Here is a 72,089-nt window from a genome sequence, read left to right on the forward strand (position 1 = left end):
ACACACACACACACACATATATATAACAATGGAGTAAAACCAAAAAAGACCGTGGCCTTGTAAAACAGCGACAACGATCAGCGTGAGTTAATGAGGGCCGTTGATCAAGCGCGTAGATCAATGGTCCAAATCAACCACCATATCGCATCAAAAAACAGTTAAATCATTTTCATGTTGGGTACCCACCGACCATAGGATCAGGAGGTTGCATCATCCGATGGATATTGAGCACAAAGATAATCAGGCATTAACACAGGGAGCGAACCAGAAATTTTCTGGATTGGGAGTTTATAAACTCCATCGATTCCGTAAAGATTGTTAAGAGTCGGGCAAGTTGTCCACTCGAAATCAACACGGACCATCGGATCTACTATGCGTAGATCAACGGCGAAGGACTATCTATCAAATTTGTTTGAGCGGGGAAGATCTCAACCGTCGATCTAGTAGCAGAAGACCAATGGCCGAGATCTAATCACTTCGCAACACAGCCAAAGGGAAGGACTTACTAAGGGCTCGAGACATTGCGATATGCGATCGCCGATTGCCATATCACATTGCCGCAATACAAAAGAGCAGGCATGCGACATGTGATACACCTGGACCTGATAGGGATTATAGGTTGGGTTTAAATAAATTTGAAGTCCGGTTTCTTTGTATTTCCCCATGTATTGATATATGGCCACATGTAATGTGATAAAGCCAGACCTGAAAGGGTTTATGGATGCGAATATATATAAATATATTTTGAGTTTCGATATGAAGCCATTTGTCGGGTTTTCTATGTATTTGGGGTTTTTCCATTATAAACCTAAATACAAAGGAACCAGCGGCCTGCGACTTGCGATAGCAATATAAAAGCGACCTTGATGGAATTGTAGGGAAAATTCAATAATATTTGAAGTCCGATAGAAAGTATTTTGGTGGATTTTTCAGCGTTTCTGTGTAAACAGAGAAATGAATTTTTGGGGATTTCAAATGCGCCAATGGTCCTTTCCGTTTAAAACAGGTGGCCACCATACCTGAAGGCATTCCACAATGATTGTTTAATGCTTAGAGGGGATTTGAACAGACAGAGGCTAGGAGCCAGAGAGCCCAAAACGGGAAACGAACAGACAAGCGCCGATTAGCTTAAAAGCCACTCAATGTCAGAGAGAGGGGGGAGTTGCTAAGAATGAGAAAAAGTAGAAGGCAGAGCCACGAGACAAAGCCAGAGCCAGAAAGCCTAAGAGCTTCAGAGCCGGGGATGATATGGTGTTCTAAGCCCATTGTGTTCTGTGTAAACCAGTGGAGTTGAGCATGGAGCTTGTAAAAGAACTACTACCATAATCCCAGAGAGCCTAGTTGAGTTGACTAGAGCTCAAGGAGGCGTAGCCCAAGAGTTTAGGGTGAGCTCCATATTATATTGTTGTTATGTGTGATTGCTTCCTGCTACGTTATATCTGCTACTTTATTTGTTGTTATATGCTTTACATCAGTCCAAGCAAATAAACTTAAAACACATAAATAGTTTAAAACTAAATACTAGCATACACCATATTTCAAGCATTATTAATTCCACAATTGGTTATTCACTAGATCTTGGGAACATTTAAGCTTTGGAAGTAGGAGAGGTTATTGTAAGCTTGACAAGAAGCCTTTAGTGACCCATTTTCAGATCACCAATCTAAACTCTACAACATTATATACAATGAGCAAAGTAAAATGGACTATTGTTAATCTGTGGATAAGTAGTGCTTCAACATTCTACCATTGACTAGTCCTCTTGGTAGATCTGTTCCATCTAACTATCTCAAGAAAAATGCATTGTTACCTCTGTAACCATAAATGATGTAAGGGCCTTTCCATAGGAAATCAAATTTTCCATGTATACCCTTCTCTTATCTTCTAGAATCCCATTTTAGAACTTTATCACCTATGTAAAAATCATTAACTTTGGTCTTTGTGTCAAAAATCTTCTTGATTTTATCATGGATCACTTGTGACTTGACATAGACTTCTTCTCTGGTTTTTTGTAAGTGTATTGTCTGATTTATCCTCCTTTGGATATCATTTGGTCCTACTTGCAACTTTTGGATCATTTTCATCACTAGTACTCCTAAAGAGGATGGAAAAACAACATCCATATCATATACTAGCTGATAAGGAGATATACCAATGGACTTTTTAGTAGTTAGTCTATCTGCCTATAAGGCATTGACCAACTTTTTGCTCCTTTTCTTCTTGTTGTCTTCTAGCAGTTTCTTGATGATATTAACCAAGCTTTTATTTGAGGATTCTACAAGTCCATTACCTTCAGGGTAATAGGCAGTGGAATGGCCAAGGGTAATGTGATATCTGTTACAAAAGTCTACCATTTTCCTAGATTTAAAAGCAGTTGCATGATTAGTAATGAGCTTTTGGAGCCATCCAAATCTTGAAAGGATATTATTTTCAAGGAATGAGATAATGACAAAGTCTGTGGCTTGTCTAGAAGGGATGGCTTCTATCCATTTAGTAAATTAATCAGTGGCTGTCAAAATCCATTTATGCTGGGTTGAGGAGGATGGGTGAGTTTCCCCAATGAGGTCTAAACACCATTATTGAAATGGCACTTCTGTGGTGATGGGTTTGAGAGGTAGTGGTAAGATTTTCCTTTTGCCCTCAAATATTTGGCACTTGTGATAGGAGGTCACATGTTTCTTGACATCAACAAAAATGGTGGGCTAGTAAAAACCTACCTTTAGAATCTTGTCAACAGTTGTTTTCCAATATAGGTGTCCTCCACAACCTCCTACATGAAATTCTTGCATAACTTTGTTAGCGTCATATTTTAATAAAAAATTAATAGAATGCCACCATTATCTTTCCAAAATAAGGCATTATCTATGATACAATATTTCATTGATTTCATTTTCAAAAATCTAGCTTTAGTTCTAGATAAAACAGGAGGAGCTTGTAAGTTTAGTAAAACAAATATAATATCTGCATACCAAGGTGAATCTGTAAAAGGTTCATTAATATGTGGAGTCACCATCTCTTCCTGATCATCAAGGGCACCAATGAAATTTATATCTAAGACCTGACAGTTCGATTCAGCCATGAGTTTAGCTAAACCTTAGCCTTTGATAAGTTTTGTAGGTTTTATTTCTATGTCATATTCCAAAATAGTGGCAATCCATTTGCCTCTTTCTCCTTCATGCCCATCCTGTGTTAGAATGTCCTTTACTATTGAATTTGGAACATAAGCAATGATGTCTGAATATAAGATGTACATTTTGAAATATTTAATAGCTTTTACGAAACCAAGTGCTTGTTTTTCCATTATGTTGTACTTTAGTGAAACATCTCTCAAAGATTTGTTGAAAAATGTAATAGGTTGTTCATAACCTTGATTATTCTTTTGCAACAAGACTGCTGCAATAGTATGTTCTGAAGCAAAAGAAAAAATTATAAGATCTTTTTGGAAATCAAGACTTATGAGGACTAGAGTTTTGGTAAGGGATTCTTTGATTGCCTCAAAAGACTGTTTAGCCTCTATTGTCCACTTAAGTGATGAATCTTTCTTTAACATGTTGTTTAAATCTTTAATTAATTCTACTAAGTTTGAAATGAATCTCCTAAGAAAATTTATTTTTCCTAAAAATGATTGCAATTCTTTGATGTTTCTAGGATGAGTGATGTTCAGGATTTCCTCTATTCTAGCTGGATCTATTCTAATTCCATATTTTGATATTATGTGCCCCAAGAGTTTACCTTCTTCTAGACCGAAGAGTGTCTTTTTGGGATTTAAGGAAATACCAAATTTTCTGCATTTAATGAAAACTCTTCTTAGATGATCTAGATGTTCATTATCTAATTTGGAAAACACTGTAATGTCATCTTGATAAACTACTAGAAAGTCATGGATTTCCTTTGCAAATTCTATGTCCATTTCTCTTTGGAATGTAGATCCTGCATTCATTAATCCAAAAGGTATTTTCAAATACATGAAAGTACCCCAAGGAGTAGTAAATGCAGTCTTTGCTTGATCCTCTGGTTGAACTAAGATTTGGTTATATCCAAAGAATCCATCAAGTAATGAAATTCTGGATGAGCCTACTACCCTCTAAAGAATGTGATCCATTTTTGGGAGAGAATAGTTGTCTTTTAATGGCACTTTGTTCAAGTTTCTGAAATCAACACAGAGTCTGATTTCTCCTATTTTTCCTAGTAGTGAGTAAGTTAGAGACCCAATCTGAATATCTAATGGGTGTTATGATCTATGCATCATACATCCTCTTCACTTCTTTTTCAATGAGTGGCATAAGAACTGGATTAATTCTCCTAAGCTTCTATTTAAAGGGTTTATGATCTTCTTTGATAGGTATCTTATGTTGAATTATGCTGGTATCATAAGACTTAAGGTCTTCAAAACTCCAGGCAATGACATCTTGAAACTCTTTAAACAGATTTATGTATTTCAGTTTTTCATCTGGAGGTAACGCTTTGGATATTTTGATAAGTTTGGGTTTTTCTTCAACTCCTATGTTACATTCTTCTATGTCTACCCTTAAAGGGTCCGTTTTTGGTTTCCTAGCTACATCATTTGAATCAAATAGATCTTCTAATGGGACTAATCCCTTGGGAAAAAAGTTATCTTTAAGGTTTAAAATTTCAGGATCATCATTCACTATTTCTTCTATTTCTACCTTTTCTAAGTTATCTATTTCTACTTTAGTGAAACTAGTGGGTTTATTCATATCTAAAGCATTTATATCTATTTCATTATCTATGTTATTATATATTGCACAAACTGTATCTATATTACAGTTTTGAAACTCTACTTCAGCATTCATGAAATCATAAATTTGAGAATCTTGTGAGAAAATCTGCCAATGTTTCGACTTGTCAGGTATAACAGGCCTATGTCTCACTTTTGTAGTGTACTGGTGGTTGGGCTGAAAAGGCAATTGGTAGGTACTAGAAAAAGTGGCCAGACTGTGAGCGTGCATATTCTGTTACCTAGGAATGGCAGCAAAATCAGTTTCAAGAAGGTCCTTAATCAAATCTATGAAAATCTCTCTGTATTGGATAAGTCTGGGATTATTCATAGAGTATTCACCTTTGATTTGTTTTATAATCAATTCTGAGCCTCCCATGATAGAAACTCTCTTGGCTCCAAGTTTTCTAACCATTTGTAGTGCTAAGATTAGAGCTTCATATTCTGCCATGTTTTTTGTGCATTTAAAGTTTAATCTAAATGCATGGCCCTCAGAATGATTAGTTTCCATGTTGTGAATCCAAACTCTTGCACTTGCTCCTAATCTATTCATAGAGCCATAAAAATCCAAATGCCATAGAGACTCATGAAAAATGTTTTCATTATCAGGTGCTTTGTATTTTTCTTCTCCAACTGTGATTTCATTTTTGTCATTGTCTGAGTTATACAAGATGAATGAATCCATATTAGAATGCATGGAGTATATAGGGAAATTCTATGGTGTTTCTGCACTACTCACCATGTATTTCATCAAGGCCTCTCTATAAAGTTTCCTTTGTTGACCAAAAACAGATATGGTGGCATATGACATGTCCAATTGTAGAGATCCCTATAATTTTGCTCCCCATGAGCGAGATAACAACATTCCATACTTGGGTGGGATATCAACAACTACTATGTCCATGACAATACTCTTTGTTGGGCATTGGACTAAAGTCACACACAAATCTTTAATCAGGCCAAGGCATTTGACTTGGCTAGAATCAAAGGAAAAGAGGTCCTTGTATGGTCTGGTGATATCTAAGTTTAATCTCTCCATGATTGCTTTTGGCATTAAGTTATGGGATGCCCTTGAGTCTAGCATAGCATTATGTAAGATTTTATTATGAACATTCAAGCCCCCTTGCTTATGTGTGCCATTTACTTCAGGACCAAACAATAACTCAGGTTGATCATCATTCAAGTTTACAACATCCTCTCCTTCACCTATATTTAATGTTTCAGTGATTTGTGCTCTATATGATTCATTTTTCACTAGTTCGGTCAAAGGAACTGATATTTTCAATTTTTCTATCTCAGTCTTAATGTTGAATGGCAATTGAGTTTTGCCTGATTGGATGAGATCTTCCTTAGCAAATGTGGTCTGTGTATTTTTATCTTCTTTTTCAGTACTTGGCAATTCAGTTTGTGTATCTGTAGTTTTGTTTTGAATTCTCTTATTTGGAATGATTTGAGTAACAGTTTCAGTTTGAGTTTCAGATAAATTTATATCTACAATTTTTAGGCTGGAAGTCTCCTAATTTCCCCTAGGGAAAATTTCTATAACTTTTGTAACAGCAGCTTTTGTTATCTTTTTAGTTTTGATTTGGATTTATCTCTTAGTGGGAATTTCAGTATTATTTTTGCTTCTAAGGCTATACTATTTGTGGACTTCATATATAGCAGATTCATAGCCTTGTTTGAAGTCAAAGGACTCTCCAGATTCTAATTGTAATTGTTGTAGCATGTAAAATTCTTGTTCTTCCTGAGTAATAAAACAACCTATTCATTTTTAATCCCTAACAAGTTTATCTGGGTGTCATCCTCTTCTTCATGGTTTTGTTAACCCTCAACATAGTTTTCCTGGAAGGGTGGTCTAATTTGTTGATCTGGTATAGCATTCTTTCCAGTGTTAGAATTTTTCCTAAAGTTAGGGTTTCTTATTGGGGGTGGTTGTTGATTTTCCCACTGAGTTTTTCTTTCCATGTTTTTTATTCTATCCATTATTATTTCTACACTCTTTGCTAAACTATCTATTTTACCATCAGAATTGGAAGTTTCCTCTTTAATGACAACTCTTTTTTCATTTCTCATCCTAGCTTTCTTAGCTAATAAATTGGTTTCTACACTAACAACATTACTTTTCATTTGTTCCAATGTTTTAGGTTTTCTTTCCCTTAATTGGTATGACATATCAGTGTCAAAGGCATCAAGAAATTTGATCAATGCTAGTTCTGGTGGAGGTTTAATATTAGCAGGGATTACATTGTAGATGCTATTGAACCTAGTATAATAATCCTGAAATGATTCATTGGGAGCTCTTCTAATGTTATCATATTTAGATAGTATTTGTAGAGGGTTTTTCTTTCTTTCCCATCTATCAATAAACGATCTATGAAAAGCAGCTAAATCTACAATATGATTAGTAGGTAAACCTTTGAACCATTTCTTAACATCTCCTGTCAATGTTTGGGCAAATAACCTCATTTGTACATCAGACTCATCGATTTCATGCAATTCAAAGTAGTCAGTCATTTTGTTCACATGTTGTTGGGCAGTATACTAACCAGTAGCATCAAACAAAAATATTTTGCTTTGGTAATCTTGGGGCATGGCATGAAGCTATGTTGGTAAGACCAAAGGTGCATATCTGTCTGCCATGGCTGAGATTTTGGTTTGACTAGGGGGCAAAGTAGTGGTGCTTGAAGAAGGACTTGAGATGGGTGTAGATGAACTAGATGAACTTGAGATGTTTGGTTGAAGGGGAAGTTGAGGAATGAATGGTTTAGGGGAATGAACTATGGTGGATATTATAGGTGAGGTGGTAGTCAAAGAAGCTGTATTTACAATATTTGAAGATTCTGCAGAAATTTCAGAGGCAGCAACAGTGAGGGCAGCTAATTCAACTAATTGTTGAAGATAAGCATCATCTATATGGCTTATCAAGGTTGAGGTTAAAGCTTCTAGCTTATCAAAATTATTCAAGACAATTTGATCTAAATCTGGATGTATAGGCACCTTTTTTGACTCAATGAATTGAATAAAATTAAGGTCTATTACAATTTCATAAATTGAATTTTCCGATTTGGTTCTAAACAAAGAAAGCTAAAATGACAGATCAAATTGAATATCCTCTAAACTTGATAATTATTTGGGGAGTGAGTTTGCTTTCACTAACTGACTAATACTTCCTTGAGTTTCTGCCTTTTTTGTTTTCTTAAAATTCTTCTAGGGTTATCAACTATTGTTGCGGGGTTTGGATCTAGATTTTCACTAGTATAGTGGGTCTTTTTGGGAGCCGGAATTTTTATTTTTTATTTTTTTTGTGAAACTTTTTTTTTTACAACACAAAAATTGACCTTAAGGGGCAAAAGATGAAATTTAATATTTCCTTAAAGTTTTATTACACCGAGGATCGAGGTCCCCAGTATGGTCGCCAATATGTTATCACTCCAAAATTTCTCTAGAGTTGTTAGGAAAGAAATGATAGAGGTAACCACAAACCTACTTTGGAGAATACGATCTAGCCTTCCTAATGCTCAGAGTGGGCTCTCTCTTTATGATTTAAAATTATTTAGTTAATTGATTTTAAGCTAGTTATGTTTGTACTTGGGTTTTGATTTTGATTTGGTGGCGAGATCATTGACTTAGATTAATAGAGGGATGTCTTTTACCATTGGGCTATGGGGTCAAATGTCAAGAAAACATGACTGGATCAAGTTCTAAAAATAGTGTCTACAAGGCAAGGTAGATGAGTTATTTCAGATCTTAAGGTTGGATGGTGAAGTTGGTTTCAATCGGATCTAAAGAGCAATTAAGGGTTCCTTAGGCCAGAATATGAAATAAGTGAAAGAGGTCAATTGTGATGGGACAACAATTAAGGATTCTAAGATCCGGATAACAAAAGAAAACATAGAAATGATTAGCAGTTCAAGACAGAGTGTACTTAAACAAATTCTGAAATAAATTTCCAGTTGATTCATTCACTTTAGATACATGCAAGTTTGTGAAATACATAAGAAGATAACAAATTTGACAAAAGAAAATACTTCACTGTAATAGCTTAACACATGAATCTTGTAATGCAATCTCTTTACTACTCAGTCCAGTCTGATGACTTGAAAAACTAGTACAATAACCCTCAGGTTTATGATTAATACAACTCTACAAATGTATAGCAATCCACACTCAATACTTCGAATTGTGAAGTATTTATACAAAAATAGTTTACAAAATATCCCAAACTGTCTTGGGAATTAATCTAGGAGAAAGAAATATCTTCATGCAAGAAGATAGAGATAGATGTTCAACTGTTGTATGATGTCCCTGTTTATTTTGTTGTGTTGTCTTTATGCTCTGATATTTTGTTGTTTATTCTTTGCCTTGTTGTTGGTCTTCACATTGGCTATTCTTTTTACTTTGACCTCTCAATTGATACACTTTTACCTAATACACTTTCATCTAGCTGGCCTGTTACTTTTCCTTTACTGTACTTTTTCACTTTGACTGTGCATCTTTATATTTTGACTATGCATTTTAATATTTTGACTGTGCATTTTTATACCAAGTCATTTAATTTTTCCCACATATCTGCATCTGGTAATTTGATATTTACCATTTTCCTGTAAATCTCATCTACTTCTGTATACTTAGCAAAAGTGGATATATTCACAAAAAGGTGTTTTACCTCATGCTAGAGGTAAAATAGGTTCTCAAAGGTCTGATATAGAACCTTTCCAATAGGCATCCCCTTCATAGAGGAATTATTTACCTAATCCCTTGTTAGCTCTCTGATTCTTCTATTGTAGTCTTCCTATGGCATCAACTTGTCATTTATTACCAAGGGAATGGCAGACCTTTCTGCCTCAAAACATCAAACTTTACCATGAACATGTCTATAGTCAACTACATGGTTTGGCATTTGCCTTCTAGGTTCATCATCAAATTCCTCTTGGTGACGACCTTTCTTACTTCTAGTATTGTTCTTGTCCTGTCAAGTATGTCTAGCTCCTGCAATTCATATTTATTTTTAGAGTTAAGGAAATGGATTATCCTAGTGGCTTCTTCTGGCATGTCTCCTAGTTCTACATTAACCCTCTGTATGGTTTCTGTAGCCTATTTCACTAAGTCATTTTGTTCAAAAATTGCTTGAATGGATGGCCAAATATCATTGACAGAGTCAATGATATTGGCCCATAATTGTTCTTGGCTTGGCCAAGTGGCTCCTTTAATGTCAATTCCTTCTCCAAGCTTTTCATCCTTTCAATCAACCTAGTTGACTTCTGAACTTCCTCCTTGTGCATAATATGTGCAAGATTATTGTCATTTTATAGACTTGTTATCTTTTCCTTAAGATTATTTATTTTTGTGGTATGAATGGACATGTCTTCCATTGCTTTGACCAACTTGCTTGCCTCATCACCTGGCTGGGCTACTGTGTTGTCAAACCTGTTGCTAATGTAGATGTTGTGGCAGCCGGTAGTGTTGTAGCCAATGAAGTTGTAGGAGCCAATGAAGCTGCCAAGGTGGATGGTACTGTTGTAGTGACTGTTGGAATGACAGTGGCAGTGGCAATCTCAAGGCTGGCCTGTTTCAGCTGTACCAAGTTGTCCAACTCCTTCTCCATTTCCTTCAGCTGATCATTTAGTTGGAGAACAAGGTCCATCATTTCCTCCTAATGAGTTTGGATTTCTAAGACCTCTTTTATCGATGGGTGCTCTGAATGAGGCAGTTTCAGTTGTTTTTTGAGAGCAACAATGTCCTCATTCTTTTTCTTTATCAACTTCTCAGCAGCCTTGATATAATTGGGGTCATGTTCAAGCTCAATGACCAATTCTTCCAGTGACTTGATTCTACTATCTTTGGCCTGTGAGTAGGCCTTTTCTAGCTTGTACTGTGCAGTGATATTATCTAATGAATTTTGGAGTTTGTGTGCAGTCATAGCTTTACCTGTCAATGAGATGAACATCCTTGGCCAAAACCTCAAAATCTACTTTCCTATAGTCTGTTGATAATCTTGGCTTCTGGACTGTAGGTTGCATGAATGACATCTGCATTTTAACCATTTTAATGTCAAAGGCTGACATTAATCTGTTTTGATTTGCAGGTGTCTACTTGAAATATTGGGCATAAGTCTCAGCCTTTAATTTCTCATTTCTCAACTTAATTTCTTTGTACCTATCTTTGATATCCTTCTCTTTATCTGTAGGCGTGGTGAATGAAGAGAACTCAACACTGAGCTCTCTCTCAATAAGTTGGGTATTTGAGGTAGAGGGATGGTGTGTTTCTCCTGGAGCTGATGGGCCTTTGATCCTTTCCACCATTGTGTCAATGTTAGTGATTTCTATTGAGTCAATGGTGTCTTCCTGTTCAGTTACAAGATTAAGCTTGGGACTCTTCCTGTAACTAATTTCAAACTATTCTTCGGTGGTTTCCATGGCTGAAATAGAACCTTCTTCCCTAGTTCTCTTTGGATTTCTATATTCATTGGTTGGAGTTTGTAAAATAGGAGGAATATTCATTGGTTCTCCTAATTCTTGAACCTGTAGGAAGGAACATGTATCAATCTGTTTTTTCTACATCAATTAATGTATTATCTACATCAACTACTATATTGTCCATGTCTATTAAATTGTTTTCCAACCATTCATACTAGTTGGAAAATATCTCTATGTTTGGCCTGGGATGATGAATGAAAGGGCCCAATTTGACCTTGAGCCTTAGCTTATTTATGACTCCATGAGGATCATATTTCCACATAAAACTGTTCTTGAATTTCATCTGTTGTAGAATCTTATCTTCCTCCGGTTCAGCTTCCCTATTATTACAAATAAAGGGGCCCAATTGGTTTTTCATTTTGAATTGAGTTTTCTTCTTAGAAGCCAGGAAGTTAACTTCATCAGGGTTTATTATCTGCCTAAAGTACTCTAATGAAAATAACCTCATGGGGAGGTATTTGGGCAGTTTATAGGGGGCAATTTGGCATCCATATATTCTTATCTTTGTGTGGTTTTGGTACAAATACCAATCTCCCACTTTACTATTCTTTTCCAACTGTAACACCCTTTTAATCTCTTGACTAGTCCTGGGCTGATAGCTACTGGTTATCATGTTTACAATAGGATTCACAAATGAATCAATGAAGTCTTTGTAGGAAAAAACAGTGGAGTATTGTTGGATCGTTGGAGTCCAATAGATGACTGATCTTAGATTGCCTTTGGTGTTCAACTTCTAGATGTTGATTGGAAACTTGTCTGACTAATAGTAGAGGAACATATGAAACAAAACTGAAGAGTACTTGAAAACTCTCTCATTTGGTAGTCTAATGAATTTTTCATGCATTCTGTCTGCTATGAACTGAGCATAGTTATACATTATAGTAGGAGGCTTTCCTGGGCAAAAGATAGAGAGGAAAGCCAAGACAACCTGATCCACATGCTCATCTGTGGTGTATCCTAAAATGCAAGAGAGCATGGTAATAATTTGTCTGCCTCTCTCAGAAAAAATGGTGGCAGCATAAGGAGGACTATATGTTGGAGTGTGAGACTCTTTAATGATGAAAGTTTGAATAATCTAAGCATTCTTAGGAATGTCTAGTTTGGTGTAGAGATCAAGCAAGACTTCAATTTAAAGTGAGGTCTCATTTTGGCTTGGTTGGATTTGCAGCATTTGGTTAATGGATTCTATTGTAATGGTGAACAAAACTTATTGGTCAGGGGTGACAATGGTTCTTTTCCTAGGAATGTAGCAAGCTTGGTAGAAGTGGATGATTTCTGGGAATGGGTGTACCTGTGGGAAACAATACTTGGGAAAATTGGACTCTCAAAAGTGAATGTCATCGTTCAGGTTTAAGAACTTGTCCTTACTCCAGCAATGGAGCTTTAGAAGGTAGGCAGGGGAAGATGTGTCCTTTATTTGGAAGTCTATGTCCGCTAATGCAAGGTGGTCGATGTCCAAGTGAGGGGTTTACATAGCTCTCACACCAGAGAGGTTTTGGAGGCCATAATTGGGTTTACGTATTTAAATTAGGCTTTCAGTGGTTTCAAGAGCGAATTTTAGGAGCTCTCGAACAGTGGGACAATAATTAAAGTTTGTAAAAGGGTTTGTGATGTACAGATAAGGTCCCCTTCAATTTCAGGAAGGTTTCTTAATTAATTCAATTAATTAACCACTTAATTACAATTGTGCGTTTTCAAATTCAAGGGTCGTTCTGGTTTTTTCCAAGAATACGTAGAAATTGGTGATTTGGTGTGCAAAATGGGTTCTATGGTAACTGGAGAAGGTATTGAGGCTTCAACTGTCAAATGGCTGCTTCAATTGGGTATCTGGAGCATCTTCAAGTGGCAGAAGGTGGTCAAATTGGTCGCAGAGGTTCAGGGTGTCACAAATGGCTAAGCAGTAGTTTGCAATGAAAAACGAGCGAAAAGAGCAATTTGGGGCTTTTTCGGCCTTTTAACGGGTAACGATCACATTTTGGTGCGGAAATAATTAAATGAACAATGGGAAGTTTTTGGTTTAGACGGGGAGGTGGTTTTGTGGGCCATCGCACCTCTTTTGGATGGTGGGCAGTATTTTTCACGAGCATGCGATCTAACCTGGTGCCACCACGTAGCAGAATAGTGCCCAGGAAAAACCATGAATCTTGCATGCTCTTGGGCTGTTATCAATCGGATAATGAATGCACACACACGATATGGCTTTACACCGTCAGATATGAGGGTAGGAGATCGAAGGGATATCGCGTCGTTGAGTTGCACAGATGGAATCAAGAAAGTGATTTGGCAGGGCCCGAGATTTAATTACAGATAATTATAATTATGTAACCAATAATGTCAGGATTTTCAATATAAACAAATGGTTAATTAAGGTGGGACCATGGGTTATATGGTGGGGTTTCCTTTAACTACACCAAGGGTTGGTGGGTTAAAAAGGGTTGTCAGGAAATACAAAGTGGGGGATGTTACATAATGTGGGGGCATAAAAACTTAGGATAAAAGGTTTTTGAGGGGGAAAGGGAAATTAATAAGGGGGGAAAGTGATGTTTGTAATGGGAAATGGGTTTCACATTAGGGAAAGGGGTTTTGGGAAGGGGGGATAATTTTTGAAGGGTAATTTCTAGGGAAATGTGTGAAACCAAGGTGTAAAGGTCAAAATAAGGGGAAAGGGTATTTATAAGTGATGAAGGGATAATGGGTAAATTAGAAAATAAGCATGTGGGGGTGTAGTGAAATGAGGGGAAATTAGTAAACAAGCCTGGTGAATATCCTTTCTTTCTCACAAATCCTCATGCACATGAAACATAAAACTAAGCATGGTAAATGTGCTTTTGATTTAGCAACCTTTTGCATTTGCAACATTTCTTCTACCTACCTTTTATTTACCCTAACATTTTCTCTTCATTTATTGGGTGCATTTGAGCTTGCTGACCCTTTATTTCCTTTCCTTTTGATAAGCAAACTATCTAATTCTAACCTTATAACTTCCAATGGCTCAGTTTAAACTGATGAGCGCATTCTTATTCTCTACCTAACTACTAACCTACCAAGGTTAAATAGTTTGGCTAGATCTTTATTCTCTATCTATCAACATGAAATTTAAAGCATGAATGAGTCAAGATTAAGCTATTTGACCATCATGGATTGTGGCATTTTTTACAAACTACACACAATCTTATTTTACAAAGTAAAGCAAAAGGAGAGGCATTTGAATTTGCACACTTTCATGATCTATTTTATCTCTTTTTTTTGGGTTCATATTTTTTTACTTTTTTTTTTTATCTTTTTTCTTTCTTTTTGTCCTTTGATTATTCTTTTAGGACATACCTTCTTTGCATTTTTTAATTTTTAATATGGACAAAATTTTGCAGAAAGAAAAAGTATGTACAATATTACAAGACTAACCATTATGAATCCTATTATTATAGGAACCTAACAGAGTTCATTGCAGGTTTAATATAATATGAGAGAGGACCTAGGTAATTGAAAACAGGCATATGAGAGATCATGTCATGAAGAGATTTAGGAACAAATTATGACAAAGGTCCCATGAGTTCAAGTTGGGTCTCATCAACAGGTATAGGTGTTTTATCAACTTGATTTCTAGGTTGTCCAATTTCAATAGGATGTACGAGAGCTTCAAAAGTAAAAAAAATTGATTCATTTCCCTCCAAAAATTCTTCATCCTCTAAATTTTTTATGATGAAAATTTCATTAGGTAATAAAGTTGAAGGAGCATGATAAATTTTATAGATGGTAACTTCCTCCCCAGAGGCTTGAGGCTTTTCCTCACTCACAGAAATGGGCAAGACCAAATTAGGGATAAAATTTGGTTGATTTGTAACTTGCAAATTATCGTGATGATCATTAGAGTTAGGATTCATTTCAGATTGAAATGGTTACAAAGAAAGATAAACAAATCATCATAATTTCTCACTCAAAAACATCTAGTCCACATATTTTTCAGGAAATTCATAGCAAAGATGAACAAACCTATTAGAAAAATCCTCTAATGATTCTTCAAGTTTCATTCTAAGTTGATTGATCTATTTAAATAAACTAAAAATCATACCTGTCAAAAGCGTGATGAAGTTCCTTGAGGAACTACTCAAACGAATGGATGCATGTTGTTGTAAATTTTTTGCACCATTCCTTAATGCGACGTTCAAGCGTAAGGGTAAAATGTCCGCAAGTTGCATCTTCACAATGTACTTTATTAGAAACAAAAAATTGAAGAAATTTAATGTGTATGTTCAAAAATGGATATTCCACCCTCACAATTCAACTTATTTTTCGACAAGTGGTGAACTATTTCCTCGGAAATAGAAAGATTGAGACTTTTGGAAAAACAACCTAGCATAAAGGTTTGGGACAGAACCATTTAAAGATCTGAAGTTAGAATAAATGCTCCACATGCTCAGCTATCATCTAGACCTCCATCTAGCGCCAAAAAATTGTTTACGGGTTGGAATATACCTCCAACATCTAGGGAGTCTCATGAGATGTCATAATTAGACCTCACACCATTAGGTTAGGAGCCCCATCATGTTGGTTTCACTCCTTGTTGTTAAATGAGAAAATGATAGAGTGAGGACATGAATGAAATTCCTGGATAGTGGGAATAATGCCACCACAAGATTGATGAACTACAAAACAAGATACATGAAAGTGAAGTATGCCATCAGAGGTTAATTGCAAATCAGTTCGCAATAAGTTACCGTCATGGTGTGGAATAAGTAAGCACATATTCAATGAGGACATGAAATCCATAAGCTAAGAATAAATTCATTAAAATATGCCCACATGAAAGCACAAATACAAACATGATGGAAACACAAGAAAGCTAGTACAACCATCATAAAGATGCATGGGAATCCATACTGAAAGAAAATAACTTCTTATTTATTCTACTACAAATACAAGTACATGTTCTGCAATCCATCAAAGCCCGATAGTGGAACATTGGCTGCTCATACCATTATCTAATGTAAAACCATAGCCTCACCACAACTCACCCTACTAGTTGCCAAGAGATGAGTGCCTCAAGCTCTTCAAGAACATTCCACGCACTTCCCTAGTATGTGATCTCCTTTCTTTCTCATATCTTTTCAATTGGGATGTAATGTCAATATATTTTCCTACATCAAATCTTGCTTTGAAAGCCTTCTCAAGTTCTAGGTAAAGTTGATAAGTATCATCAATTGTCATACAACCACCCTGACCCATAGTAGGCTGCATAGCATGATTAGAATAACCAAGTAGCATAACAAGCCCTTTGCTCCAAGTCAAAAGTGGTTCCCTCTCATAAATGTCTCAACTTAACATCATTTCCCAAGGGGATGCCAAGAGTAAATCCATCACTTTTACACACCAACCCCCAAATATATTCAACAACCTCTCTTTTATACCATTAAGGGAATCAACACTTCGAGCAAGTTCATAATGGAATGCATACCACTATGTCTTTCCACTTCTAGCATAAGAAGAAATGAAGTACTACCTGTAACTTAGAAATACTCGATACACCAATGTATTAATATATGGAGGTGCAAAGTCTATAATTCTAGAATGGCATGTATATTATGAGTAAATAGCTCCTTTTGGACCCAAATAGCTTTGGATGCACATTGGACCATATTCCATCTGCATCAACCAAATTATCACCCTCACATTATTGACCACCCTCAAGCATAATGGTTACGTTTTGTCCATCATCGTTAAAGTCTACAACAATGCTACCATTTTCAATGATCTCTAGTTTAATGGAATGTGCTAATATCTTTTGCAAAGACAAGTGACCGATAACTTGTGTAACTGGAAGCCCTCTTTCCGCTGTTGGTGTAAATGTGTCAAATTTAATGTATCTTTTAATTTCACAATAATGGGGATTTTAAGTGAGATGCCTTCCATACAATAATGAGGTCAGTAAGGAATCAGGATTATGGAGGTTGCATTTAGGAACTACGATTTGCATAGGTTGCATAGTCGTAATGTAGTATAGGTCACACTTACTGATTACATCTCTGAGGCACACAAATATTGGGATTTTGTGACCTGATGGTCTAGTCATAGTTTCCATTCCAATCACAAGTGGAAGCATTGGGTGGAAGGAATGATGATAAGAAATGTGATTTGCAACTAATTTTCATCTTGCCATCATCGTTCGCATTCTCTGGAGCATGTTGCATTTTCTAGGTCAAGCTTCGCATAACGACTTATCTGCTACTTCCACCTCTAACAAATTGGTGTAATATATGGATAACTTGAAATTTCCATAATTGAATCCCATCGTATCTGTAATTGATAAAATATTGTGCTTTCTGCATTCTTGACATGCAACTTAACAACCAACTAGTCCAACCTCGGTAAGCCCCATTTTAGGAAATTAATTTGACTAGCCTCAAATAGAGGGTACTTAAAAACGACATCCTCTCCATATAATTTTCTATAAATGCCCCCAAAGGTCTCCAACTTGTACTTTGCATTATTGCAATCCTTAGAATCCATAGATATCTTCAATATCTTGGAACCATCGACGCAATGTCTAATTCTCTTCCCAACAATTTCTGCAGGATAAACAAGGTCTTCGAGAATTGCCTCGTGAATTGTTGTCAATGTATGACTACAAGGTCTAACAACAGTTGAACCTTCCTTTGGTGGCCTCATTATTCTCCTCGTTGTAATCAAGACTACATCCTTTCCACTGAACTTCTTTTCTCTCCTGCACAAGCCTAACGTGAATCTCGTGAAAAGCCTTTCTCAAGTAATATGGAACATGAACGAAAACTACCTTACGGTTTCCAAAGACGTCTTCTTGACTGGTAGAGTTGATAAAAAAATATTTCAATTCACTTATAAGATCCCAATTTTTGCTCCAGGTCAAATGAATACTAAGCCACAGACTCCTCAAATTAGTATATAGTTGTCATGAGTTTTGGTGATGTTGGTCAGATTTACGAAATGAAATATTGTCACATCTTTTAGCTCTAATTCATTGTATGGAGGCCAATAACCAGGAATTCTTCCTATATTTTCATTGACACCTCATTGAACCTTTAGCACATATTGCATATACAATCTCCATACTCCTCACCCTAAATGTCCGATGGATGCATGGGTGATCTTTTTGCATGCATATATGCCACAAGATCAGTGATATATTTGTGACACATTTGTTGTCTTTTTGATTGAGCACTCATCATTATATCAAGTGTCCAAGGAAGTGATGTTAAGACATATCAAGAAACTCTTCATGATGATTTTCAACTTTCAAAAAATGAACCCATTAATAGATACATGCAACGATAATTTAATTTCCAAATATGGGAATGAACAATGTAAAAAATATTCATGCCCCTTCCCAAATAATTTTATATTGGATAAGTTTTTCACATTCTTGAAGATAATAATAATGTTATTATTTTTTATGATGCCTTGTATCCTCGAGATGAGTATTGTAGCCCTATCCAATTATGGGTGGAGGATTCTTGTATGGAAGTATGATTTTTTTGGCTGTGATTATGATGTTTTGGCTCTTCTCCATAGTGGTTCTTCATTTTCTCATTTTATGCTCATGAAGATCCCATCCTTTTTGTGTGTAATAATGGATGTTTCTATCTTTTGGTTAATTACCAAACATATTGAAAGAATTTTGTGTGTGCACTAAGAGAAGGGTGACTCTACTATTTGTATGATTGCACTTAGATTCTGTCTTTTACTCATGTAAAGTGGTAAGATAAAATAGTCTTTGAAAGACATTAGGAAGAATAAGTTTCGTATTATGATAACTTTTTCATGTATTTTAGCATTGATGGCTTATTCCCTTATTCCATTTTTGTAAAGTCAATTTTTTAATAAACTTGGATGTGATAAGACATAAGCCACCAATCCAAATTCATTTTTATTGAAGGAATTTTCTCATCGGTACATTTCATACAACAACTTTTTGGTTTTCATGCACTCTTATCCTAAGGGAAAATGTTCCAAAGTAGGAGCTACATATTTCCCTTCATATGTACATGAGTGGTAAATCTATATTTAATTCGTAACACACTTTTTTCTTGGATTGAGAGTTATTGAGCATGGTGGTCCTTGAGGGATCATGTGCTATTGTTGGTTATTGTTTCCTTGCTCATTTTCATGGTTTGGCTCTTGAGTGATGATGGTAATACACTCCTAGGAACTATGGTTTTTTTTGTTGGCTTGACCCTTAGATTGAATTTACAAGGGCAATGTTAGAACAACATTTTCTTATAGGGAAAATTTTAAGAACCCCCCCTAAATTTACACGTATAATAAAAGGGCGAATTTCCATGGTATATAGGAAAACTGGAAGGCGATTTTATCAATAATATGATATGTATATATAATTTTTTGGCGAATCATGGCGAATATTTACTCAATTATAAAATCTTGTGTTTATTGAATACACAAATGAAATCATTTCATTTCTTTAAAATATCTTTTGAAATCAAAATTACCGAAATTACATATTGATAACCTAGTGGGTGTAGGATAAAATTCACCAGTGCCATTCACAGAAAGCATGAGAAAAAACCTAATACTATATATAAAACCAAGAAAAATTCAAATTCAGCACTTCTAGGGACCTCGTAACCACCCTGCCAATACACAAGTATGTTCCTGTTTGCAATTAGAAAAATTACCCAAATTACAATCAATCCAATCCTTTTAGCCCTGGATTTGTTTCAGTTTAAAACAGAAGTATACAAATATACTTGTCCAATGTCTATGCTTTAACCATTCACCTTAAGATGTTTTTACAATATAATTTCCTAAGTCTATTTAATATCTTCATTATCATAAAAACCAACCTATATCCATCTTAACTCCACATCTACCACTCTTAGGGGGATGAAATCTACTATTAGTAATTTATAAAAATTAATAAAATTAATAGTTGATTTTTATTTTAACCAAGCTAAAATGTTTAGCATACATTAAATTACAACATCCATTTTTACTCTTGATCGGATCAAATATTTTTTCACTCTATGCTAGTTTGCATATCACGATATTTGATACCTCTCGGGGTTAGTAGATCCAGAGTAAAGATGGATCTATGCTCGTTTAATTCCCCCATTTAAATAGGCTACATTCCAGGTGAATACCATGGGTCAATACCATGTGCCATTTTGGTGAATACCATGGGTCAATACCATGTGCCATTTTTATTTTTATTAATACTAATATTAGGGTTAATAATGTTTTTTTGCATGGTATTAATAACAATCTAGTCCATGGTATTTGTCCCATAGTATTTTGCCCATAGGTTTCACCTAAATATAACACATTTTTTGAGTGTTCGTAAATATAAGGTGACTTATGGAGTAAATATAAAAAAAAAATTATTCGTTTACCATACCTCTCGTTTATTTATATTTTTATTAATTTACCATACCTCTTTTACAAATATGGTATTTGGCCCATAGGATTCACTTAAATAAAACCTCTTTCTTGAGCCTTCATAAATAGAACGAGGGTTATGGACTAAATATAAAAAGAGGTTTTATTTATCTAGTTTATTTATATTTTTATTTATTTACCATACCTTTTGAATAAGTATAAGAAGACGTTTTATTTATTTACCATACCTCCACTTTACTTATATTTTTATTTGTTTACACCCTTGCATGTATATAAGGTGACTTATGGAGTAAATATAAAAAATGTTTTATTTATTTACCATACCTCTCATTTATTTATATTTTTATTAATTTACCATACCTCTTTTATAAATATGGTATTTGGGCCTTTGGCCCATAGGATTCACTTAAATAAAACCTATTCTTGAAAATGGGCGAATAGAAGGTTCTAACTCCTAATTTCAAGGGCTAAATTTACCTTTTTTACCCTCTCCCTTAAAATAAGGTGGGCTATCTGAGGTGATTTGTAAAAATGTACTATGATACAAAATATTCGCCCACTAAAAATTTAAAACCCCTTAATTTCGCCAAAGGTTGAACATTCGCCCCTAAAATTTTCTATGTTTTCTTATACATTTAACAGTTTCAAAATAATCATCATTAACATTATATTTCATGTAACATTTAATTCATAAATCAATATAATAAAAATAGTTCATTAAGCATGAAAGAGAAGTAGCACATTATAGTAGAAACAAAAGACAAGAAATACCAGAAATTAGGCCTGAGGTTAGGGAGAAACCCACAAGGGGAAAACCCAAAAACTATTCCTTATGTGTGTGAGAGAGAGAGAGTTCAAGATTCATCAGTACATCAAAAACACCATCAAGATAATAACACAAACAAATACCCAAGAATAAGAGAAATGCTAAGCCAAGTGCCATAGCCCTCATTTATATTTTCGAGCTCCTCTTCTCTTTCTAAAACTCGGCAGATCAGAGATGATAAAGACAAAATTTATGTGTCAAATGAGGAGGAACCATATCCTTTATATAAAATTCCAAGGGGGGTCAAATGGGTGCCTTATGGGAGCCCAACCAACTTGAAATAACATGAGGTCGACTAGAAGATTTTGGAGGGAAAATTCAAAATTTAAATTTCACAATTTCTTCACATTATGAAAATGTTGATTATGGCTACAATTTTCAACACTCCCTCTTAGCCAATGAAGTATTTTAATTCTCTCTCATATGTCTCATCATCAGGAAAGAAGACAACATCATAATCCAATTTCAACTCCCCCTCTTAGCGAGGGAGGAATACTTTTGACTGCACCATAGATATAATCTCGGTTGAACAATGATGTCTCGATCCACAACTAATGATAAGGGAGATCAATTTACCACAACCAATTCCATGGAAATCACATTTGACCTCAGTAAATATCACACACACCTTACTGGTCTCTAGGTCAAGCGACATGGCCTAAAAGAGTATATCATATATCTCATCTCAATTTTACATGTCTCAATATAAGGAAAGATGATAGTTGCATCATCATTTCATCTCATCTCGAAAGAATGATCCACAATGACAATAGGGGAGATCAATTTACCACAACCAAGTTCGTGGCAGTCATAAATGACCTTGGTGAAGATCACACATTCTATGTCCATTGATTGATCCTCACCCAACTTGATGCTTGACGATCAAGTGGTAGAACACTTGAATCCAATAATTAGGAGAGATTAATTTACCAAGACCAAGTCCATGGTGGTCACGTCTGACCTTGTTAAATATCACACACACCTAAGTCTCCTCACCCACTAGCTAGATGGGTGGAAATCTTGACAAGCTTAACCATCTCAATATAGCCCTTGGTCAACAATGACATGAAGGTGACTTGTAGGTGTTAGCACCTAAATCTGCCCTAGGCTGAAGGAAGGCAAAATTGAGGGTAACCATAAACCACGCTAAGTCTGGTAGCTAGCCCTACCAAAACAGGAGAGGGCTCTCTCCGAGTCACGCTCAGTGAATAGATAAGCAAAAAATGGTCTGAGATGACTTACAATGAAATATTGGTCTTAGGCTAGTAAGTGAATATGGATACAAGAAACAATTTTTTTGAATGACCGAGCTTCTGGGATGGTATGGGACCAATGGTCAGCAAAGAACAGAGAATTTAATACAAAGGCACAGATTACTTCGTGAGGCAAGGCAGGTGGAAAGTGTAGCAATTTAGTTTGGAATAAAGCGGAACAGAGAGATTGCCGAGGAGTGTGAAAAGGGCATAGGAACATGAATCCTTTTCAACAGAAAAAGAACACTGAACATGAAATTTTCCCACAGGCAGAGCAATAAAATTGAATTCTACCTAATCTCACTCAAAATATTTCACTGGAAATGAACATGAATTGAATTATGAAACATAACGAAATACATATGAAAACATAAGAGACACATTTTCTACACTCACAACCACAAGAATCTCATGAAACAGAGCCGCTGCCTTTCATTAATTCTCTGTCAAAAATACACAGTGAAGAAACAGAGTTTCTTTCCCACAGTCTCCCAGAAGTTACAAACTAACCAACCCTTTGCAAATAGCTTACATACAATATATAGAATGTGCCATGAAGAGATGGAACGCCCAAGGGTTGGGGAGTTACTCGAATCATTACAAAATGGAGATGAAGAGCCAACCATCAGCTACAAGTGCAACGCTACAAACATGACATTTGGCTTGGGTGACCATTTGCCTTCCTTCGCCATTTGGATAGAAGTCCATCTGGAAATAAAATGCTTTAAATGCTGCCTTTGGTGCCAAAAAACCGAAGTGTAGATGAGCGGTCCCACTTGGAGAAGTCGCGAAACGGAAGCAAATTTGGCAATTTTTCCTCTGTAAGCCGCGCTACTTTGGGGTCTGTTTTGGGGCACTTGCAAGTGTCAAAAATGTGCCCAAGTGGGCTTGTTGGAAAGCCTGTCCTGTCTACTTTCTAACCCCACTAGAATTTTTGAATTTGGTGATCATTTTCCCCTCCAAATCTCCATTCTCCCAAGACTGCTTCTTGTGTGTCAAAAAAGGGGCAGAGAGGCCATTTTTTGGGGTGTTTTTGACCTTTTGGAGACTCATACCTTGCCCAAATTTATTGTCCGAGCACCAGTAGTCATGATTTTCCATTTTGAATCCAAAAATGCAAACCATTCCTCATTTGGAGCTCCCGATTTTTAGCGCCGCGCCACAGGGAGAAGAACCCTGTATTTTGCCCAAAATTTTGTCATGTGATAAAAAATTCCCCAAATTTCTCGAAATTTGGGCTGGAGGTTATCTATGGGGTGTTATGATGGCCCAAGGAATCCTCAGCTAAGATTCGAAGCTGATCTTGCTCTTTTGCCTCTTTTTCTTTTCTTGTTGCTTTCCTCAATTTTGCCTTCAAGCTCCTTATCCGGGCCCTTGCACTCATATTTCGTGTCCTGTAATGATAAGCCATGTGTCTCAGCAAGGAAAGGTCCTGATCGGCCTTGCCCAGCAGCCTCTCCAAGTGGATTTTCACGCTCTTGAGATGGGCCTCCCGATCCTCATTGATCTCTTGCTCCAATGATGTGAGCTCAACTCTTCTCCTTTGAGCAACTTGGCGATGCTCACGAATGTTTTGCAGCTCCATAATCGCCCGCTGATCCTCTAGCTGTTTGTTTCTCTGCTCCAGGTACTTCATGTTCCAATTAAACCCTCTCCAAGTCAAGGGATAAGGCCTCAATCACTAATTGCTGCTCCTGGATGATCTCTGTAAGCTCTGCATTTGTTGGTTCTATATCTGTCTCATCATCATGGGGGAGAAAGAATTCGGTCTCTCATTCATCTGATGGCCCTTCCTCCTGCACTGGCTCCTTACCCTTGCCCTGCTCCTGTGATCCTGATGTTGGAAGCGAGGCCCCTTCCACCCCGGGTGGGGATAACAATCGCTTTGCCGCTGCAAACAAATGTCTATTGCCTCTCTGATAGGTGATGAATACTGGCATAATAGCGGTCTCGTGGTGCTCATACTGATGTGAAGGACCACCTATCTCATGCTCTGCCTCTGATACTACCTGTGGAGTGCTGAAGAAGTCACGAGAGATGAAGTCCTCCCAAGCAATGCCCTACAATCCCAACTGATGATCCACCAAAATCTGGATAAGAGCAAAGTGATAAACACTGTTGAGTTGCCGCCGAGGGGTCTTATGCTGCATGAAATGTTTCATCCTCTATATGTTCCCGCAAATGAAAAATGGGAGGTTCATCATCCACACCCTGGTAAAGTGCATGAGAAATCTAATGTGATAGGCATAAAGGCAAGAAAACCTCCCCTCACAACTAAAGTACTTCATGATCAATTTCATGAGTGGAGCATACTCATCTCTCAAAAATCTGAATGGGAAAACTCTCGTGAGCTGACTCAAACAACTGGCCTTGATGTAAGGCTCATAATGATGCCTCTCCACCTTCTTCTTCTTATGCCACTGTTTTCCAACATTTGGTATGCCTGTTGCCACTGATATGGTTTCGGGTGTCAATGTGAAAGTGACCCCAGCCAAGATAGATTGACCTCCATGTAGGTGAAGCGCAAAAAGACGGGCCAACTCATGATGAACTCTAACATTTGCCACCCTTTGACAAAATTCAAAACATGCTAGGTGCTGGAAACATGACATAGCAAGAGGGCATGCCTGCAACTCAGTGAGGGTGTTTGGCTCATCTCTAACATGTTTTCCAGTGCGGTGATGTATCCTGGGAGCCTGTTCTCCTGAAGTTGTATCACTGTGGGTCTCCACCTCATACTCTGATGAAACCTCAGATTCCATGACTGTTGTTTATAAACTGTATTTAGGTTGCCCCTTTGATGATGGTGAAGTTGGGTGTTGTTTTGATATCTTGTAATTAGAGGGGCTTCACCAAAGATTTGAGGGAGTCTTGCCACGTTCTGGGTGCTTTATCTCTGTGCACCGCGCGCAAAGCCCAGTGCGTCGCGCTCTGGGTGTGCGCCGCACTGGTTATAAGTTTGAACTGTGGGTGGGTTCTGTGTGCACCGCGCCCTATGTGTGCACTGCGCCCCTGCTTGTGTGCGTCGCGCCCCTGTAATCACCTCCAAACTGCTCCAAACCACGCGATTGCTCGCTCCTCGACCTTGCAACATTTTTCCTATGCCTTGATTGCACAATGAGTTTGATTTGTGATGAAAACTTGTGTATAAGACTTGGAGGTCATGATTAAATTTACTTTTTCAAAAAACCCACCTTTCTAATGTCATGTTTGGCACTTTTTTCACTGACTTTAAAACAACCCTGATTTTCACTTTTCCTCTGAAATTTTGGCTCAAACGATGAAATTTTTGACACTTTTTGCAAGGATTGCATGACAAAGCATCTGGTCACGGAAACCATGATTGCACCTGAAGAAATCAACTATCGACCCTTTTTGAAAATTTTGTCACAAATGACACTATTTGACTTTTCTTCAAAATAGAGTTTTGAAGAACAGTCGAAGTCTATCAATATGATGATGAAACTCTGCGGATCATTACTTTGCAAGAGCATCACTCTGGCCTGCATGGCTTTACTGGTCATATTAAAGACCAAATTGACCAATCCCTAGACCAAATGACCAAAAATGACTTTTGTTTGTTAAAGGACGAGACCTTGACTGTTATGGACTTTTTTGATTATTTGACACAAAGACATAAGCCAGTAGGAGCCAGACATGAGGGGAGATGACTAGCATGACCTTCTCCGTCAGATCATGGCATGCCCCTAGCGGAATGCAGCTGAGTGAATGGAGCGGGACACCTAAAACTAAAATGCATAAAGAGTTTTGATCTCTGACGAAGGACTGACCAGACCGACTCTAACATTGGCTCCAATGGGGGATGGTAGCTCCTTGGAGGTGCCAAGAACAGTAGATCTCTGGAGGAGCTAGACAGTGCCTTGTTTCCATTGGGGCATGGAGTCATCATTTTGACTACAACATAGGACTCTGACTTATTTATGAAACTGAAATGACCAAGAAATTCACTCAAACTTGACATTGAAATGACTCAAAAACTAACTTGACAGACTGAAACCAAACTGAAATAAAAATGGTGTTTACAATGATAGTGGAAACAACTTTAATAACTCAGCAGTGGTACCGCTTAAGTATCCGACCATTGATCGGCCCTCCTGGACAATCTTCCCCATTCATTTCCTTCAGAAGAAAGGCATTCTAACCCCTACATGCTGCAATCTTGAAAGGGCCTTTCCAAAGATTCTCGAACTTTCTGTGCTTACCTTTCTCTTCATTCCTTGCATCCCACATCCACACCACATCATCCAACTGAAATCTATCTGCCTTTGTTCTTCTGTCATAGATTTTCTTTATTTTCTCCTGCAATTTGGATGTGTTCTTGAAAACTTCTTCTCTTGTTTGCTTCAAGTGGACCATTTGATTCAACCTTCTCTGCATGGGATCTTCTTCACTGCCGGCCTCCTGAAGAAGTCTGACTACCGGGGCAGCGAGAGAGGTGGGAAATACTATGTCAACTCCATAAACAAGCTCAAACCATGACATACCAATGGATTTTTTCTGACTGATCCGATCTGCCCAAAGCGCATGGACCAACCTCTTATTCCAACTCTTTTTATTTATTTCCAGCAGCTTCTTGATGATGTTGACCAATGATTTATTCAAAGATTCTGCCAATCCATTGCCTTGTGGATGATAGGCAGTTGAGTGACCCAAAATGATGTGATATTTATGACAACATTCTACCATCCTCTTTGATTTGAAAGCTGCTACATTATCAGTGATTAACTTATTCGGACAACCAAAGCGAGACAAGATGTTATTTTCAAGAAATGAAATAATTATCGTATCTGTTGCTTGTCTGGTGGGAGTTGCCTCAATCCATTTTGTGAAATAGTCTGTCGCTGTGAGGATCCATCTATGCTGACCGGAAGAAGTGGGATGAATTTCAACAATGAAATCTAATCCCCACTGCTGGAAAGAAGCGCTCACCTCAATAGGCTTAAGTGGAAAAGGCTGTAATTTCTATTTTCCTTCGAAAATCTGACACTTATGACAGCGCTTGACCATCTTGTACACATCAGCAAACAATGTAGGCCAATAGTACCCTGCTCTCAAAATTTTATTTGCTGTTGACTTCCAAAAAAGGTGACCACCACACTCTCCTTCGTGGAAATCCTCCATGACTTTCTTTGCCTCCTCTTCCACCAAACAATTTAACAAAATGCCACCAGGATCTTTCCAATACAGCGCAGAATTTAGAATGCAAAACTTGGCGGCCTTCAACTTGAGTGTTCTCGCTTTATTTCTAGTCATGCCGGGCGGTGGTGATAGATTTTTTAGCACATATATTATATCTGAATACCATGGGGACAGAACAAACATTTCAGATACCTGAATGGATGATATTTCCTCATTCTCATTGGACATAGCAGCGATCAGATTTATGTCCAAGGCATGCAAGTTTGATTCGGCCATTAACTTCGCCAACCCCTGTCCTTTGACCAACTTTGTGGGCTTTATTTCCACATCATATTCCAGCAAGGCTGCAATCCATTTGCCTCTTCTTCCTTCCGGATCGGTCTGCACTAAAACATCTTTTACAGCAGCGTTAGGAACATAGGCCAAAATATGAGAATGTAGAATATATACCTAGAAATCCTTCAATTTCTTCACCAGTGCTAGGGCTTGCTTCTCAATGATGATCCAATCTAAAAATCTGATGGGCACAATGATACCTGACTTGTACAACTTGTTTACCTCCTTTTCAATAGATGGCAGCAACTTTGGATTTATCCTTCTCAGCTTCTATCTGAATGGTTTTTGATTTGGCTTGATGGGTATAGTGTGTTGAATTATATTGCTATCATAGGTCTTTAAGTCAAAATAATCCCAAGCAAACACATCTACAAATGAAGCCAGCAAACTGATGTATTTGTCCTTGATCTTTGGCAGAAATGCTTTGGAAAATTTTACCAACTTAGGATTGGCAGCTATTCCGATGTTGACCTCTTCTAGGCCCTTCTGTTGGCTACAATGTTGACTTGCGGGCTACATCATCTTGATCAAAAGTTCTTCTAAAGGTATCAAGCCTTTAGGAATAACGTTATTCTTCAGCTGTAACGCGTCCATTTCATTGATCTACGCTTCATCTGTACCATTCCCTTTACCATCGTCATTTTCTACATCAATTGAGGTTTCTTTGAACTTGCCTTTGTTTTGAAGAAAATCATTAATTTCCTCATCATCTTGAAACACTTGCCAATATCTCTGATTGTCTGGAATGGTTGGACGATGCTTGACATGGATTTCAAATTTATCTGGAATTCATTGGGATTTTCAAACTACTTTCTTCCTTGGCAAGAGCGTCAGAAATACTATTTTGTATACGAGGCACACATGTCAAGGTGTATTCTGAAAATAATTTTAGAATGTCTAGAACTGCATTACGGTAGGCCCGCATCCTAGGATGCTTTGCTTGATACTCGCCTCTGACCTGCTCTATTACCAATTCAGAGTCGCCATATACTGAAATCCTTTTAGCATTCAGCTTTCTTAAAATCTTCAGGCCAGCTATCAGAGCTTCATATTCAGCTTCATTGTTTGAACACTCAAAAGCCAACTTGTAAGAGCAAACCCTCACACTACTAGGCACTTTGTTTGGGGCGGAGAAAGGACTGCGTACCCAAATTCCAATTCCAGCGCCATCATTTCCCACTGCTCCATCAAAATCCATGGTCCACAAAGCTTCTTCCTCCTCTTGTAAGTGTTGGAAATCTGTTTGTTGTGCCTTGTCTGCTTGTTGTCCATTACTTTCAGTTGATTTCCCAACATTGTTATGTTGTTCTTGTCCTTCTTTCTTTAAAATTTCTCTGAAATTTTCTGTTATTTCTGGAATATCATTTGCTTCTACTACCTGACTATCTATATCATTTAAACTATCTGAAAACAAAACAAAAGACTCTAAATCTGTATGTACATAGTTAATTGGATGATTTATTGGTTTCTCCTTGTTGGTGATCATATATTTCATTTTTTTTTCCCGATATAGTTTCCTCATTTGTCCAAACACTGGAATCGTTGCATAGGAGAAATCTAGCTGTAGTGTCCCTTTCAATTTCGCTACCTAAGACCTGGAAAGAAGCATGCCAAACCTTGGAGGAATATCTGCTACCACCACATCCATCAAAACATTTTTCATTGGGAGCTGATCTAGACTCACAACCAAGTCTTTGATGAGTCCTATACATCTCACTCTGCTGGAATCAAATGAATAGAGATTGTGGTACTGTCGGGTGATGTCTAGACCAAGCTTATCCATGATAGCCTTGGGCATGAGATTGTGAGAAGCTCCGGAATCAAACATGGCATTATGTAACACAAAATCATGCAATCGTAAACTGATATAAAAGGGTGGCACATCACTATCAGGAGACTCACCATTCGATGCTGGCCCAAAAATCATTTCAGGCTGATCATCTTCTACATTTACCATGTCGGACATTGGGTCCAAATTCAACATCTTAGATATTTGTCCTCTATAACTGTTGTTCTTCATTATTTCAGTCAAGGGGATGGATAATTTTAATTTGGAAATCTCATTCTCTAAATTAAAAGCGGGAATCTTTTCTACCTCATTGACTGGGATTTCTTTCTTTTCCTTTTCCTTTGATACAGCTTGCTGATGTGATTGTTCTGCTGATTTTGATTTGCTGCTCTCCGGACCAACCGCCTCCTTTCCTTTTCTTTGTGTAGCTGATGAATCATTCTTTGTTGTTTCAACCTCCTTCTTTTTCTAAATTGGTTTAGCCGGCACATCTCTATTTCTAAGTGAATATCGTTGCTGCTGTCCGGACAGAGCATTCATATACCCCCTTTGATACTCCTCTGATTCTTCTTGTAAAATAGTGTCACTTGCTAGAATGAAATCTGCATCTTTGTGTGCAGCTGAACTCACCGCACACTCTTCTTCTTTGGTAATGTAAGTAGGCAACTCATCTGGAGTAAAGAGGTGGTTTTCTTCACCTATTACATTCCCATCCTCATCTGACTCCGGTCCATGCACAAAATTCTGCTGCAAAGGTGTCTGTACTGGCTATTGTGCTGCCTGCTCTTGGGTTTGTTGATCTCTCTGTCTTATTCTATATTGTGGCTACTGCTGGCCATGGAAGTTAGGATTTGTAACTTGTGGCTCAAGCTTGTCGAGCTTCACCCTTTCAAGCATCTGCTCTACCTTTTTGAGTAGTTGATCCATTGAAGAAGACTCTTCCTTAACCATGACTTTCTTTTCTGCTTTCGCTCTAGCTCTCTTGGACAACAAATTTGCTTCAACACTGACCGCAATTTTCTGCATGTCTTCCATTGTGGCCGGTTCTCTCTCTCTTAATTGGTAGGCCATATCAGCGTCAAAACCATCCAGAAATTTCATCATAGCCAGTCCCACATGTGGCTTTAGATGATCTGGAATCTCGTTATAAACTGTATTGAATCTAACACAATAATCTTGGACCGAATCACCAGCATTTCGTTTGATTTGTTCATATTCAGCGAGAATTTGAAGGGGATTCTTTTTCACTTCCCATCGATTTAAAAATTGTCTTTGTAGTTCGACCAAGGTAGTGATACTTGCTGCCGGCAAACCTCTGAACCATTTCATCACATCACCTGCAAATGTCTGTACAAAGAGTCTCATTGCCACGTTCTTCGCATCGATCTCATGAAGTTCATAGAAGTCTGCCATTTTGCCCACATGTTGTTGGGCAGTAATGTTGTTAGGAGTGCCATCAAAAAATGGGATTTTGCTTTGATAATCTGTGGGCATGTCATCTAGAACTTGAGGTAGAACTAGGGGTGAAAAACGGGCAGCCATCACTCTTGGTGGATTCGGCCTTGGAGGTGTTGGAGGGGTGTGTACAGTTTGTGAGGGGCTAGCAATTGGAGTTTGAGGTTGTGTCGCAATATAATTATCAATTAACCAATTAGCTCTTTCGGTTTCTAAGTCTACAAGAAATTGTGGATTGGGGACAGTATAGTCAATAGCCCTTTCGGATTTAGACTCAAACAACGATATTTCAAACCACTCGTCGAACTCAAACTCTTCAAGATACTCAAAAATGTCAGGACATGAATGGGATTTGAACATAGGAGTTATGGTGCTCTCTTGGTGAAGGAGTCTCGGAATCAAATTGGGGTTTTCGTAAATATGGGGAGGATCCGGGTCTGGATTGGCTCTGGTATATCATCTCGAAGCCATCGTGCTATTGAGAAAAATCACAGGACACAACCAACTTACTCAGCCTATCCAATCCTAAACTCATCATTCAGAAGCTTAGAATTATTAAGAAATAAGGGGATTTGATTTCAGTTGGTCCCCAGTGAAGTCGCCACTATGTTAGCACCTAAATCTACCCTAGGCTGAAGGAAGGAAAAATTCAGGGTAACCACAAACCATGCTAAGTCTGGTAGCTAGCCCTACCAGAACAGGACAGGGCTCTATCCGTGTCACGCTCAGTGAATAGATAAGCAAAAAATGGTCTGAGATGACTTACAATGAAATAATGATCTTAGGCTAGTAAGTGAATATGGATACAAGAAACAATTTTTTTGAATGACCGAGCTTCTACGATGGTATGGGACCAACGGTCAGCAAAGAACAGAGAATTTAATACAAAGGCACAGATTACTTCGTGAGGCAAGGTAGGTGGAAAGTGTAGCAATTTAGTTTGGAATAACAATGAATGGAGAGATTGCTGAGGAGTATGAAAAGGGAATAGGATGAATCCTTTTCAACAAAAGAAGAACACTAAACATGAAATTTTCCCACAGGCAGAGCAATAAAATTGAATTCTACCTAATCTCACTCAGAAAATTTCACTGGAAATGAACATGAATTGAATTATGAAACATAACGAAATACATATGAAAACATAAGAGACACATTTGCTACACTCACAACCACAAGAATCTCATGAAACAGAGCCGTTGCCTTTCATTAATTCTCTGTCAAAAATACACAGTGAAGAAACAGAGTTTCTTTCCCACAGTCTCCCAGAAGTTACAAACTAACCAACCCTTTGAGAATAGCTTACATACAATATATAGAATGTGCCATGAAGAGATAGAACGCCCAAGGGTTGGGGAGTTACTCGAATCATTACAAAATGGAGATGAAGAGCCAACCATCAGCTATACGTGCAGCGCTACAAACATGACATTTGGCTTGGGTGACCGTTTGCCTTCCTTCGCCACTTGGATAGAAGTCCATCTGGAAAGAAAATGCTTTAAATTCTGCCTTTGGTGCCAAAAAAACCAAAGTGTAGATGAGTGGGCCCACTTGGAGAAGTCGCGAATCAAAAATTCGCGAAACGGAAGCAAATTTGGCATTTTTTCTTCTGTGTGCCGCGCTACTTTGGGGTCTATTTTGGGGCACTTATAGGTGTCCAAAATGTGCCCAAGTGGGATTTTTGGAAAGCCTATCCTGTCTACTTTCTAACCCCACTGGAATTTTTGAATTTGGTGCTCATTTGCCCCTCCAAATCTCCATTCTCCCAAGACTGTTTCCTGTGTGTCAAAAAAGGGGCAAAGAGGCCATTTTTTGGGTGTTTTTCACCTTTTCGAGACTCATATCTTGCCCAAATTTCTTTTCCGAGCACCAGTAGTCATGATTTTCCATGCTGAATCCAAAAATGCAAACCATTCCTCATTTGGAGCTCCCGATTTTTAGCGCTGCGCCACTGGGAGAAAAACCCTGTATTTTGCCCAAAAATTTGTCATATGACCAAAAATTCCCCAAATTTCTTGAAATTTGGGCTGGAGGTTCTCTATGGGGTGTTATGATGGGCCAAGGAAGCCTCAACCAAGATTCAGAGCCGATCTTGCTCTTTTGCTTATCTTGCTTTTCTTGTTGCTTTCCTCAATTTCGCCTTCAAGCTCCTTATCCGGGCCCTTGCACTCATATTTCGTGTCCTGTAATGATAAGCCATGTGTCTCAGCAAGGCAAGGTCCTGATCAACCTTGTCCAGCAGCCTCTCCAATTTCATGTTCATGCTCTCGAGATGGGCCTCCCGATCCTCATTGATCTCTTGCTCCAATGATGTGAGCTCAACTCTTCTCCTTTGAGCAACTTGGCAATGCTCACGAATGTTTTGTAGCTCCATAATCGCCCGCTAATCCTCTAGCTATTTGTTTCTCTACTCCAGGTACTTCATGTTCCAATTGGCCCTCTCCAAGTCAAGGGATAAGGCCTCAATCACTAATTGTTGCTCCTGGATGATCTCTGTAAGCTCTGCATTTATTGGTTCTGTATCTGTCTCATCATCATGGAGGAGAACAAATTCGGTCCCTTGTTCACCTAATGGCCCTTCCTCCTGCACTGGCTCCTTACCCTTGCCCTGCTCCTGTGATGCTGATGTCGGAAGCGAGGCCCCTTCCACCCCGAGGGGAGATAACACTTACTTTGCTTCTGCAAACAAATGTCTACTGCCTCTCTGATAGGTGATGAATACTAGCACAGTAGCAGTCTCGTGGCGCTCATACTGATGTGAAGGACCACCTATCTCATGCTCTGCCTCTGATACTACCTGTGGAGTGCTGAAGAAGTCACAGGAGATGAAGTCCTCCCAAGCAATGCCCTGAAATCCCAACTGATGATCCACCAAAATCCGGATAAGAGAAAAGTGATAAACACTGTTGAGCTGCTGTCGAGGGGTCTTATGTTGCATGAAATTTTTCATCCTCTCTGTGTTCCCGCAAATGAAAAATGGGAGGTTCATCATCCGCACCCTGGTAAAGTGCATGAGCAACCTAATGTGATATGCATAAAGGCGAGAAAACCTCCCCTCACAACTGAAGTACTTCATGATCAATTTCATGAGCGGAGCATACTCATCTCTCAAACATCTGAATGGGAAAACTCTCGTGAGCTGAATCAAACAACTGGCCTTAATGTAAGGCTCATAACGATGCCTCTCCACCTTCTTCTTCTTATGCCACTATTCTCAAACATTTGGTATGCCTGTTGCCACTGATATGGTTTCGGGTGTCAATGTGAAAGTGACCCTAGCCAAGATAGACTGACCTCCATGTAGGTGAAGCGCTAAAAGATGGGCCAACTCATGATGAACTCTGACATTTGCCACCCTTTGACAAAATTCAAAACATGCTAGGTGCAGGAAACATGACATAGCAAGAGGGAATGCCTGCAACTCAGTGAGGGTGTTTGGCTCATCTCTAACATGTTTTCCACTCCGGTGGTGTCTCCTGGGGGCCTGTTCTCCTGAAGCTGTATCACTGTGGGTCTCCACCTCATACTCCGATGAAACATCGGATGCCATGACTGTTGTTTATAAACTGTATTTAGGCTGCCCCTTTGATGATGGTGAAGCTGGGTGTTGTTTTGATATGTTGTAATTAGATGGCCTTCACCAAAGATTTGAGGAAGTTTTGGCACGTTCTGGCCACTTTGTCTCTGTGCGCCGCGTGCAAAGCCCAATGCGCCGCACTCCGGGTGTGCGCTGCTCTAGTTATAAGTTTGAACTGTGGGCGGGTTTTTTGTGCGTCATGCCCTGTGTGTGCGCCGCGCCCCTGCCTGTGTGTGCCGCTCCCCTGTAATCACCTCCAAACTGCTCCAAACCACGCGATTGCTCGCTCCTCGACCTTGCAACGTTTTTCCTATGCCTTGATTGCACAATGAGTTTGATTTGTGATGGAAACTTGTGTATAAGACTTGGAGGTCATGATTAAATTTACTTTTTCAAAAAACCCACCTTTCTAATGTCATGTTTGGCACTTTTTCACTGACTTTAAAACAACCTTGATTTTCACTTTTCCTCTGAAATTTTGGCTCAAACGATGAAATTTTTGACACTTTTTGTAGGGATTGCATGACAGAGCATCTGGTCATAGAAACCATGATTGCACCTGAAGAAATCAACTGTCGACCCTTTTTGAAAATTTTGTCAGAAATGACACTATTTGACTTTTATTCAAAACAGAGTTTTGAAGAACAGTCGAAGTCTATCAATATGATGATGAAACTCTGCGGATCATTACTTTGCAAGAGCATCACTTTGGCCTGCATGGCTTTACTGGTCATATTAAAGACCAAATTGATCAATCCCTAGACCTAATGACCAAAAATGACTTTTGTCTGTTAAAGGACCAGACCTTGACTGTTATGGACTTTTTTGATTATTTGACACAAAGACATAAGCCAACAGGAGCCAGACATGAGGGGAGATGACTAGCATGACCTTCTCCGTCAGATCATGGCATGCCCCTAGCGGAATGCAGCTGAGTGAATGGAGCGGGACACCTAAAAATGAAATGCATAAAGAGTTTTGATCTCTGACGGAGGACTGACCAAACCGACTCTAACAGTAGGTAGGATGCATATTGAGGCATGTATGCATCTAAGTCCATGGCTTAAAGGAGTACCTTCACACCTAGGAGCCTTACTGCTCATCCCTCCCCCACCAAGTCCATGGATAGTCGAAAGGCTGGGGGAAGAGAATATGCTTAGTATTTTCAGTTATGTAGGTTTTAACCCCATAAAGAAATTACCTGCATATGAATTCTAAAATGCAGAAAATAAACAATGTGAGAGCATAACACATAAAACACATATACACAGAGATTTTCCCCTGGATCCCAAAACCAGGACTACTAGATTGATTTTTCATGATGTCCGTTTCAATGTTACAATACATATTTATACATGCTGAAGCATCCAATACCATGGACCGAAAACCTTCGCGTCCAAAACCATGGACCAAAAACCATCGTGTCCAAAACCATGGACCGAAAACCATCGTGTCCAAAACCATGTGTGAAAACCATGCACAAAACCATAGGCAAGTCCGCCCAACCTAATATAGGGTCCAAAAAAAATTCCCCAGGGCGCTGCCCCAGACCCCATAGAGGGGGACTACTCACTACGCAATTAGCGCAATGAAGCAGGGGCTCCACTCCCCCTCTACGTGGACTAGTCATGGAAAGAATATAACACAACCCAACATTCTCCCACTTGTTTTTTTCTTTCCACAGGGGGCCACAGGAGAGCTTAGTCATTTATCCAACCTTGCAACACCCATTATTTCTCTACACCAAGAGAACTTCTCAGAGCTCACAAATTTTGTTAATGAATCTATAGTATTCTTCAAAGTGTCTGCCTTTACCAGCAACACCTTTTTGTCTCCTATCATATTCCTCACAAAGTGATACTGAACATCATTGTGCTTTGTCTTTGAATGGTAAGCAGGGTTCTTTGCCAAGAAAATTACACTTTGGCTATCATAGTCTATCCTTATAGCTCATTGTACTAACCCCATACTTGAACACAATCTCTGCAACCAAACTGCTTAATTGCTTGCATGAGTGGCTGCCATGTATTCTGCCTCTGTAGTTGATAGTGCCACTACAGATTGTTTCTTACTCATCCAACTGACTACACTTCCAAATAGGTTAAACACATACCCACTTGTTAATATCTTCTTTGATCCAGATCTCCAGCCCAGTCTACATCAACAAAGCAATGAATATCCAAAACTCTGTCCAATCCTGGTCTTCCTTGGTAGCACAAACCATAATCACTAGTGCCATGCAAATACCTGAAAACCCACTTCATTGTTGTCCAATGCTCCTTCCTTGGTTTTGACATGAACCTGCTCAATAATCCCACAGCATGTGCAATGTCTCATCTCATACAGACCATTGCATACATTAGGATACCGACTGCACTTGCATATGGAACACGAGACATGTCCTCTTCCTCTTCTTGTGTCTTGGGACACTGTTCAGCAGATAATTTTACACCTACAGGAATAGGAACCTTCACCAGTTTACTATCCTACATATTAAACCTCTGTAATATTGTCTTGACATACTTCCTCTGGTTTAACCAGAGCTTCCTCTTTGCCTGATCTCTTTTAATTTCCATGCCCAAATTATAGTTTGCAGCACCAAGATCTTTCATGTCGAATTTGGAGGACAATTGGGTCTTCAAATCCTAAATAATTTCTTTATCATTTCCAACCAGCAACATGTCATCCACATACAAGACCAAATAAATAACACGATCACCAATTAATTTAAAATACACACAGTGATCTGCTTTGCTTCTAGTGAAGCCAAGTCGTATCAAATTTCTAATACCACACCCTTGGTGACTTTTTTAACCCATATAGAGACTTCTTTAACTTGCATACCAGTTCTTTCTTACCCTTCACCACAAAGCCTTCAGGTTGCTTCATGTAGATCTCCTCTTCCAAATACCCGTGAAGAAATCATGTCTTCACATCCATCTATTCTACCTCAAAATTAATAGCAGCAACAACAGATAAAAGTAATCTAATAGAATCTACCTTGGAAACAAGAGAAAAATAATCACCAAAATCAATTCCCGGCACTTGGGAATAACCTTTTTCTACCAACCGAGCTTTGTGTTTCTCCACCTTTCCTTCTGCATTCGTGTTCTTCTTGAACACCCATTTGCTACCAATGGGTTTCCTTCCAACTGGAAACTCCACCGGATCCCAAACTTCATTTTTCTGCAAATATGCCATTTCATCAACCATGTCCTCTTTCCAGAGTTTTCCATCCTCTAAATCTACTGCTTCCTTCACAGTTCTGAGATCATCATCAGTAATAGATAAAGCAAAATTTGAACAGAAAAAACATGGACTATACCTTTCTGGCTGCCTTCTTTCTCGAACCGATCTTCTCACACCCAAAGTTTGTGGCTCTTCATCTTCTAATTCCTCTTCTGCTGTAGAGTCTGATTCTTCCTCCTTAAGCTCAAACTCTATCTTCTCAGGTTCCTTTGGTTGGACTTCATGTTTGATAATACCTTTCACCTCTCTAAACACCACATCTCAACTGTACACAACCTTCCTTGTTACTGGGTTCCAAAGCTTATAACCCTTTAAACCATCCTTATACCCAATAAAGATGCACTTTTCAGATTTACTATCCAACTTGGTTCTTTTCTCCTTTGGAACATGTACATATGCATCACATCCAAATACCCTCAAATGTGAAAGAGAGGGTTTCTCACCAGTCCATACCTCTTGTGGAGTCTTGTCCTCCAACGCTGATGAAGGTGATCTGTTGACCAGGTAACATGTTGTCTCCATTGCCTCTGCCAAAAATTCCTATCCTAACGCGGCACCACTGAGCATGCTTCTTGCCCTTTCCATCAACGTCTTGTTCATTCTTTCTGCAACTCCATTTTTCTTAGGTGTGTATGGAGTAGTCTTCTATCATGCTATACCACACTTCTTACAGAATTCTAAAAATTCCTTGTTGCAAAACTCTCCACTGTTATCTGTCCTCAACACCTTTATCTTCTTCTCTGTCTAGTTTTCCACCAGAGCCTTAAATTCTTTAAACCTGTCAAAGACTTCAGATTTCTTCTTGAGGAAATATATCCATGTATTCCTTGAGAAGTCATATATAAATGATACATAGTACACAGACTTACCCAGTGGTGGAACATTCACAGGTCCAAACACATCACTATGCACAAGCTCTAATATTTGTTTCACCCTCTTACCACCAGAGGGGAATCTCACCTGATTTTGCTTCCCATATACACAATTTTCACAGAAATCAAAATCTAGAGAGATATTATTCATACCTTCTACCATACCTTTACCATGAAGTATTTGAAGGCCCTTCTCTCCAATATGTCCAAGCCTTTAATGCCACAGCATGGTCTTCTCTATAGAGACCACTAGATTTTCTGCTCCACTTTCAGGAACCATAGAACTATTGCACCCATCAACAACAGTTCTACCTTGCAACTTGTACAGAGTTCCAATCCGAGATCCCTACATCAGTACCAGTGCTCCCCAAACCATCTTGCATGTATCCTTCTCAAACACTGTTTTTACACTTGCATCATCCAACTTGCTTACAAAAATTATATTTCTGGCCAATGCAGGAATATGTAGAACACCCGGAAGTGTTCTAACCTTTCCACCTTGCAACTTCAACTTTGCTTTTCTGTGACAAACAATTCAAGCCTTCGTATCATCCCCTAAGAAGACATCACCACCATCGTATTTCTCATACTCGCAGAACCACTCTCTATGGGGAGTGAAGTGAAAGGATGCACCTGAGTCAATCAACCATGCCTCATGATCTACATGTGTACTTGAAGAAGCCAGACACATCCCCACCTTCATCTGAGGTGTTTTTCACCTCTGCAGAGGGAGCATCATCAGATCCCTTTCCTTTGTCAAGAGCTTTAGATTTACAGTACCTTTTGTAGTGCCCTTCCTTTCTGCATTTCCAGCACACCACCTTTACAGGTTTTCCTGGAGATTTAGATCTCCCTCTAGATTTAGATCTCCCACTCGATGACTTATTTTTATTTTTGTTCTTAGACCATCCTCGTACAGACAAGGCATCACCATTCTAGCTCTCCATATTTTTCTGTCTTATCTCCTCCATCAGCAAGGATGAGACTATTTCATCAAACTGCAAGGTAGTTGCATTGCTACCTATTGTAATAACTAGACTATCCCATGAATCTGCTAGAGAACACAACAAACTGATGCACTTATCTTCATTTGAAATTTTAATATCAACAGATAGTAATTGACTTACCATAGAATTAAATGCGTTCAGATGCTCTGTCACCGAGTCTCCATCTTTCATCCTCAGGTTATACAGCATTTTCGATAGGAACAATTTATTCACCAGAGACTTAGATTGGTACAAAGTCCCTAACTTGTCCCACAAAGCCTTAGCCGTAGCTTCCCCTGATACATTCAGCAATATTGAATCTGAGACACACAATCGTATTGTGCCATTTGCCTTCCGATCCAACTTCTTCCATTCTTCATCGGACAATCTTGTTAGTTTAGTACCTAGATCTACTACGATCCACTGATCTTTATCCACCAATAGATCCTCCATCTTGAGTTTCCACAACTCAAAACTCTAACCATTAAATTTCTCGATCTCTATCTTTCCACTACTCGCCATCTTCTTTCACCACCAGAATCGATCTCACAAATCTCCCACTAAACAGGGTCTACCATAGGCCCGAGTGAAACCCCTCAGCAACAAAGGCTTCCCCTTGAAACTAAAATAGCTCTGATACCAAATGTAGGTTTTAACCCCTTACAATAATTACCTGCATATGAATTCTAAAATACAGAAAATAAGTAGTGTGAGAGCATAACACATAAAACACATATACACAGAGATTTTCCCCTAGATCCCAAAACCAGGACTACTAGATTGATTTTTCATTATGTTCTTTTCAATGTTACAATACATATTTATACATGCCAAAGCATCCAATACCATGGACCAAAAACCTTCGCATCCAAAACCATAGACTGAAAACCATCGCGTCAAAAACCATGTGCGAAAACCATGCACAAAACCATAGGTAGGTCTGCCCAACCTAATATAGGGTCCAAAAAAAAAATTCCCCAGGGCACTGCCCCAGACCTCGTAGAGGGGGGCTAGCTGGCCCCTTATGACCACCCTGCTGTGTAATCAACACAATGAAGGGGGGGCTCCGCCCCCCTCTAACCCCCTGGTTAACTACCTGGGCTAGTCGTGGAAAGAATATAACACAACCCAACAAGTTAGCATTATTCCCTCTCATGGAGGGATACATTCTCTTGCACTCCAAGTTTCTATCTAAAGAACAATTACTTCACTTTTGTAAATGTCTTAGTGAGAATGTATGCAACCTGCTTATCTGTCGAGATGTGTTCGAGCCTCACCACCCCTCTCTGTACCATATATCTAATGTAGTGGTACTTGATCTCATTTTTTCTCGACCTATGATGGAATACTGGATTCTCTTAAGATTGTCACAATATATCAAGGTTGTATCTAGCACATGATTAAACAACTCTGTAAGGAGATTTCACAACCATACTTCCTCTCAACTAGCCATACTAGATAAAATATACTCTGCCTTGTCTATACAGATCACAACTTCTTGCTCATCCAAGAAATCATAATAGACTCCAAGATAAAGTATAACCTTGATGTGCCATAGTAAAATCCATTAGATAATAAGACATGTCTCACGGAAGCAAACATCAATAACTAGCTTCATAAATCGACTACATGTTTAGCTTCAATCATGTTATTTGCAGTAGGATCGTGCATGTCATTCAGATCAATACAACACCCAAAATTAATTTTGTCTAGATAGAGTCAACAATTTCATGCATCAGATCATTCAATGATCCAATCATAGAATCCATCAAGTCAACAACAAAGTCTCACAACTTTTGAAAATATTCATCAAGCAAGTGTTCATGGAATCACAGTCCATTACACCACAATCTCAGCAGGGATTTTATCAGGCTCATACCACACTTTCAATCTTGCAATTCTTCAATCAAATCCCTCTTGCATTGAAGAGGTCCTCAACCCTTGTCAGAAACATATCATTAGCACATATCAAGATCATCTTTAGCAAATACGAATCAACATTATTCTTCATAATTTCTAGCCATCTTCATCTTGAAAGTGACAACTAAATTCTCTTCATTATACATTAGGACACACTTTAATCAGGCTGATCTTGTTTTCTCCCTCTAAGTCCAAAATCTCATCCAATCATGATTCTTCTTGTATTTGTTTTTCCATCCTTCTTCATTTGCTTCCACATCCCTGGAATTCTTCATTATGCACCTACAGTTCTCAATAGGAGGCCATGGAAGAACAAATACAAGTGACCAGAATATACAAAGACATGAGACTCATAATGAATCAATAATAGAAATAATCAATAAATTACTTATCTCTTGAGAGTGTTTCATCTCCCTCTTAATGTTAGTCCTCTTAGGTCCAGTCAATCTCATTCAACTCATCAAGGAGTTAATAATCAAGGAGTCTACATCATCAGGGAGTCCAAATAGTTCACTTTGTCCACATCATCATTTTCATCAAGAATTTAGCATCATCAAGAATTCCATATTAACAAGAAAACCACATTATTAAGGAGTTTATATCATCACCATCAAGTTGCTCAAACAAATCAATTCTATAATTTGGTCCATATGCCTTAGATCTTCTTCCAAACCCGACCTAAGGTTTACAAACCATAATCAATCATATATCAGTAATCATTAAAATAATAAAATAAATATAATATATTTATATTTTAAGATCATGACAACTATCTCTTAGTTTTTAGGTTTCTTGCATCCAACCTGCAGAACAACCTCATCATCAAAATGTCAAATCTTCTAGGTCTAAGGTTTCTACTTAAGCAGAAGCAATTTCATCCACCAACCTTAGGATTTGATTTACAACCCATTTTTACTTGATATGGTTTTAGCTCCCAACCCTAATGATATTTCAACTTTATACTAGGGTTACAAACCCTAATTCTTATCTTTATCAATAACGTCCATTATTTCATTCTTCTTCATCTTCATTATTTTCAACATTGGTAATCTAGGGGTTTCACATACCCCTATATCTTATTGAACCATTCCAGGAGTTTGGTCAACCATACAAACTTTAAAACCCTAAATGATGTAATCCAGCACTAAGATCATTAACAAATGGAAGAACCTTGACATATAACATTTGATTTCAATGTTTAAAGTTGCATGCTTTAAATTATAATGCATTGCCTTTATTAATAAATTTTATTAGTTTGGTCAAAACTTATTCAATTAATCAGGCCAAACCTTTATAGGCATCTATCTTGGAGAGACATAAGTAATACCCGAAGTGACATAATGTTATTCTTACAGTCTTGCACCTAGATTTTATTTTAATGATGGCAAGCCACCAAAACTCAAATTAAGATTTCCATAATACTCCTAATCATCATAAGATGCTACTTCATATTCTAATGTCTTAGAATTATTTAATGGTTTTGGATTTATATATACTGAGACACCCATCGTAGAATGAAGTCTTCACCAAGGCATCAATTATAAATAACTAGGTTGGCTTCTTGTAGTGAAGATCATCCATCTGATCCCCATAAGTTCAGACAAACATACTGTAGATTTTTACTATGTAGATTCACAACTCATGTAATGTAATAAAACACGGAACAAGAATCTACTCTACTCTTTAAAAAACAGAAACCAATGATCGATGAAAACAATAATCGACTAGAGGAAGATAATCAAAGACACATAACACAATTTTTTCTCGAGGGAAATCCACTGCTCCAAACCCTAACTATCTATTGCATTAATCATAAATATGAGTGATAATACAAAGCTTGTTCTCACAAGAACAATTCATGCACAAGTATGATCAACTCTCTGCCGTACAAGCCTGCACTAACCAAAACTTAGCCAATCTCTGTTGCCTACTAAGCCCCTATTTCCTTGCGCAATTCCTGAGAGGAATATCCCATATTTAATTGGGAATTCCTTCTTCCATAATTGCGCAATCCAAATCTAGGTACTCTTTTGATTGCATGCATGATCTATACAACTCAAATCAATCTACAACTTATAGTACATTGCCCCTGCACTCTAGTCTCAACTGGGTCTTTCTCTGAACTGCAATGCATGAGATTCTCATGAGGGAATATTTAGTTCGTTGGAGTAGCACTGAGGATGAATTAGTGCACCAACTCACTACTAATCCTCTACTAGTTCCACAAATAGTTAGAACTAGTTTAAATGACCATAACTCAGTCAAACTGATTTATCTCATTACAACTCGAATAAACTCATCTTGGACCCCTATTAGGGAGAACATATACATGACTATAGAAAGACTTCCAACTTGAAATTCATAAGATAATTAAGTAAATAAACTTAATTAATTAACTATTTACAAGCTGCTATGAGAATAGAATTCGATTTTAATTATCAGTTTAATTCAAGGATAAATTAAACTGGAATTTATTGTTCAACACTTCTATTGGCTCACTAAGATGTCTTTTTACAGGCAATCTTAATCCCTACATTAGTTTGTCACCCTGAAGTTAGTCTTTCTATTTCAAGAGTGCCAACACAGTATGTGCAGTAAAGCTAGAGGTTATCTAATGGTGAATCATTGCAATAATTAAAGGCTAATTATTCAATTCAATTCACACAACTCTGCATATGAAAGGAATGCTCACAACACACTATGTAATTCCATATATCTTGTTCCAAAACAAATTGGAACTGAATGCAAACGAGAATTACATTGAGAATCATTCAAATAAGCTTGAGACTAATCACACTTAATCAAGTAAAGCAACTATGATTATCGAACAACACTACCAATCTATAACATCCCAAATCAATCTGCATTACTCAATTGAACAACAATAATAAATGAATAGCAATCAACAATCTGTTAAGTGAACAACAATTGGTAAGTGAACAGCAACAATGATAAAGGATTCCTAAATGGTAAACATTCTATGTAGCAATCCGTAGAAGTTAATCAGTCTTGTCTCTCAAGATCTATGATAAAATCTATTCGATTGAACAACAATTAAACACACATTCACTCATTCTAATCACGACACTACTTAAGTATATCTCACAGCTTCAATATAAATCTAAGTGAACAATAGTATAGATCAATATCGAAAATCTTCAAGATAATTGAAATAACTAAACATTAAATCAATTGCAAAGACTGAATGTAAAACTATAACACAAAGGAGTAGTGGAACTTCTTGTGACTGGGCCAAGAGTCGCTAGAAGCCTCTGCTTAATAAAAACTCAGAGTACGAAGATGTATCAAACGCAACCTTCTTTCACTAACTTCAAAGTAACAGTTGATAGAGTCACTGAATTAACATCGTTTTTGCTTCAAAATGAATAATCACACATTTAAAAGTCTAAACTTGTATCTGGTTGCCTTTCAGCCCTATATAACATAAAAGAGAAACTTGGATAGAAGAGAATCCTCAGGATCAGGAGATCGTGAGGATTTCACAATATAAAATCCGATCATATGATAAAACAAGAGTATTCGAACTGATCTTCCTCTTCCTTATCTACCCTAGACATTGTGGCTTTTCCCCTTTATGGCCTCGTGTTGTCCTGCCAACTAAAAAACTTTTTCCCAGTCGCATCTCTACATACAAAGATAGAAAAGAATCAGTTTTTCATACTAAATTCACCTATTCTATCACCAAATAGTTTCTTCCAACTTTAACTGATATTTTCCTCATTTTATTCTATAAACAGAGATAATCTTATAAGGATGAATGATAAATGAAGCATTAAATGAAGAGAAACCATACCTTTTTCTTGTCCCAACATTCTCCCTAGCTTCCCTTTTTGCACGTCCTCATGCAAGAGTATAGTTCAGATGCAACTGCGTGAGAGAATAAGCAGGGTATACTTCCTCCCTATAATTCCTAAAACCATTATTTTGCTTGAGGACAGCGAAAGCCTGGGTTACCTCATGATCTTTTAAATTATAATCACTATGGTATTGATCAAAAGGGTACCATATGAATGGTGTTCCGAAGCGGCATCCTATCCAGTCTAGTCCCATTGTTAAAATAATATTGCTATATTTATAAAAATGGGAAGAGGCAGTTTGGAAGTTATGGTATCCGAACGGCTCTTGGCCCCTCACAGTGTTACTGGAAACTTCCCATCTTTGCCTTGATTCAACCAAGGCTTCTTCTTTAATATCCTAGAAGTATTCCTTTCTAGCCTAAATGATATTAGTATGAATTGGCCCCAATTTGCCTAAGACACCGTCTTTTTTCATCAACTACTTATATCGTACAGATAGGAGTAGTGGTTGTGTAGGTTCTCCTCTGACCCATAGGTCAATGCCATACTCACACCTTTTGAATGTGTTGTAAGCCTTGGCCCATTTTAGCTGATTAGAAGCAAAGGAAAAGAACGCCTGAAATTGAATGTCCCCTATGAAAGGGGCAGGATGGTCATCCCTGTCATTGTTTAAAACAAAATTATGCATTTAGAACTCAAAAAGGAGGCGTTGAACCTTCTCATTGTGTTCTCTGAAACACTTAATAAAATCAGGAGTTGTTTTAATTTCTGTCAGTTTACCAGCCTTAACAGCCTTAAATTTTAACAGGAGATATTTGTCCATAAGAAATAAAGCATAATTGGTGGCAGGAGCTCAACAAGATAGAGTTTCTGAATAGAGAGAACAGACAGTCTCCATTTGTTCTCTAGATTTCTGCAATTGTCCCTCTAAATTTTAAACCTTCTTTTTCTCAGCGTTGTATTGAGAAAAATTCTCATCTTCCATCCTGGTAAGTGACTCGAACTTCTTCTTTATCCCTTGATGTTCATGAAAAGGGGCCACCTTTTCCTTGTGCTGAGCTAGTTCTTGCTGAGTTGTTAAAAGCTCATTCTTTAATTTTCTAATAACAGCTTCTCTAACCAAGGGGGTGTAAAGAGGCGTTTCATCTGTTTGGACTTTTGCATCTTGGGTCTCCTCAGGGTCAGTCTACGTAGCAACATCAGCTGCTTCCCAAATTACAACTTGAACATTTTCTTCAATATCATTCTGGACAGCAATGTCCGCAGTGGGGTAGGTAGTTTGAGTTCCCTGTGAAAAGATACAGGGCTCCTTAGTTTGTATGGTAGTATCTTCTCTGATAGCTGGCTCAATTTGGGTTTATTTTTGGCAAACCTCAAGAAAATTTGTCTGAATCTTAGCATCCTTCACAGAACATTGTTCTGTTTGTGTCCCTGCATTTTCCATTTCTTCTTTCAATTTCCTTGTTCTCGTTGCTTCTTTTAGCCAATATTTCAACTGCTTAATTACCTGCTTCTGTTTTCTATATTTTCTTAGCACCTTTTTAAGCTTAGCTTTGTAGGGCTCTTCTACTCTAGGGCTTCCATCTGGGGCGGCATTATCTTCTGCTACTTGTACAGGGTGCACTATGTCATCATCAGGAATGTTCACAATTAGGACTGTGTTTTCTGGTTGGATTTCTCCTTCCAACTTATAATTATTATTCATTTCGTGTTTAGGAGATCCCAATGCAATGGTATCTCTTGAATAGTCATCATTCTTGTGGTATTCTTCTTGGTAGGCCTCGTCCACAGGGGACTTTGAAAAGGGAATATCACTTGGTTGATTGGAATCCCTTAATTTTTCACCTTCAGGGTTTCTTTCTACTGGGGGGTCCACTGGACCGGTGCCTATGGCTTGAGTTTCCTTTCTGCTAGCTATTTCTTCGTGTTCCTCGGCTTCAAGGGGTGTTTCGATATCAAGAATTGACTCTCTCTACTCCTACATGACATTAGTGCATGGTTGGGTTTGTTCATGACCAGAATTTTTAGCAGGGACCGACTGATCAGGGGTACAGTTCTATTCTTTAGTGTTCCTTGGTTATTCCCTGCCTTCGGTAAACACTCCCATGCTTCCCAAAGCCCTTTCCACTTCCTCCTCACAGTCTTGAAAAGGAGGTTCTTGGGGACTAAGAGGAGGTGTGCAGGATAGTTCGGCTTCTTCTGCTTGGATTGGAATGCGTCGTTGGGCTTTTACTCTGACCGAGCATCTACACTTAGCTGATTCTAGGGGTGCAGTGGGGCTCTTTCACTTTAATATTTTCTTTGGGCCTAGGGTTCTTGGCCCTTGCTGCTCTGTTTCCTCATTTTTCGGGGGTGGAGCCAAGGTAGGATTTATGATACTATCCCATGTTAATTGTTGTTGTGCCAATCTATTTGTGATGATTAACTTAATTAACCCATGATGGCTGACTACACTATGTGGGTCCTTGGCTGTCCTTACCCGTCAAGCAACATCGTGTAATAGAGAATTTAGATAAAATGGTAAATTAACTAAAATTATTTTCTTTACAATGGCTAGGAGTTTCAGTTTTTGAGGCTTTACCACATCATGTTGGCCGTCGCAGGTGATATATATTTGGACGATGACCGCCAGCTCTTGCCATGGTTGCTGCAACGCCAAAGGATGAATTCCTTTCCCCATTTGTACCAGCCGCTCGCCTGGGTCCTGGAAGGCTTCAATTACGTTATATAAAAGGATGTGTTTTTCTACCCATTTCACCCCTTCTACCGGACATCAAGTGACTTCCACCAGGACTTCTTCTGAAACCACCATGCTTATTCCTTTGACCACTGTACTACCATTCTACAGATTCTGCAGAAATTCCAGCGTTAGCTCTTCATGGAATCCCTACAGTCTGTTTAGATACTACAACCAGCCAGCACATTCAAGGATTTTGCGAGCTTGATCCGACACCATTAGTACTGGAGGCTCACTCCGAATTTCTCTTCCACCCATAGCTGCTGTAATTGAGTCTGGTTCTTCTGTATACAACTGTGTTTTTCCCCTATAATGCAACACAACAACAATGTATATCACAACAACTATAAAGGAAATGACGCTACTTGGATAATTATTATTGATTTTAGTTAAGTCGTTCATCCTGTCAACCATACTTAACGCAAAATCGTATGTTCGCATGCCCGCCATAATGGTTGCCATTCTTCGACCAATCAGAATTTTCTGCTAATTATTACACATTCCTACAAATCATACAATTTGTACTTTGGAGGTAATTCAAATGATTGTCACACAGTTATCCATAACTGAAATACGTGTCATCCATACGTAGGCCATCCCCCCCTCTGACGCGAAAAGGGCATCCATGTCCTTTCAGCCCATGGAAAACAGGCAAATAAACCAATCTAAAATAAATGTTGGCAACCAAACTAAAAAAATGAAACACGCAAATCAGTGAAGCAATTAAGAAATATCCGTCGTCAGACGTGAATTGGCCAAATCAAAATAAAAACAGAAATATTAAGTCATTATTTCAAAAATTGTATCGTGAGCAGAATTAATCACATCAGCATAATCGGCGGTTTATGTTTAATGACTGTCATTTAATGCTCAGATGCATGGAATATGATAAATATAGATTAAAATTACCATGCTATGCGGCTTGTAAAAGTGATCCCAAATGGAAATTTTTGTTAGAAATACAGTCATAGGTGATAAGAGGTAGATTTCATATGGAAATATAAGATAATACTTCAATACCATAACAGATCCACTGCTGCCAGCAAGCATTCATAGCCTCGGCAAGTTTTCTTTTTAACCCTCCTAAATAAGCCAGAGTCCTTTTTACAGTTTAATTTTTCTTTATTTTTCCACAAAGAGACCACTATGCTGGCATGGTGACTAGATAACCATAGTGCCACTCACCAGAGTGTAACAAGGATGATCAAGCTAGCTCGTGATGAGATCCCCTGTTCTTCTGACAAATTAATTATCAGGTTTATGAGAAATTCTTCGGTGTAAATCACAGGATAAATCATTTGTCGACGCGTTTCGAACCAACAAATGTGGTTCATCGTCAGGACAAGTTGAAGAAACAGATCCAGCTTAGCATGTTAAATAGTCTGAGCAGAGACTCCAACGGCTATCTTGACTAACGGCTAATTTTGACTTTAGGACCAGAGTCAAGATTTAATTGAAGTTAGTTAATTAAGTGAATAAATAAAAATATAAAATAATTTAAAATTGTTAAAGGTTAGTTAGAAAGTTTTTAAAAAATTATAATTTGTTTTTTAATGGGACTTAAATAATAAGTATAAATATATAAAAGAAATATATACAAAGGTTAGTTAAAAAAAAAAAAATGAAATATACATAAAATTAATAATGAATTTTAATTACGAAAGTAATAAAAGGTAAATTAATTATCAAGACGGTCATTACCTTGGTTTGGTAGCCAAATTGGAATGTCACTTGTTACATTCTTATGAGCATGGTAGGTTGGCTTGTGATGAGACCCCCTATCCTCTTTGGACAATGTTTTAAGCATTTTGCTATTTTATTTTGCTTTTTAAATCCTTCTTGTAGAAAGAGGGAGGCTCATTTGCTCCTTAAGAGTCAAGGATGGTGTAAGAAGTAAGAAAATTCCAATGGAAGTATTATAATCTTATCCCCTTAACATTATATCAATGAGTTTTATCCAGTGGGAAGTATAAACATAAGCCAGCATAGATTAAAGGTAATAAATCATTTCATGATATGTTCAAAAGAAAAGATGTTCAGACAACCATTATAAAGATACACCGTATTAGCTTGATGAATAAAGATAAGCAACAAAAGGGTTTTATAAGTCATAATGACATTGTTATTGCCATTTTTCTTTAAAAGAGGAACAAATGCAAATGGTGCTTATTTGTAATACAAAAGAAGAATGATATGGCATGATGATCAAGAGAAAAAAATGGGGAAATTCACAATTTATTGCTTAAAAGGTGTGGCTCAATCGGAAAAATCAAAATAAAAATAAATAAATAAAATACAATGTGTTGTTCAATTGATTGAACGACAATCGTTCAATCATTTGCACAACGAAATCAATCAAAAACAAAATTGTTGTTCAATCAATTGAATGGCAGTTGTCCAGTTGTTCGAACAGTGAAATCAAAATAAAAACAAAATGTGATGTTCAATCAATTAAATGGCGGTCGTTAAATGGTTTGAACAGTGAAAAGCATCAAGGAAAGTATGATGTTCAATCAATTGAACGACAATTGTTCAATAACTTGAACAGTGAAAACCAATGAATGGAAAATGTGTTGCTTAATCAATTGAACGGAAAACATTCGATTGCTTGAACAGCGAGAACGTAAAGGAAAATGTGTTGTTCAATCAATTGAATGGCAAGCGTTCAATTGTTTGAACAACAAAAAACGAAAAGAAAAATGTGTTGTTCAATCAATTGAACGGCCAGCGTTTGCTTGTTTTTAACAACAAAAACAACAAAGAAAAATGTGTTGTTCAATTAATTGAACAGCAAATGTTCAATTGTTTGAACAGAGAAAAGAACAAAGAAAAATGTGTTGTTCAATCAATTTGAACAACAAACATTCAATTGTTTGAATAGCGAAAAGAAAAATGTGATGTTAAATCAATTGAATGGCAAACGTTCACTTGTTTGAACAACGAAAACAACAAAGAAAAAATGTGTTGTTCAATCAATTGAACAACAAATGTTCAATTGTTTGAACAATGAAAATAAAATTGTGTTGTTCAATCAATTGAATGGAAAACATTCTCTTGTTTGAACAACGAAAACAACAAAGAAAAAAATGTGTTGTTCAATCAATTGAAGAGCAACTGTTCAGTTGTTTGAACAACAAAATATGACAAAATAAAACTACGCTTTTCAATCAATTGAATGGCAGGCGCTCAACTGTTTGAATAGAAAAAACAAAGAAGACAAAAAAAATATCCATATTTACATGGTAATGCCTATAAAGGTATGTACATTATTTACAAATTTTCAAGCAATTTCATTTTTTAAAGAAAAATTTGTTGGCTTATCATTCCCTGCAACTAGAATTTGCATGGAGGGGACCTCACGTACCTACTCGCAGAAACACTTCTTGGTAAGCGGTTGATGATAGAGGCGCACTCGATGCCAGTTTACTTTAAAGGAATGGTCGGATCCGTCTATGGTAGTCAAGGTAAGAGTACCATTGTTATGTACTTCTAGAATCTCATAAGGGTTGAGCCATCTTGTTTGAAACTTGCCTGGGAAGTCTTGGAACCTGGAATCGTATAGAAGTGCCCAATCCCCTTTTTGAAACTTTTTCTTCTTGACAATGTTATCATGCCATTTTTCCCTTTGCTGTTGTATTATTGCAGTTCATTGCAAAGTAAGAAATCGAGCTTCATCTAGTTCATTAATCTGTTGAAGACGCTTGGTTTGAGCTTCTATTAAATACAGACCCACTTCTTGGGCCGTCCTTAGAGTTTGTATTTTGAATTCAATTGGAAAAATTGGTTCTTTACCAAACACAAGCTGGTAGGGAGAGTATCCAGTAGTATTCCTCCAAGTCGTATGATAGGCCCACAAGGCCTCTAACAGTCTAGCAGCCCAATCTCATCGGTGTGTTGAGATTGTCTTGGTCAGAATTGCTTCTATAACCTTGTTGGTGCTTTCGACCTGCCTGTTTACCTATGGGTGATACGGAGAAGTGATCCTGTGCGTGATATGACGTTTTCTGTGAGTGGCAGTAATCTTGTTCCCTGTGAATTGTTTTCCCCCATCTGTGATCACTTCTCGTGGTAATCCATACCACACAAATAGCCCAAAAAGGAAGTTAATCACTGCTTCCTCTATCGCTCTTGGTAAATCTATTGTTTCCACCTATTTTGTCACCTAATCCGTGGCTACCAGTATGTAGGCCTTTTGATTGGAAGGCGGATAGAATGGACCTATGAAGTCTAATTCCCAACACTTGAAGGGTTCTATGACAAATTTTGGCTGCAGGGGAATTTCATCATATTGACCAGGTCGGCCCATCCTTTGGAAACTCTCGCAAGCCTGGGCATATTTTTCAGCATCCTTAAAAATAGTGGGCCAATAATAGCCCATTTGTAATACCTTATGTCCTGTCCTTTGGTCTGCAAAATGTCCTCCACAAGGTTCGTCATAGCAAGCCTTCAGAATGTCATGAATCTCATCCTCGTGGATACATCTGCGTATACACATGTTGGCCCCTATATGAAAAAGAAATATGCCTATCCAAGAGAACTGGGTGTTGCACTGAACAATCAATTTTCTTTCTCTTGTTTTTAAATATTTAGGTAGCTTCCCCATTGCCATATAATTTGCCACATCTATGTACCATGGTGTCTTAATTGCCACAACAAACAAGTGCTCATCTAGGAATCGGTCATCTACTACTAGTGGATCATTAACCTTTGGGATTCGAGATAGAAAATCAACAACGAGATTTTCCTTTCCTAGATGATATTTAATAGTAATGTCGAAATCCTGCAAAAGCAATAACCATCATGTTACTCGACCATTTGTGATTGGTTTATTAGCTAGATATCTAATGGCAGAGTAATCAGTGTACACAAAGACTTGGTAGCCAGTTATATAGTGCCTAAATTTGTTTATTGCATAAATAAATACTAAGAATTATTTTTCTGTCACTTTGTAATTGAGCTCTGTAGGGGTGAGATTTTTTCTAATGTAATATATAACATAAGGCTTCCTTTCCTCCTCCTGGCCAAGGACAGCACCTATGGCTACATATGATGCATCTATGGAAATGTGGAAAGGCAGCTCCCAGTTTGGTCCATGTAATATTGGTGCTATTGAGACTAGTTTCTTTAATCTTGCAAAAGCTATGTCACACTTATCATACCAACTGAAATCAACATTTCCAGTTAGAGCGTATAAGGGTGCCACAATCTGTGAAAAAATCTTGATAAATTTGCAATAATAACATGCATATCCTAGGAAACTATGTACCTCTGTTTGGGTGCAGGGCATAGGCAGTAAAAGAATTACATGTATTTTTGCTGGATCTACTTGTATTCCTGCTGCAGAGTTGAAATGTCCCAGTACCACGTTGTAGAAAAATCTAATGGTAGGTTAACCTGATAATGCAATATAAATCAAAGTAGAATACTATAACTACTTCTACTATCAATTTGCGAAAGCTTAAAGGTCGAGCTGAACAATATAACTAGAACAAGAAGAATCAATCACACAATACACATGAAAATACTTTGGGGAAAGCCTTAGCTAAAAACCCCACTATCTGTATTATCATACAAGGTGGAAATACATAGGAATTATACAAATCCTTAGCTCTCACAGCTAGCCAACTCTCAATACAATCCTCATAGATGCTCATAGGAAATCTTCGCTTCTCTCAAGCCTTCCTCTCTGCCCTCCAAGCTCTTATTTCCTTGCGCTATTCCTCTGGGATGATTCACCTTCAACTCTCTTACACACTGTCAGAACTGCGCAATATTCAAGGAATGATACCTTGACTGCATGCATGAGTTTTCTTTATAAGAAAACACATGAAATTGATAGTACACTGTCCTTGAATTTAATCTCAACTAGATCTTTCTCAGAATATACATGCATGAGTTTTTGATGAGGGAATCTTTAGTTAACTGGAGTACACTAGTTGAGTGCATGCATGCATCAACTGACTGTTAACTCTCTATTAGTTCCTCAAATAGTTTGGAACTAATTTAACTGGACTTAAATCAGTAAAATGAGTTAACTAATTACAACTCAAATATAACTCAATCTTGTCTCCTTAATTTAAGGGATAACTCTTGCATGACTTCAGAAAGACTTCTAACTTGAATTTCTCCAACTAATTAATTCAAAATGAATTAATTAATTATTTCCAAGTAGCTATTAAGACTAAATTCAATTTTAATTCAAAATTTAATTCAAGGACAAATTAAATTGGAATATTCTTGTTGCCACATTTCAACACACGCCCTCGGTCATCATCATGTGACACTTGACATTGCTTAAACATAACTTGGTAGTGATGCATTGTTCTAAGACCTTTTCTAGTGTTTGTAATGCTTGATCAAAATCATCCCCATATGGAGGAAAGTCTTCCATATATACCTCCAATCCTTCGTTTATTAGATCCACAGAGATGCTTGTTATAGATCTCTGAAACATGGTTGAGGCATTGCACAATTCAAATGTTAATACCCTATATGTGAATGTGCTCCAGGGACAGGTGAAGGTCATTTTGTCCGGGTCTTCAGGGGAAATTTGAGTTTGACTATACCCACTGAAGTCATCTAGAAAGGAGAAAAACTGCTTCCCTGCCAACGTATCAAGGACCTGATCAATGAATGGGAGGGAAAAGTGATCTTTCTGTGTTGCCTTGTTAGCTCTCGATAATCTAAACAAAGATTCCACTTCCCATTTTTCTTGGGAAGACCACCAATGGAGAGACCCATTTATTGTCCGAGATAGGATAAATAAAGTTTACATCCAATAGCTTCTACAATTCCTTTTTCATGATATCCTTGAGGTGAGGGTTCAACCTCCATTGAGGCTGCCAGATGGGTTGCATATCCTTCTCTGTATAAATGTGGTGTGTACATAGCTTTGGACCTATCCCTTTCATATCAGGATAATCCTAGGCAAAAGCCCCTTTATTTTTTTGCAATACCTAGATAAGCTTTTTTGTTGTTCGCTATCTAGATCAACATTGATATTTATAACTTTTCCTGGTTCAATCTCAATTGATTTGTTGTTATGAACAACAGTTGTCTGAATATTTTGGTCATTTGTATCCTTCAGGGGATCTTCCATGGCTTTGTTATCAAGGATTACTTTCAACATCTGACACTGTACATTACTCCCATTAGCTGGCTCATTTATAAAATTGTTGATAACATCATCTTCAATTTGATCTTTAAATTCTAGTGCTTTCGCTACTGTGAGTGGTGAACAGATGTTGTCTTCCAGGTATGTTGGTGGCTGCTTACATATTTTTACAATGGACAAACTTGGCTTGGTAGGAGGGTATAACACCAGATTTTTTACAACATCTCCCTTTGTAATAGTCATGTTGCCTTCTCAGTAGCCAATATATGCATCAGTTGTTGCTAGCCAAGGTCGACCCAAAATCAAAGGATACCCATCAAACCTACTCCTTGGGTTTATAACGAGGAAATCTATTGGATATTCCCATGAGTCAACAAAAACTATAATATCTTGTAAGGTCCCCTCTGGTCTTACCACCAACTGGTCAGCAAGTTCCAATAAAGTGGTGGTTAGTTCTAAGGCTGTAATACCAAGTGCTTGACAAGTTTCTATTGTTAATATGTTAATGGCAGCTCCTAGATCAACTAGTGTATTTGGAAAAGAGTGGCCATATATCTGAACTGTTACTATGGGGTTTCCAAGATCTTTGTACTTTATTGGAGTTTCCTCTCCCAGGAGTAGATCGGATAAAGTTCCTACAACATGGATAGTGGGTGAGGTTTTTACCTTCCCCACAGGCTTCTTTACACATAATTCTTTGATGGTTTTAGCATAGATGGGGATGTCTTGAATAGCCTGGAAGAGAGGAATTTTAATACACAGACTTTTTAGTTCCCCTACAAGATCGAAATCAAGGTAGGTGATCAGTTTAGGTATCGCTAGCCTTTCACAGAATGGAGGAGAAGTGACTATAAGTTTTTCGGGGTCATCATGCTGATCTATTTCTTCCCCTTGCTTTGATTCAGTATTATTTACAAGTGGTGGAACATGTACTAGTGATGGAATGTGTATACGTGGAGTTACACTTTCGATTGAAGGCTGGTCCTTGTTTTCCTCAAGGGTGATGACATGACCTGACCTCAATCTGAGCTCATTACATTCTTTTTGCTCAATCTCATATTCTAGATTCTCAATAATTTGTACCAACTGGACTGGTCTATTATTAATATTCGGGTTCGACTGAGCTAGTAACTGTGGCCACAAAAGAGGTTGAGAATTTTGTTGTAATGTATAAGGAGCTGACTGTGCAGTTTGAGGTTGGGGACCTGTCCCCATAGGTACATTAAATATCCCAGAGGTCACTGCTAGTTTGTAGACCAATTCGGATTTTGAGAGGTGGAGGCAGGCCACTGGGATTGATAGGGATTGCCTTGCCAAACAGGAGTAAAAGGAGAATTTGGCCAGCCATTTCCTAGAAAAGATTGTGCTGGCCAGGATGTCATAGGGAATGGAGGACTTTGCCAGTTTGGGTAGGGTGATTGGCCTTGCCAGGCTGCCCCAAGGTTCTGTTGTTGATTAAACTGCGAGGAAGGAAAGAATTGGGATCCATCTTGTGACATACCTGTAGGTTAAGCTTGCCATTGTTGACGTTGGTTCATCAAATATACTGGTTCTGTTTCCTCCTCTGCTTCTTTGAATGTTGCTTTCATCCCAGGTGATGGTGGACATTGTTCAGTGTCATGATCTCTAGTACAAATGGCGCACATCTAGACCATGTCTAATGGGCATTCCTGTTGGCTGTGCTTCTTTCAACAACATGGGTAGAAAATGGCCAAATTTTGTTCTGTTAAAGCTTGGTTTTGCTTGGCTTATAGGACGTCCAACAGTGTTTTAAGAGTGCCCAGGAAATCCATCTTAAAATCTTCCAAGAGGTTGTCGATCTCCATCCGTGTTACACCTCCACTATGTGGTTTTCTTCCTCTGCTTGTTGGATCTCGGCTATCCACTCCTATACGTGTGCTTCCTCGTGAACACCTGATACACAAATGAATAATTTCATCATACTCTTCCTGAGAAATATCCCCTTTTCACATTAAGTTTAGAGTTTCTACCCATTCCTCTTTAATTCCTTTAATCAATATAGATCTTAGGACTTCTTTTGGTAGGGTAGTGTGTGGAGATATCTGAAAATTATAATTAAATCATTCTACATATTCTTCTATTGTTTCATTATCTTTTGCAATCATCTTGAAAATTTCATCTTTCAGTTCCCTAGTTTTACAAAAGTCCTGATATCTTTTAAGGAAGGAGGTTTTCATTTCGTCCCAATAATTGATGGTTCTCCCACTTAGACCCATAAACCATCTTAAAGTTGCCCCTTTTAGAGTGGAATGGAAAATTTTCAGTTTTTGGGGGTCGATGGTATAGTCATACCGTCTATAGAGGACATCAAACTCAAACAGGAAAGCATCAGGATCCTCTGTGATCATCCCATGGAAGGTTGGGATGTTCTACAGAGGAATATCCTTCATACGAGCATTGGTCACCTGGTCAACTATGGGGTACTCTAATGTCGAGGTTTGACCTTGGGGTGGCTGATCTGCCATTTGATCAAAGATATGCCAATAATCTTCACGGATTTCAAGGGGTGCTTCCATAATACACAGAGAGTTAGCAACCTGAGCTGGCTTTACAACACTCCCTAGGTCTGGAATCTTAGGAGATCCATGTTCAGATAGTTGTGGTTCTACTTTAGCAGCCCCAATAGTTTCTCCTTTTCCTTCTCGTAAGTTACAGGATTTTCCCTCTTGTAGAGGATCAAAGTGTAGGCTTATTGTAGCTTGAAAACTTTGTTCTGATCCTCCTACTTGGCTTTGAATCTCAGCATGAGCTGCAGATGGTGAGTCTACTGCTTGAGGGATAGTAGTAGAAATTTTTCCAGGTATAGCTCGGAATCCTACTGATTCTCTTCTTATGATTTCATCTATACAGTTCTTTCCCCCAAGGTTCACTGATCCTTTGAGTTTTGTGGGTTTTGGTGGAGGATTCTGCTCTTTTTCCATCTTTTTATTTCTATTCATTCGTAAAACAAATTCCTATTTAACCTCTACGATTTTGTTGTAAAGTGGGCAGGTAAGCAAGAAATTTACTTGCTAGGTATGCAGGTTCTTACCTTCTGTTTTTAAAACCAAGTTCTCCTATAGCAAAGAAATAAAATCAATCACTTTAAGAACTCTCCCGGACAATGGCACCAAAATGTTGGCTCACTAAGATGTCTTTTTGCAGGCAATCTTAATCCCTACATTAGCTTGTCAACCCTAGGTTAGTCTTTCTATTTCAAGAGTGCCAACACAATATGTGTAGTGAAGCTAGAGGTTATCTAATGATGAATCATTGCAATCATTAAAGGCTAATTCTTCAATTCAATTCACACAAATCTGCAATGAACTATTTATGAAAGGAATGCTCACGACACACTATGTAATTCCATACAACTTGTTCTGAAACCAATTGGAACTGAATGCAAATGAGGATTACACTGAGAATCATTCAAATAAGATTGAGACTAATCACACTTAATCAAGTAAAGCAACTACGATTATCGAGCAACACTACCAATCTATAACAACCCAAATCAGTCTGCATTACTCAATTGAACAACAACAATAAATGAACAGCAATCAACAATCTGTTAAGTGAACAACAATCAATAAGTGAACAATAACAACGATAAAGAATTCCTAAATGGTAAACATTCTATGTAGCAATCCATAGAAGTTAATCAGTCTTGTCTCTCAAGATCTATGATAACATCTATTTGATTGAACATCAATTAAACACGCATTCACTCATTCTAATCAAGGTGCTACTTAAGTATATCTCACAGCTTCAATATAAATCTAAGTGAACAACAATATAAATTAATATCACAAATATTCAAGATAATTGAAATAACTAAACATTAAATCAATTGCAAAGACTGAATGTAAAACTATAACACAAAGGAGCAGTGGAACTTCTTGTGACTAGGCCCAGAGTCACTAGAAGCCTCTACTTAATAAAAACTCAGAATACGGAGATGTATCAAATGCAACCTTCTTTCATTAACTTCAAAGTAACAACTGACATAGTCAATGAATTAACAACGTTTTTGCTTCAAAATGAATAATTACACATTTAAAAGTCTGAACTTGTATCTAGTTGCCTTTCAGCCCTATATAACATAAAAGAGAAACTTGGATAGAAGCAAATCCTCGGTATCAGGAGATCCTGAGGATTTCACAATATAAAATCTGATCATTTAATAAAACAGGAGTATTTGAACTGATCTTCCGCTTCCTTGTCTACCCCAGACGTTGTGGCTTTTCCCCTTTGTGGCCTCATGATGTCCTGCCAACTAAACAGCTTTTGCCCAATCGCATCTCTGTATACAAAGATAGCAAAGAATCAATTTTTCGTACTAAATTCACCTATTCTATCACCAAATAGTTGCTTTCAACTTTAACTGATATTTTTCTCATTTTATTCTATAGACGAAGATAATATTATAAGGATGAATTATAAATGAAGCATTAAATGAAGAGGAATCATACCTTTTTCATGTCCCAACAACTACCTCTCAACAAGAAAGTGATTATTAGCTTCCTCGATCCTGTCTTTGTGAAACTCGAATTTACATCTTGACAATTCCTTTGTCAAAATGTCAGCATCTTGCTCGTCCGTGGGAATGTACTCCAACAACATAATCCTCCTCAATACACAATCTTAAGATGATGATATCGGATATCAATATGCTTGGACTAATCATGAAAAACTAGAGTTTCAGAGAGTTTGATACAACTCTAATTTTCGAGGTAAATCATAGTTGGATCCATCTGCTGACCAAACAAACCAACCAAAATCTTCCTCATCTAGATGGTGTCACATGTTGCCTAACTTGCAGCCATGTACTATTCCTCTACCGAAGTGAGTGTAACTGATCTTTGTTACCTTTTGTACCAAGAAAATGTTGCTGACCCAATACTTAAGATCCCTCTTGATGTGCTCTTCCTGTGGGATGGAATCCCTACCCAATTTGTATCAATGAATCCTAGAGGTTTCACTCCCTCTGTCCATCTGTACCACAATCCATAATGAGTAGTGCCCTTGAGGTATCTCAACAATTGCTTTGCCGCCTTCCAATACATCTTGGTAGGCCTAACCATCGCTTGAGTAAGTTGGTTAACTTCAAAGCACATATCTAGTCATGTGTTCACAAAATACATAAGTGAACCCACAAGTTTCCTGTAAACAATAACTTCTACTACTTCCCCTTAAATAGCATCTTCCTTCCTCCAGTTACCTACTAGAGGAGTCTCCATGGGTTTGTTTCTCTCCATGCAAAACCTCCTGAGTGTCTCGTTGGCATACTTTCCCTGAGACACAAACAATTCCCCATCACCATGCCATACTTTCATGCCCAAAAAGTAATGCATGAGCCCCATGTCTTTCATCTCAAAGTCTCTTGCAAGGTCCTCCTTGCAAGACTTGATCAACTAATCATCACCTGTCAAAATCAAATCATCGACATATAACACAATGATAAAAAATTTACCTTCCACCACTATGTGGTACAGGTTCACATCTGCTTCACTCTTGGTGAAACCGAACCCGTGAATTAGTTATCAATCATGATGTACCAAGCATGGGGTGCTTGCTTCAGCCCATACAATGCTCTCTTGAGCCTTCACACATGTAACTCACAGTCGAAGGTCTCAAAACCTTCAGGCTGCTCTATGCACAGCACTTCCTCAATCATACCATTAAGGAAGGTTATATCTACATCCATTTGATGTATCTTCCAACCCATATGCACTGATAGTGTCAATATAGATCTGATCGACGAGTACCTTGTGACATGAGAAAAGGTCTCATCATAGTCAATCCCCTCTACCTATGAAAAGACACGGACCACAAACCTATCCTTATTCTTCTACACACTACCATCTGCATCTTGCTTTACCTTGTAAATCCATCAAGAACTCACCACTGACTTGTCCTCTAGTCTCGAGACCACATCCCAAACAATATTACGAACTATGGGGTCATACTCCTCCACCATGGCATAAACCCAAACCAGTTGTTCCACTGCATCCTCAAAGGAAGATGGCTTTGTCTCAAGACATCCACTCATAAGAGCCATGTATCTAATGTACCTATCATGCGACCTCCTCTACCTGAATTGAGATGTGGGTACTCCCAAATTCTCCTGTGCATCATGCAATAACCTATCAGCCTCTCTGGTGCACTTTCTCCCATCTCTAGAAGACTTTGCCTTTGTGGATGTCTCCACTCCCGAATCCTCTACATGTGGTTGTTCCACATCAATCTGAGGCTCCTCAACCTTAGGAGATAAAATTTCCTCAACCGCTTTTAGCTCAAGCTCCCTCTCAAGAGAAACTTGCATGTCCTTCTCCTCATTGAAACAAACATCCCTGTGAACCATTGTCATCCTGTTGGTCTGAAAGTACACCTAATATAGTTGTTATGTGTGTCAGTGTACCCCACATCCATGCATCTTTGGTCACGTGGCAATATACCGATGACCCAAAAATCCAGAAGTGACCAACATCTAGGCTCTTACCAGAATAAGCCTCCTCTAGTGACTTCATCCCAAGAATCTAATGTGGGCTACATTTCTGCTAATAAACCATTGTGTTGCATGCCTCAGCCCACAAGTGTAGTGGTAGGACCTGACCATGTAACATCGCCCGTGTTGCCCATACAATGCTTTTGTTATTCTTCTCAGCCACCCATTCTGCTGTGGGTTATGGGGTGTCGTCGACTCCTGTTTAATCCCTTATGTGGCACAAAAGTTCTTAAACTCATTTGAGACATACTCACCACCGTTATCACTCTTTAGAGTTTTAACCTTCTTACTAGACTCTTTTTCAACCGATGCTTTAAATTCACAAAACTTTGTGAAAGTTTGATCCTTCTTTTGCATGAAAATATCCAGCATTTATGAGAAAAGTCGTCAACAAATATAATATAATACCTATGTTTGGCCATGTATGTTGTCGACAATGGTCCACACACATCTGAATGGAATCGCTCTAGAATCACCTCTACTCGATTGTCTCTATCATGAAAGGGAGCCTTGGTGTATTTTCCCAAAGTACGCCCCTTGCATGTATCAACTTGCTCTAGTGTACCTTTGCAAAGACCCATAGAGATCTGCTGCATGATTTTCAAAGCCCCATCATGCAAGTGACCCAATCACCTAGGCCACAACTCGCGAATGTCTCGGCTCTGCACCTTCTCTGCTTTCGTGCTCAAAGCGGCACAATCCTCTACCTCAAACTTTTACATTTTCTTAACTCGAACCCCTATCTACTTTACTTGACCCATGGTTATGTGTCGAAGGAACACCTTTCCTTTCGAGAAAATCACATCATAGCCTCTATCCTCAAGCATGGCGATCGATATTAAGTTCTTCTTCAACCCAAGAACATACATAACATCCCTTAAGTTGAGAGGAGCACCCTTGTCCCCCTAAAAAGTAACCGTGCCCAATCTAGTAGCACTATACCTCTCATTGTCACCCATCTCGATATGCATCTGGAGATCCTTCACCTCCAGGTCACTAAACAACTCCTTGTCACCATTCATGTGGAATGAAACTCCATTTTCAAGGTACCATACACTACCCATCATTGATGACACCATGCATGCAATGAGAGTAAAGTCCACTTCGAATTGAGAGGCCAAAGCCTCACCCACCGCTCCTCCTAAGGAATTCTTCTTATACTTCTTGAGTGGAAAATTTGTAGAAAAATGGACTAGCTCGTGACAATGAAAGCACTTAACTTTCTTCATGTATTTCTTCTTGCCTCCATGGCAAGAATCTAATTTGGAATGGGATGCCTTCCCTTTCCCTTTCCCTTTCCTTGCCTTACTCAATAAGGCACAATTTTCCTCATCATCAGTCTTTGATGAGGAACCATCTATGGTGTTCCTTCTGATCTCCTCCTCCATCAAATCCAGCCAGAGTCATTCCCAATCTGGCAGATTCTCCCTCCCATTGATAGAGTCCTGATAGTTATTCCAACTCTTGGGAAGGCCTAGGAGAGCTAGGATCACCATATCATGCTCAACAACAGTTATTCCAACACTTCCAAGCTCATCATAATAGTGAATGAACTTGGTCAAGTATTTTTGAATGGTCTCACCATTCTCTATCTTGATTTTTTGAAGTTTTTCGTTCAGTGCCAACTTCCTATGGTCACTATTGTCCTAGAATAGTTTTTTCAATGCTTTCCACATAGCATATGGAGTTTCCTTCCCATGGAGACTTTAGACAATGTGGTATCGAACTCCCTAAAGGATTATCTGCATTGCCTTCACCACACACTTCTTCCATTCAACTAGATTATATGCATCTTATGTTGTTGGCTTGGGAATGTCTTCATCAAGGGATTCCTTGAGGAAATTATCCTCCAGCGCAAAGTCCATCCTATCCTTCTAGGCTATATAATTTGAGCTACCTTCCAAGGCATACTCGAGCCTCAAACCGTAGAAAGCCATTTGTTGACCCTGAAGTATGTATTGCAAATTTGAATTTCACCTGTAACACAAAACTCAAAACTTCAAAATCTCCTCTAGTATATTGTCTTCAGCTCTAATACCATGTAGAGTTTACTATGTAGATTCACAGCTCATGTAATGTACTAAAACACAAGACAAGAATGTACTCTACTCTTTAAACAATAGAAACCAATGATTGATGAAAACAATAATCGATAAGAGGAAGATAATCAAAGACACATAACACAATTGGCTCTCTGGGTAAAGCCACTGCTCAAAACCTCGACTATATATTGCATTAATCAGAAACCTGAGTGATAATACAAATCTTGTTCTCACAAGAACAATTCCTGAACAATTATGATCAACTCTCTGCCTCACAAGCCCGCACTAACCAACACTTAGCCAATCTTTGTTTCTTTTTTAGCCCCTATTTCCTTGATCAATTCCTGAGAGGAATAGCCTATATTTAATTGGGAATACCTCCTTCCATAACTACGAAATCCAAATCTAGGTCCTCTTCTAATTGCATGCATGATCTCTACAACTCAGATCATTCTACAACTGATAGTACATTGTCCCTACACTCTAGTCTCAACTAGGTCTTTCTCTGAACTGACATGCATGGGTTTCTCATGAGGGAAACTTTAGTTAGATGTAGTAGCACTGAGGATGCACCAGTGCTCCAACTCACTACTAATCCTCTACTAGTTCCACAAACAATTAGAACTAGTTTAACTCACCATAACTTAGTCAAACTAAGTTATCTAATTACAACTCAAATAAACTCATCCTGGAATCCTAAAATTTAGGGAGAATGTATACATGACTACAAAAAGACTTCCAACTTGAAATTTCTAAGCTAATTAAGCCAGTTAAACTTAATTAACTATTTAAAAGTTTCTATAAGAATATAATTCAATTTTAATTCTCAGTCTAGTTAAAGGTCAAATTAAACTGGAATTTCCTTTTGCCATTTCTCAACAGATACAATCCTAATTTTAGCCTTATAGAAATACTTAAAATTTATATATAAGTCACATTTCCTCTACCTTCAACAACAATATCTTAGATGCTCTGGGTTATCACATAGATGACATGATTTAATGACGCAATTGTCATAGAGATATACAATGTAGGGAATAATTATTTTAGATGGAGAGGCCTCTTATTATTCGTGACAAATTTTGAACACTTATATAGGCTTAAAAAATTATCATACTTCTATGGGATTTTCCTTCTTCCACATAGTGAGCCATACATAATCTGATCCTCATGTGGCAAAGGAGGCTCAGATTATCATTTGACATACTTATATTGAATTACATTACCTAAGGTCTTGGAACCCTACACAGAGACAGAGACTCCTACACTTCAATCTTACACACAAATCTTTATACAGTGATGTGGATAAGCTTGTTCTTGTGTCACGGAAACCTAGACTAGTTCACATAGGTGCTAGTCATAGTCTTTTGAATGGTTATTACAGTGACTATACTTCATATCTCTACTTAGATTCATTCCTCCAGTCATAGTTATCCAGAATTAACTCCTAACTTTTGACTTTAATTAAATACTGAGGCACCTCTAGATCTCGGCCTGACACAACAATAAACCTTTTTAGATCATAGGGATAGAACTAGGTCTCAATCAAGGTGACATGCCAGCTTTGAAAATGGTACAAATTCAAGCCTTCTCTTATTTTCACCAATTCGGGTAAGGAAACAATATTAAATCAACTTCAGACTAGCATACATATTTACAAATTTGGAAAAGAGTGTTATCTCAAATCAATGTAAATAAGAGTTCAAACTCCAACATTCTTTATTATTCAATAACTTAGAAAAGAAAACCTATTGCATCTTTTGATTTAGGTCAAAATATTTCCACAAAGGCTTCAGATTTGGAGCAAATCCATAACTGCGAAATCCAAATCTAGGTCCTCTTCTAATTGCATGCATGATCTCTACAACTCAGATCATTCTACAACTGAATTGTCCCTGCACTCTAGTCTCAACTAGGTCTTTCTCTGAACTGACATGCATGGGTTTCTCATGAGGGAAACTTTAGTTAGATGTAGTAGCACTAAGGATGCACTAGTGCTCCAACTCACTACTAATCCTCTACTAGTTCCACAAACAATTAGAACTAGTTTAACTCACCATAACTTAGTCAAACTAAGTTATCTAATTACAACTCAAATAAACTCATCTTGGAATCCTAAAATTTAGGGAGAATGTATACATGACTACAAAAAGACTTCCAACTCGAAATTCCTAAGCTAATTAAGTTAGTTAAACTTAATTAACTATTTAAAAGTTTCTATGAGAATATAATTCAATTTTAATTCTCAGTCTAGTTAAAGGTCAAATTAAACTGGAATTTCCTTTTGCCATTTCTCAACAGATATAATCCTAATTTTAGCCTTATAGAAATACTTAAAATTTATATATAAGTCACATTTCCTCTACCTTCAACAACAATATCTTAGATGCTCTGGGTTATCACATAGATGACATGATTTAATGATGCAATTGTCATAGAGATATACAATGTAGGGAAGAATTATTTTAGATGGAGAGGCCTCTTATTATTCGTGACAAATTTTGAACACTTATATAGGCTTAAAAAATTATCATACTTCTATGGGATTTTCCTTCTTCCACATAGTGAGCCATACATAATCTGATCCTCATGTGGCAAAGGAGGCTCAGATTATCATTTGACATATTTATATTGAATTATGTTACCTAAGGTCTTGGAACCCTACACAGAGACAGAGACTCCTACACTTCAATCTTACACACAAGTCTTTATACAGTGATGTGGATAAGCTTGTTCTTGTGTCACGGAAACCTAGACTAGTTCACATAGGTGCTAGTCATAGTCTTTTGAATGGTTATTACAGTGACTATATTTCATATCTCTACTTAGATTCATTCCTCCAGTCATAGTTTGTTCTTGTGTCACGGAAACCTAGACTAGTTCACATAGGTGCTAGTCATAGTCTTTTGAATGGTTATTATAGTGACTATATTTCATATCTCTACTTAGATTCATTCCTCCAGTCATAGTTATCTAGAATTAACTCCTAAATTTTGACTTTAATTAAATACTGAGGCACCTCTAGATCTCGGCCTAGACACAACAACAAAAACAATAAACCTTTTTAGATCACAGGGATAGAACTAGGTCTCAATCAAGGTGACATGCCAACTTTGAAAATGGTACAAATTCAAGCCTTCTCTTATTTTCACCAATTCGGGTAAGGAAACAATATTAAATCAACTTCAGACTAGCGTACATATTTACAAATTTGGAAAAGACTGTTATCTCAAATCAATGTAAATAAGAGTTCAAACTCCAACATTCTTTATTATTCAATAACTTAGAAAAGAAACCTATTGCATCATTTGATTTAGGTCAAAATATTTCCACAAAGGCTTCGGATTTGGAGCAACTCTTCCACAAATCAATGATTCAGATTGATAATAAACCTAAGATCTTCATAGGAGCCTCTAATTCATACTTTGTATCTCCAAGATAGTTGCAACACTCAGATCATGGATCACAAAACTTATATTAGACTTGTTACCAAGGAGGCTTAGATCACTTGACTCAAACCATAGGACCATAGAGAAACTCAGATCAATCTCAAGTCATAGGGTTTTGTGGTACTTCGACCTTCCACAGAAACTCACATTGACATATTCTTTGGAATTCCTCACATGTCATAGCTAGGATAGACAAGTACTTTAGACCATAAGAAGACCTTAGATAGTGATATTTGGACCTTTGTTGAACTCAGATAGACCTCTGAAAATTATTTTCAGATAACTTAACAAACTTCAAGCTTATTTACTAGGTCTTGATCTAGTTATTTCAACAAGAGATCATAAAAAAGTTGTGCTCCTTGATCTTCAAAACAAGTACAAGTCACAGTCTTTAACTAGGGTAAATTTGGACCTCCTTCTAGACTTCTAACTAATGATATATATCTCAGAACATTATAAATTATGTTTCTCTAGGACTTGATCTAGAAGTTGAATTTAAAGGGAAAATATATTTATACAAATAGGTTCTCAAATCACTAGAGAAGTGCTTGAATTACCCTACTAGATCTTGGTGTAGAATAAGACTTCAGATCAAGTAAATTTGACAATACAACAGAAATTTGTACCTCAGGATACAAGACTTTGAACCCTTCAATATATGCTTCAGACTTCATAGTTTTGTATCTCTAACATTAGCCTCACATTTGGACTTTGGAACTTCAACGATGGCACAAAAACGCGCACTTGGACCATATTTTAGATCTTCTTAATTCAGATTAGAGATGGTTTTGATTGATGGAGTTCAGATCATCAAGCTAGCAACGAAGTTCAACATACCTTGTTCCTTAATCAATAAATATTCAGCCTTTTTTCACATAGATTATAGAAATTTGTCTCTCTTGCTCTTCAGTGCCTTCAAACTCTGATACCATGTTGAATTTACTAGGGTAATTCTAGAACAACATTTTCTTATACATTTAACAGCTTCAAAATAATCATCATTAGCAGTAGATTTCATGTAACATTTACTTCATCAATTAGTGTAATAAAAATAGTTCATTAAGCATGAAAGAGCAATATAATATCATTGTAGAAACAAAAGAAAAGAGACACTAGAAATCAGGCTTGAGGGTAGGGAAAAACCCACAAGGGGAAAACCTATAAATTATTCCTTATGAGAGAGAGAGTTCATGATTCATCAAAAAATCATAAAAACCATCAAGATAATAACCAAACCAATAACCAAGAATAAGAGAAACACTAAGCCAAGTCCCATATCCCTCCTTTAGATTTCCAACCTCCTCTTCTCTTTCTGAAATTCGTTGGATCAAAGATAGTGAAGAAAAAATTCATGTGTCAAATGAGGAGGAACCCACTCCTTTATATACACTTCCAAGGGTAGTCGAATGGGTTCCTTATTGGGGCCCAACTAAATTGAAATAACATGAGGACGACCTAAATATTTTGGAGGAAAAATTCAAATTTTAAATTTCACAATTTCTTCACATGATGAAAATACTGATTATGGCTACAATTTTCAATAAACACCTGGGGATTTGAACCTTGAATCTCATGGTTTACATAATACTTCATAACACAATGATTTCCAATTGATTTCCCCCCTGGGGGCTTCCTAGATGCTATGGTTATTTTCATGTGTTGGATCACCTTAGCTTATGATGATGCTTGAAACCTCATTCACATAAGTTATTTATTGAATTCTAAAAAATGCATTGTTAATGTATGAGGTGATATGGCTCTTGGGTGGGAATGCAATATAATATGAATTGTCTATAGACTATGATTCTCATAGAGTACTCACCTCGTTTTCACAAAAGTTGAAGCATTTTCACACCTAGTCACATTTGTGGAAGTTTGTTGAACATGGTAGTCACTGGGAAATTATGAACATATGTTTGATATTATAGTTCATGAAATCCTTTGTGTCAATAAATTAAGGCCTAATTTGGTACCAAAAAAGAGACACCTAGCCTAAAAAATGGTAGAAATTAATGATAGCTTAAGTTGTAGTTCAAAATCAACAAATTATAATAATTCAATCATGTTCCCATTATTTAGTGTGGTTATTTACACATACACTTAGATCTATTGTTTGAAATTTGAAGCTGTAAAATATGACTCTTCCTAAGGAAATATCAAACTTGTTGATATTTTCTATCCTTGTTCCAAACACCAAGGAAATAGGGTGTTGGTTATAGCTTTCAAATTTATAAGCTTGAATGACCCTTGCTATAAATAGGAGTCTCCATCACAAATTTGCTTCTCATCATACTCATAGAAAATTGTTATTCCTAAAAGCATCCATAAAATATAAGATCAATTTCTACAGGGATATTGAGGAGGATAACACAACATGTGGTTAAAAGTAGTCAACAACAAGCCTTATATACATGATTGAAGAGGCCTTTATTATCTAGAAACTACTAATAATAGAGTTGGTATAGAGTCAAATAACTATGGTATTATTATGTCTATCTTTTCCATGAACTTATAACTTTTTAGGTTTCCAATCATCATAAAATTAAGAAGAGTATATGTATAGAAGAAAAGTTAGCTAACATGATTGGATTATGCTATCAAGGTTATAAATAATACAAAACATTCAAACCTCAACCTTAAGGATGATAATTTTAGATAATTTTTCTAAATGGGTCAACCCTTTCTTTTTTAAACACAAAGGGGCATGGTCAAAATCTTAAGGAAAAACCCAAACTAGGGCTAACCTAAATGATAAATGGGTTTTTTAGAGTTGACCTATATTAGAAATGAAACTAGGGCCAAATCACACCACTTCTATTTCCAACAAGTATTTATACATGTTGATGGGGTTGCTTATTAGTTCATCTCATAGTAGATTTCTTTGAGGTAGATGATATATATGATTGATAAGTTTTCCCAATAATTCAACAAAATCAACCTTTAGTTTCTCATATATTAAGACCTTGATTTAATGAGCTATGTGAGAAGTTAGCTCCATTTTTATAGCACGTTAGCAAAGGGTTTGTTACAACATAAAGTTCATTATAAGAAATTCCTAGGCACACCTTTCCTATTCAGAATTTTTCATAAAAGTAATAATTCATGTGAAACAAAATAGACACTATATGTGATGCAAAATCATATATGATATTATTGGCACTAGGGAATCCCCAACTTTTTTTCCAAGGAAATATGCTAGACCAAGAAAAAACACACTACATCAAGGGGACTATGCCAAGTGGAGAGATGATATGTAGGGACACTACATGTCATCTATAGAAGACACCACATACGAGAGCTTGGTATAATGTGCACACATCCAAGGAAGCCTAAGAAATTATGTATTGAAAGTAACTTCTCTTCTATATGTTGTATGAATTGATGCCAAAACATAGTCTTTTCTCTAGAGACTAAAGATGTTTTTACTTCTTTAGTTCTTCTCAAAGAATAACGAAACTATGGCACCCATCACTAAAAATTCTTCACAACACCTTATACAAAGTTCCAATCCAAACTCACCTCAACAATACCATTTATCCTTGAACCGTCCTATATATGCATTTCAAACATTGTTTTTACACTTTCATTCCTCATCTTGATTAAAATATAATTTTTTTAGACAATATTGGGATATTTAAAAAATTAGGGAATATTCTAATCCTTCCATCCATGAGCTTCTACTTGAATTTTTGTAACAATGTCAGGTTAAAAATCCATGTAATAAAGTTAATAAAGGCAAAATAGTAACAAAGGTCATGGGACACATATTCCAAGTTGAATGTTGGGCAAAAAAATAGCGACGGGGATCACTTATGATTAATTAATGGCTATGGAAATTGGAAAAGGCAATGGCAAAGGCTTTGGAAAGGCATGAGGCATTTATTTCCATTTTATTTATGAAAATAATGGAAAATGGGATAAACAAAAGGTGAAAGGTCACAGATTGCATGTGAGGAGGAAATTAAAGGAAAATACTGGAAAATGAAGAAAATAGAGGCATCATTAATAAAAAGGTTTCTAAGGATCAGCACACAATTTTTTGTCAGTGCTAGCTTTTGTTCAATGTTAGCATTTGTCAATTCAGCATTTGGCACTCTCATTCTATTCTCTCTCTCTCATACTCTTGGACACTTAGATTTTTCTTGGAGAACTCTTGGAAGAGTGTGGCATACTTGGGATTTGGAGCAAGAATTAAAGCACAAGAGGATAGTGGGGTCAATAGCTACAACAGGGTTTTCTTGCAGGTACCAAGTTGCATGTATGATTTCCTTGCTAGTTTTGGTATGCACACCACATGCATGTGGTTTCTTGGTTTTGGTTTTTCATTGGCATGGAGGATTTCCTGGATTGACAATGGTTTTTCCTAGCCTTGCCATTTCCTAAATAGCCATGTTGTTGTG

At 37.5% G+C, this 72,089-nt stretch overlaps 1 pseudogene; it reads right to left on the reverse strand.

Moving 5' to 3' along the window:
- Positions 1–17,562: 17,562 nt before the first annotated feature.
- LOC149206652 (small ribosomal subunit protein eS7y pseudogene) lies at positions 17,563–47,544 on the reverse strand (annotated as a pseudogene).
- Positions 47,545–72,089: the final 24,545 nt, after the last annotated feature.

The sequence above is a fragment of the Pinus tabuliformis genome, chromosome 1_2 (genome assembly GCF_031772625.1).
Source record: "Pinus tabuliformis cultivar Carrire ecotype Pingquan chromosome 1_2, CPIR1, whole genome shotgun sequence".
Taxonomy (NCBI): Eukaryota; Viridiplantae; Streptophyta; class Pinopsida; order Pinales; family Pinaceae; genus Pinus; species Pinus tabuliformis.